The 72,089-nt window shown below is 38.0% G+C and overlaps 1 non-coding gene across 1 annotated transcript; it reads right to left on the minus strand.

The window, feature by feature from the left end:
- Positions 1-27,080: 27,080 nt before the first annotated feature.
- Positions 27,081-27,156, minus strand: TRNAS-GGA (transfer RNA serine (anticodon GGA)). Its single transcript has one exon. It is a non-coding gene; the product is annotated as a tRNA-Ser (tRNA).
- Between the last annotated feature and the right edge of the window lie 44,933 nt (positions 27,157-72,089).

Genomic DNA, 72,089 nt, shown 5'->3' on the forward strand with positions numbered 1-72,089 from the left:
ACCTGCATTGGGAAATTCTAGAGCAGTGGGAATCAACCTGGTCCCTACTGCCCACTAGTGGGCATTCCAGATTTCATGGTGGGCAGTAGTGGAGCAACCAAAGTATAAATAAAAAGATAGATTTTACTATAGTAAGACGTTTTATAAAAATTTATTCTGCCAAACTTAGCGAAAATCTGACATAAAGTACTTGGTAAGTAATTATTATTATATGCTTTAACTTGCTGTAACTCTGCTTTATAAATTTTATAAAGTAAAGTTACTTCTCTACTTTAAAAATCACCATTACTGTGGAACTGGTGGGCGGTTAGAAAATTTTACTAATAGAGATACATAAGTTGGCGGTAGGTATAAAAAGGTTGACTACCCTTGCTCTAGAGCAATGTCTTTCAAAATGTGCATTCATACCCATGTTATGCAGAGTCAGAGTTTTATTTATTCTTTATCTAAAGTTATTCAGCCTGCCACAGTTCATAAGAGTTGGCAAAATGGACAAGATTTCTGGGTTAGGGACAAAGTACTGTACTACTCATAGCACAATAAGCAACATGAACTTCATGCTTATATTAACTTCCCTTGTCACCAAGTCCTGGAATCTTACCTTAATAAGTGCTATGTCAGACATCTCTTTCTCATGACACCGCCCAACATGCCATGAAACCAGTATATGAATTTTATGAAAGTGCCATTTGAAAAATCTTCCCTGTGTGTTCTGAATTCTGCACCTTTGCTAACACTCCTTTTGTTCAGACTCTAATTCTCTCATGTGGAGTCTCAATATACTTTCCCACCTGGTCTCTGTGTTTAATTAGATTTTTTTCATTTTAATTTCTGACCATGTCACTAATGGGTTCAAATATTATTATTATTATTACTAAGAGAGGCAGAAAGGCAGAGAGACAGACTCCTGCATGTGCCCCGACTGAGATCCACTAACCAAGTCTCTTATGGGACGATGTTCTGCACATCTGGGTCTTTTTCTCCATTGCTTGGCAACTGAGCTATTTTAGTGCCTGAGGCAATGCCATGGTGCCATCCTCAGCGCCTAAGGCCAACTTGCTCAAATGAGCCATGGCTGCAGGGGAGGAGGGTGAGAGAGAAAAAGAGGAGGGGGAGAGGTAGAGAAGCAGATGGTCACTTCTCCTGTGTGCCCTGACCAGGATGTGAATCTGGGACTTCCACATGCTAGGCTGAAAATCACTGAAGCAACAAGCCAGGGCTTTGAGCTCAAATAATTTAATTGTTCTTTCTCACTTACAGTATCACCTCAAAACTTGTTTTTAGTATGGCACATCAGAACATCCATGATAAGGTATTTAACTACTGCTGCAATAATTTGTGGTGTAGTCATACTGAATGTGAATGAAAAGCCACAATATATTTTCTCATTCTTTCATACTTTTGCATGTCTCTTCCAACCATAATGCCCTTTCTGTCCCTTACACTCTTATATTTTATAAATAAACTTTTATTAACATTAATGGGGTGACATCAATAAATCAGGGTACATATATGCAAACAAATCATGTCCAGGTTATCTTGTCATTCAATTATGTTGCAAACCCATCACCCAAAGTCAAATTGTCCTCTGTCATGCTCTATCTAGTTTTCTTTGTGCCCCTCCTCCTTTCCCTCTCCCTCCTTCCCTCCTGCGCCCCCCCTCCCCACCACACCCAGTAACCATCACACTCTTGTCCATGTCTCTTAGTCTCGTTTTTATGTCCCACCAATGTATGGAATCATGTAGTTCTTGGTTTTCTCTGATTTACTTATTTCACTCCATATAATGTTATCAAGATTCCACCATTTTGTTGTAACTGATCTGATGTCATCATTTCTTATGGCTGAGTAGTATTCCATAGTATATATGAGCCACATTTTCTTTATCCAGTCTTCTATTGAAGGGTTTTTTGGTTGTTTCCATATCTTGGCCACTGTGCACAATGAACATGGGGTTACATGAGTCTTTATGTATCAATATTTCTGAGTTTTGGGGGTATATACCCAATAGAGAGATTGCTGGGACATAGGGTAGTTCTATTTTAAATTTTGGAGGAACAACCATGCTTTCTTCCATAATGGTTGTACTACTTTACATTGCCACCAACAGTGAATGAGGGTTCCTTTTTCTCCACAGCCTCTCCAGCATTTGCTATTACCTGTCTTGTTGATAATAGCTAATCTAACAGGTGTGAGGTGGTATCTCATTGCAGTTTTGAGTTGCATTTCTCTAATAACTAATGAAGATGAGCATCTTTTCATATACCTGTTGGCCATTTGTATTTCTTCCTGGGAGAAGTGTCTGTTCATGTCCTCTTCCTATGCTTTTATTGAATTGTTTGTTTGTTTATTGTTGAATTTTATGAGTTCTTTGTATATTTTGGATATTAGGCCCTTATCTGAGCCGTTTGAAAATATCATTTCCCATTTAGTTGGCTGTCTGTTTATTTTGTTGTCAGTTTCTCTTGCTGAGCAAAAACTTTTTAGTCTGATGTAGTCCCATTCATTTATCTTTGCCTTCACTTCTCTTGCCTTTGGAGTCAAATTCATAAAATGCTCTTTAAAACCCAGGTCCATGAGTATAGTACCTATGACTTCTTCTATGTACTTTATTGTTTCAGGTCTTGTATTTAGGTCTTTGATCCATTTTGAATTAATTTTAGTACAAGGGGACAACCTGTAGTCCAGTTTCATTCTTTTGCATGTGCCTTTCCAGTTTTCCCCGCACCATTTGTTGAAGAGGCTTTCTTTTCTTTATTGTGTGTTGTTGACCCCTTTATCGAAAATTATTTGACCATATGTATGCGGTTTTATTTCTGGACTTTCCATTCTGTTCCATTGGTCTGAGTGTCTATTTTTCTGCCAATACCATGCTGTTTTGATTGTCGTGGCTCTATAATATATTATGGTTTGAAGTCAGGTATTGTAATAGCCCCAGCTTTATTCTTTTTCCTTAGGATTGCTATGGCTATTCGGGGTTTTTTATAGTTTCATATAAATCTGATGATTTTTTGTTCAATTTTTTAAAAAATGTAATAGGAATGTTGATGGAAATTGCATTAAATTTACAAATTGCTTTGGGTAATATGGCCATTTTGATTATATTTATTCTTCCTATTCGAGAACAAGGAATTATTTTTCCATCTCATTGTATCTTTTTCGATTTTCTTTAATAATGCTTTGTAGTTTTCGTTATATAGGTCCTTTACATTATTTGTTGTGTTTATTCTTAGGTATTTTTTGTTGTTGTTGCTATTGTGAAGGGGATTATTTTTTTTAGTTCATTTTTTAATATTTTATTGTTGGCATATAGAAAGGCTATGGACTTTTGTATGTTAATTTTGTATCATGTAACCTTACTGTATTGGTTTGTTGTTTCTAGTAGTGTTTTTGTAGAGTCTTTGGGGTTTTCGATGTATAGGATCATATCATCTGCAAAAAGTGATACCTTTACTTCTTTTCTGATAAGGATGCCTTTTATTTCTTTCTCTTGTCTGATTGCTCTGGCCAGAACATCTAGCACCACATTAAATAAGAGTGGAGATAGTGGACAACCCTGTCTTGTTCCTGATTTAAGGTGGAAAGTCCTCAGTTTTATGCCATTTAATATGATGTTCACTGATGATTTATCATATATGGCCTTTATCATGTTACGATATTTTCCTTCTATATCCATTTTGTTGAGTGTCTTAAACATAAAGTTGTGTTGTATTTTATCGAATACCTTTTCTGCATGTATTGATAAGATCATGTGGTTTTTGTTCTTTGTTTTGTTGATATGGTGTATTACGTTAACCGTTTTACGTATGTTGAACCATCCTAGAGATTCTGGGATGAATCCCACTTGATCATGATGTATTATTTTTTAAATGTTGCTGTATTCAATTTGCTAGTATTTTGTTTAGTATTTTAGCATCTGTATTTATTAGAGATATTGGTCTGTAATTTTCTTTTTCTGTTCCATCCTTGCCAGGTTTCGGTATAAGGGTTATGTTGGCCTCCTAAAATGTGTTTGGAAGTATTGCTTCTTCTTCAATTTCTTGGAAGACTTTCAGTAGAATAGGAAACAAGTCTTCTTTGAATGTTTGATAGAATTCACTAGTATACCCATCTGGGCCTGGACTTTTATTTTTGGGAAGGTTTTTAATAGTTTTTTCTATTTCCTCCCTGCTAATTGGTGAGTTTAGGCTTCCTGCTTTTTCATGACTCAGTCTAGGAAGGTTGTATTGTTCTAGGAATTTATCCATTTCTTCTAGATGGTTGAATTTTGTTGCATATAGTTTTTTTGTAGTATTCTACAATAATTCTTTGTATATCTATACATGAATTATAGATATACATAAATTATATCTATGATGTCATGGTAATTTCTCCTCTTTCATTTTGGATTTTGTTTATATGAGTCCTTTCTCTTTTTTCCCTGTTGAGTCTTGCCAAGGGTTTGCCAATTTTGTTGATCTTTTCAAAGAACCAGCTTCTTGTTTTATTATTTTTTTCTATAGTTTTTCTGTTCTCTATTTCATATATTCCTGCTCTGATTTTTATTATTTCCTTTCTTCAGCTGGTTTTGGGTTATCTTTTTTTTTTTTTATCTAGTACCTTAAGGTGTGAAGTTAAGTGTTTCATTTGGGCTTTCTCTTGTTTGTTCATATAGGCCTGAAGTGATATGAACTTCCCTCTTATTACTGCTCTTGCTGCATCCCAGAGATTCTGATATGTCGTATTGTCATTTTCATTTTTCTGTATATATCTTTTGATCTCTGCGCTTATTTCTTCTTTGAGCCATTCACTTTTTAAAAGTATGTTGTGTACTTTCCACATTTTTGTAGTTTTTTTTCCCTCTTTTTTGTAGTTGAATTCTAGTTTCAAGGCTTTATGATCAGAAAGTATGCTTGGTACAATTTCAATTTTTCTAAATTTGCTAATGTTGTTTTTGTAGCCCAACATATGGTCAATTCTTGAGAATGTTCCGTGTACACTAGAGAAATATGTATACTCTGTCGCTTTGGGATGAAGTGTCCTATAGATGTCTATCATATCCAGGTGTTCTTTATTGAGTCTCTGTTTGGATGACTGATCTAGAGCCGTCAGCCATGTATTGAGGTCTCCAAGTATGATTGTATTTTTTCAGTTTTTGTTTTTAGATCAATAAGTAGCTGTCTTATATATTTTTTTTTGCTCCTTGGTTTGGTGCATATATAGTAGGGATTGTTATGTCTTCTTGATTCAGTGTCCCCTTAATCATTATGAAATAACCGTTTTTGTCTCCGAATATTTTGTTTTCTTGTAGTCAGCAGTATTAGATATGAATATTGTTACACCTTCCTTTTTTTGGATGTTATTTACTTGGAGTATTGTTTTCCAACCTTTCACTTTGAATTTGTTTTTATCCTTGTTGCTTAGATGTGTTTCTTTTAGGCAGCATACAGTTGGATTTTCTTTTTTAATCCATTCTGCTACTCTGTCTCTTTTTTATTGGTGAGTTTAATCCATTTACATTTAGTGTAATTATTGACACTTGTGGGTTCCCTATTGCCATTTTATAAATTTTTTCTGTTAGTTTTGTATCTTGTTTGATTCTTCTCTTTTCTTTTTCTATCATTTGTTTTTGTTTTGGTGTATTCCATACTTCTTTCCTCTGTTGCTACCTTTTTGAAGTCATGTGCTCCAGAGCTGGATTTCTTCAAGGGTGGTTACCATTAAGTAATGAAAGTGTACCTACCATATTCATTGTAGTACCTTATCTTATGAGTGTTACTGAACTTCACTGTTCTTTGCTACTGTTAATCTCCGTCCTCTCCCCTTTTTTTGCTTTTGTAGTCACAGATTAAATTTGGTTTTATTGTGTTCTTTGTGGAGCTTTTACTTGTGGTTTTGTTTTGTTTTGTTCTTTGAATCTGCTTGGAAAACTCCCTTTAGTATTTTCTGGAGTGAGGGTTTTCTGATGATAAATTCCCTCATCTTTTCTGTATCTGTGAATGTTTTTATTTCTCCTTCGTTTTTGAAGGATAGCTTTGATGGGTATAGTATTCTTGGCTTAAAGTTCCTGTCTTTCAGGGCTTTAAATATTGGGGTCCACTCTCTTCTAGCTTGTAGAGTTTCTGCTGAGAAATCTGATGATAATCTAGTAGGCCTTCCTTTATATGTTGTATTCTTCTTTTCCCTGGCTGCCTTGAGAATTTTTTCTTTGTCGCTGGTTTGTGCCATTTTCATTATGATGTGCCTTGGAGTAGGTTTGTTGTGGTTAAGAAAACTCGGTGTTCTGTTTGCTTCTTGAATTTGAGGCTTTAGTTCTTTCCACAAGCTTGGGAAGTTCTCATCTATTATTTGTTTGAGTATGTTCTCCATTCCATTTTCTCTCTCTTCTCCCTCTGATATACCTATTATTCTTATGTTATTCTTTTTGATGGAGTCAGACAATTCCTTTAGGGCTTTCTCATTTTTTTTAATTTTTGAGTCTCTCTCTTCTTCTCTCTGTTGGGCCTGAGGTTGCTTTTCTTCTATGTCACTAATCCTACCTTCTATCTGGACTGTTCTATTAGCTCAGCTTGTTACCTCGTTTTTCAGTTCATGAATTGAGTTTTTCATCTCTGTTTGATTTGTTTTTATAGTTTCAATTTCCTTGCTAATATATTCTTTGTGTTTGTTGAGTTATTTTCTGAGCTCCCTAAATTGCCTTTCTGTGTTTTTTTGTATATATCTGAGTATTTTTAGGATTTCTATTTTAATTTATCTGTCATTTAGCTCCAAGGTTTCCAATATATTGCATTTTTCTACATAGATTTTTCATCATCTATCTGTGTTACAACTCTGTCTTTTGTATCCATGATATTCAATTTTTTTTTCTTAATGGCATCTAAGGTTGCTCTTATTGATAAGCACAAATGAGAATTAATAAAGAATGAAAAGTAAAAAGAAAGTAAAAAAATGGAAAAAATTTTTGAAAAAAAACCCACAAAAAATAATTTATTATTTCCCCCCCCCTTTTCTTCCTTCTCTTCCCCTCCTCTTCCCTCCTCCTTAGGAAAATATCATGATGAATTGTGAATTTTATTATGCTTAATGGAACAAAAAATGCCTATAATAGAGGGCCTGAGTTGGGGAGAAGTGTTCAAGGGGCAAAAAGGAAGTGGAGACCCACAAAATGCCAAAAAGGAAAAAATGTCAGTCAAGAATAAAATGATTTGCTGTAAGTGATGGTTGACTAAGAGATATAATGAGAGGGATAAGAGGGAAACAGGAAAAAGGAAAAAAAATAAGTATTGTATTAAGTGGAGGTAAAACTAAATAGAATGGAGATCCTGGGTTGGGAGGAATGCTAGTGAGTTAAAAAGCAAAGTAAAAAGCACCTAAAATGCCACAAAAAAATCTTTAGTCCCAAATTAAATAATTTGTTCATGATTGAGGATTGAATGAGAGGAAAGTAAAAGGAGAAAAGAAGAAAATAATAGAGAGGGACACATAAGAAAAAGGGGAAAGGAAAAGAAGAAAAAAGAAAAAAAAACAAAAAGAGAGAGAGAGTTAAGAGTTTTGGAGTGTAACCCTCATGAAGAGTAAGGAAGAAGAAAAGAAATAAAATGTAACACTTATGGGTAGTATAGTTCAAGAAGAGGACAGAATAAGACAGGCAGAGAATGAAAGGACCAAGGTGGAGGAAATAGAAATAATCATGATAAAGGCAAGAAGATGGAAGAAACAAAATAATAGTGGAACAAGTTATAAAGTCTGTGCATTTTTCTTGATTTTGAGAGGTTAATTTCTTTTTCCTTTTTCATTCCTCTCCCTCTTCCTTGTCGGTGACTCTGTACCCCAGGCTGTGCCCCTGTGGCATGCTTATGTAGAGATTTGCAGTTGATGAGACTCTATGGCGATGCTATATATTAGGCTTCAGTCTCATTGGTAGTCAAGGCTTATTAGCATTTGCAGGCTCCGACAATGAGAGAGTCCGTTTTCCCGAAGGCTCTCTCCTAGTCTCTCCTTCCTACATTAGCAGCCTGATGATCCAGCTATGAGGCTGCCACTGCCTCTGCCTGGGGTGTAAGAGGCTAAAAGAGCTGGCAAATCCCCACTCTATCCCTACTCAATTCAGGGCTCTAGGTAAAGCTCTGGTAGTCAGGGCCGTCAGCATAATCAGGCGAGGCTGGGAGCCAATTGCTCTCAAGTTGACTTTCTATGAGCCTCCAGGCCTGTTTAGCATGCCTAGCACTCTGTGAGACCACTCTCCCAGGCTTTCTGCACTTTATAACCTGTTTTGGCTGGGAAGAAGATGCCCTAGTTGCTGCCTGCAGTACAGGAGGTCTTAACATCTGCCAAGTCCCTCATTTTAGCATATATCCTTGAGTATGAAAGCTCTGCCAACCAGAAGTTGCCCCCACCCCTTTAGCAAGAAGCACTAAAAAATATCATGCCTCTTGTCTTAGATCACTGAACTGAGAGAAATCTTGTCAATTAGAGCCGTGTAGGTCAGTTGGGAGGTGAGCAGACCATGGGTTAAGCTAATTTCAGCAATTGGATCCACCGATCTGCTCCAGAAAGGACAGCAGGCTGCCTGCACGCCTCTCCCTCAATGCTTGATTGTTAGCTTGAATGGCTGGGTGAGGTGTCCCACCCGCCTAGAGAAACTCGGTTGTAGGGAAGTTTGCTTTGGTGCACTCCCCGTGCACCACTGGCAGCTGCTTCTCGTGGCATGTGGGCATTTGCTCACGGTGCGTGGGCGTTTCCTAGTGTGGGCTGATTCACCACAGGCACACTCTTTCCATGCCCTGAATGAACGTCTGTGCTGCAGCCTAGCTTCCTCCAAACCCTTAGCTCTCCCGACTCTCAGTTCCATGTGAAAACAGCCTTTGTTCAGGTTGTTGAGGAAGGCAGAGTGTTCCTTTGTCTGACTTATTTCCTTCACGATTGATTATATATTTAGTCAAATTTTTCACTTGATCCTACCTTCACCTTCAGTGTGTGGAACTCCCAGATGCTCCAAGGATAGATTTTCCTGTCTCTGGTTGATGAACTTGTTGAAGTTTTGGGGAGATTTGTCAGTCACTCTCCTCACAGCACCATTTCTCTGATGTCACTTCCCCCTTAGCTCTTAATGAAATCTTATTCATTCCTCAAGATTTAACTCAGGTATAATTACCTAGTGTCACTGTCCTTATCTTGTCTTCATGACAGAATTAGATAGTTTTTGGTATCTCTTGCTGAATAGAAATATGGAAGACATGAACTACTACTTCCCAAAGTGGTTATCAAATAAGACATGCTCAATTAAAATTTGATATTCTTAGTATAGTGTGGAAATTCCTGCTATTTAGTACTCTTCTTATAAGTATTACATTTTTGTGAAGATTCATTTACACAGTTATCAAAGGCAAGTTTGGGGGGAGGAGGAAATTAATGCAACATAATACTTTATAGATGTTGTTTAATCTACTATTTTTTCATATGAAAGCTTTTAATTACTTTGTAATATGTTAAATTTAATTTTTTCCCCTTCTTTAAATGGAGGCATCAAAACTTAATACATGCAGATGGGAAATTCACATAGACACAATAATTTCATGAAAATTCCAGAGAGGCAATATTGTGTATATAAGACATTTTTGGACAAAGGAGAAAGGTGGAAGTACGCTATTAGATTTCAGAAGTGTGAATGAGTGATTCAGAGTTTGCATTCAACACTTTTCTGTATTTGTTTCAGAAACTCTCAGTTCTCTTTCAGTCAGATTGCTGAGCCCTCACCCCAACCAACTCCCTCTCAGGTTTCCACACTTCAGAGCCAGTTATCAGAGAATTAGGGACAGCCCTTATGCCCAGGAACTTAGGAAACTGTCCCTCTTATTAACTACTGGGAAGAATGGAAACCTAACTAACTGCATCCTCACTTGCCCTAATTAAGCTTCGTCTTGTTACTCTGTTCCTGGTGCACCTCCTTGTGTAGCAACTTTGTCTATTTTAGAACTATAAGAAACATATAGTTATGCCTTTTATCTATCCAAGATTAGTTTTTTCTAATTCACCATCAAAAGAATCTTTAAATTTTATTTAAAAAAATTAAAAAATCCACAATCTTAGTTCTTAAAACAACCTTGTTGAGGGACATTCAAATAGAATTGAGTAACATGTTCATATATTTAATAATAAAAAAGAAATAAAAGCCATTTCTTGAAATAAGTTGTAATAAAATAACCCAAATAAATATTTAAAGAGGAAAACCATATATTTTTCAAGAGCTCACTAGAAATTTTCAAAATCATTTAAACATTAACTGCACTCACAGTTTGTGAATTCGAAGATATACTTTATTCTTGCCTTTCATGCAATTTGCAGCAAGACTGAATAACTCAAATTTTCTTATTTGCAGAGCTATAAAATATTTAAGCCATTCAATAATCATAAATGGATCTGAACTTTGCCAATAAAGTTCATCAAAATATTTTTATGGAAAAAAATATCAGTTTAAGAAGAGGTATGCTGGTACCAAGTCAAAATGCATTAAATCCTCACCCAGTTTTTTAAACTAAAAATAACTTAATAAATAGTACAATAAAACCTATTCTCTATCAAGGTGTGTTCATTTTCAACCAGCATATAAATAATTTTTGATTGTTGTAAATGCAGACTACCTGGGCTCCTCTAAAGATTAGACTCAGAAAAGTGCATATTAAACCAGATTTCAAATTTATTTTCCTTGTATATTGTTCTTACCAATGCAACCTTTTCTGAATTCCCGAATTATTTTAATCCACAGATTCTCACAGTCCCTGCCTTTTTGCCAGCAATCCTAGAGATATCGGAATAACAGATTTTCCCAGACAAACCATCCCGCTGGCAGCCCAGCACAAAATTATCTACAAAGAATAGTACAATGAAGAAAAATAGTTGGTCCTGGCTGGTTAGCTCAGTTGATAGACTATTGGCCTGGTGTGCAGATATCCCAGGTTCGATCCCTGGTCAGGGTACACATGAAAGCAAAGACATTTTTTTAAACCCCTCCTTCTCTCATTTCTTTCTCTCTTCTCCTCTCACAGCCAGTGGTTGATTGGTTTGAGTGTACACCCCAGTGAAGTTAGTTCAGTTGGTCTAAGCATCAGTCCTAGATGAGGGTTGCTGGGTGGATCCCAGTTGGGGTACATTCATCTGTCTCTCTATCTCCTTTCCTCTCACTCAAAAAAAAAAAAAGAAAAATAATTAAGACAAATCTTATTACTGAATATATATTTTAACGGTATAGATTTGGTGTTTTTCATATAAAACCTAAGTTTTAGAACTATAGAAATTATTATAGGTAATATTCTCATTTAGTACTTGAAGAATCTAAGACTCATAGGAGGTAAGTAATTTGTTTAGGGTCACACAACTAGTTCCTGGTGGAGCTTGGGTTAGAACTTAGGCTTTTGCTTCAAACATCGGTGTTTTTGCCATATTGCCTTTGATCATAAAAAAATCAAATCAGTCATCAGGGGTTTAAAAAAAGTATAAAAGAAAAAATCCCCTAGCTGCTTAGCTCAAGTCAGATAAAGCAGCATTTTCGAACACAAAGGTTGCGGGATGGATGCCCAGTCAGGATACATATAAGAAGTGACCAGTAAATGCACAACTAACTGAAACAACATGTGAATGCTTCCCTATCTCTTTTTCTCTCTAAAATCAATCAATAAAAAGAGGAAAGAAAAGAAAAAAAATATCCTTGTTACCAAAATTCTCAGTTGTTTGCACAATAGCTAAAGTAGCATGTGATCCTTTGGGGCTCTCCTACTATCTGCACTCCACATTTTGCTGTTTTCAGTTGCAGCACTGTCCTGGTAAATTCCTGTGGTAAATTCTTCCACCTCTGGTACATCATCAGCTAGGTTACTGACCTCTTGAATTACACTAATATGAAACATACATACATCATACTTTAAGTTCCAGTTTTATGATACAGTAACCACTGATCCTATATGGCTGTATCAATGTACTCAATATACTTAATATTTTAATTTAAAGTTAATTAAAATTGAACAAAATACAAAACAAACAAACAAACAAAAAACCAATGCCTGGTCATACACCACTCGCTCCATTGGCTAGTGGCTACTGTTCTGGAGAGCACAGATATAGAGCTTCTCTATGTGAAAGTGCTGCCTAAATGCACAAGTAAAAGGAAATTTCATATTTGAGGGCTTAGTACTTTTAGTGTAGAAACAAAAATTTTCAATTTACAAAGTTATTTTGATAAATACTTAGAAAAATCTTAATTCACTGATGTTTTATGTTTTTCCTATTAATTAACCCTTTCCACCACTTAAAAAGAGTAGATTATAAAATGTTTTTAAAGGTACTGGTGGTAGTAATCTGTCTGTTACAATGATTAGACATTCTTGAATATACAAATTCTACAGAGAAAATTGGAATTTTGGCATTACACTCAAGTATTTTCATGAAATTAATTTTTACATTTACAACCAAATAAAGCCAAAGCATCTAAGACAGTTGGGGTGCAGTTCCACAAATCTTGTGACAGCATGTGCCCTGGACTATCAGTTTCAAGTATATTTGCATAGCAAACAACCTTGGAAGAGAGAACTCTTTCCAGGGCAAGGGATAGATTTGATTCCTGAGCATGTTAAACATAGTATCTAATTTTGGGGAAAAGTTGCTCAGTTTTGCTAGAATTCTCCTTTCAAAGATCAGGAGAATCCTAAACTTGTGGTCGCTCAGCTGTGACACAGACACACTGTGTGCAGGAACCACAAGGTCTGCTCCACATCTCCCCCGTGTGTCTTGCCTGGGGGCCAAGGGAGCTGGGTCAGTGAAGCTTATGTTGTCTGCTGGGCTGTGACTAATAAAGCTGTGTCTCTAACCCAGGAGTCTGTCTCAGTCAGCCAGCCTCCATGAAACTGACCCGCTCACTTGCAGGCTTGATAGCTAGCTGAGATCTCAGATCTCAAAAAGCTCTTGAGAAAGTAAGACAAATTAGAGCTAGTAGATGGTGGATGCAAAAAGGAGTTCTATGAAAAATAACCTCACAGGTTGATCTGATCATATATTCTTAAGTAGGCAGGTCATGGTGGGTTATCACACCCTAAGCATATAACTTTTGTAGAAAACGGTTTGTTTGTTTAAGCAAGCCCTGTTCATTTTCTTGTGCATCTTATTTAACACACCTTTGAAATATAAGTACCCACCCTCAGGAGAGCACATAATCTTGTTAAAGGTCATGTAACCTACTCCCCACCGTGTTATCTCTCACTTTTATATAATCATTTTTAGGTTCCCTCTGTAATTTAAAATGCATAAAAGAAGTTGCAGGTTGTCATAATGAGAAGTAGTTTTTTTTTGTTTGTTTTATTTTATTATTTTCAATCTGTTAAGATCTTGCTTCCACACATATCCTCTGTTTAAATAAAATAAATTGTTATAAAAATTCCCTACAGTTGAACATCCTTATTGAGATGTAGGTAGGTTCTAGAAGTGGGTTAGAGCCCAGAGTGTGGGAGAGAGGCAGAGTGGTCAAATGGTGTGGATAGAAGGTGCGGAAGGTGCAGAAGTCTGGGAATAAAGTACATTTTAATGTATAACAACTGCTAATCTACTTAATGTTTTCCAGTTAAATTTAGACCTCAAAGTACATGGGTTAATATTAATCTTGGTCAAAAACAAAACAAAGCCCTGGTTCGTTGGCCCTGTTGGTAGAACATCGGCCGAATGTGTGCAAAGTCCCGGGTTCAATTCCTAAATGCAGACACACAGAAGTACCCATTTGCTTCTCCACCCCTCCCCCTCTGGCCTCTCTCTCTCTCTCTCTCTCTCTCTCTCTCTCTCTCTCTCTCTCTCCTCCTTCCCTCAGCCATGGCTCATTCAAGCAAGTTGATCCTGTGTGCTGAGGATGGCTCCATGGACTCCGCCTCGGGTGCTAAAATGGTTCTTGTTGCAACTGAGCAGCGGGCCCAGATGGACAAGCATCTCCCCCTAGTGGGCTTGCCAGGTGGAATCCAGTTGGATGCCTGTGAGAGTGTCTCTGCCTCCCCTCCTTTCACTGAAAAACAACAGAAATAACAACAACAAAACACTTGGAGACACAGGTTCTTCAGAATAAAATCAATACCTAATCACCTTTGTAATCTTCATCTAGTTTTTTTCTCACCATTGTCAGTTCTAAAGGACTCCTCATTAAACATTATCCCACCGATTGTTGGGACTGTGCTCCTCATCCTAAGGACGCCACCCCTTATTTTTGCTTCCCCAGTCCTAAATCAGTAAAGACAGCTTTTAGTAACATGTAGGTTAAAAGTGGTCTGTCTCACACTCACCCCTCCCTCAACCATGCTCCCTCCCCAGGACTCCGCCCTCCCCTCCACACATACACTGGTGTGGAAGGTGTACACTGGGTGCCCAGAAAGATGAGGAAAACATCACTTCATTGATAGCAGCCAAAAGACAACCAGTTGAACTTCCAAATGTTTTATTTGAAGTGACGGTGTTATCATTTACTTCCTTATTACATGGTGTACTTTTCAGTAAGTTCTTGAGCTTTTGAGTGAAACTTTTTCCTATCCTCTAAGTAGAGGCCCCCAATTTCTAGATTACTTACATCTTCTAGGCTGGGCTGACCCAACAGAGATCTGACTGATTGCAATATTTGAGAAATTATAATTTTTGAGGACCATCCTGATCAAAAGAGATCCATAGAGACAGCCCCATATCTATCAACATTGGGGTGGTAAATTGGGGTAATGAACATGATCTTGGGTGGGCTGAAGGGGTAACTCTATGGAAAATTCATCTTGATGATGAAAACTCCTCTCTCATAGGGGCTGTCCTTGAGCCCCATGATATTCCCTTCCCACTCAAGCATGTTGTCTCCCACGGGCCCCACAGAGTAGTGCTCTGGGGGGTTCTGTGACATATCTAGGAGCTTCTTGGTGAGCTGCCTCATGGCCTTGGCCTCAGGGTGCACCATGGGGCTGATCCTAGTCCACAGGTTTCCCTGTGGGGAGAAAGAAGGGACACCATGTGCTAGGGGAGGAGCAACCTGTCAAGTGGGTGGATAAAAAGGGTGACAGGGGACAGGGATGGTGGCAGAGAGGAGGTGGAGGGAGGAGAGAGTGGGAACTGGCCTGGACTGATGGGCTACTGGACACCTGTGGCCCGCCTGGCCCCTGGCTCCACCACCGCTGCTTCTGCTGCGGCTGTTGCTCCTCCCAGCTCTCCTCACTTGGACACTCTGCTGCTCAGAGACTGAGCTGCCTGGATGCCGTGCTGTCCCTAGGTGCTGCCACCAACTGACACAGTCATACCTGCCGGTGCGTCTCACCCTGCAGCTTCCCTTTTCTGCATTTCACAAGTTAAGGGTAGGAGAAGTTTTCTGTGATGTCACAGAGCGCATATTAATGACTTAATCAAGTCAGTAGCCGGGGGCAGTTTAGAGAGTTTCTGTTTCTCCCTCTCTTCCTTTCCCCCTCTCTCTTTCTCACTTTGCTCCTTCTTCTCTCTCTCTCTCTCTCTCTCAAATATTTACCAAAAAATCTTTAAATTTTGTATAAAACAATGTAATCCACAGTCTCAATTCTTAAAACAATCTTGCTGAAGGACTCCAAAACAGAATTGAGTAACATGTTCACAGATTTAGTAAAAAATAAAAGGAAGAAAGAAAGAAAGAAAGAAAGAAAGAAAGAAAGAAAAGAAAATGATATTTCTTATAGTATGTGGTGATGGGTAAAGATAATTCAAATACATATTTTAAGTGAAAACTATATTCTTTTCCAAAGATCATTCAGAAAATTTATTAATTATCTAAACATTAATTGCACTCATCAGCTGATGAATCTTGAGACACACTTTATTCATGCCTTTCATGCAATTTGTAACAAGACTGAATAGCTCATATTCTCTTATTTGAGAAGCTAGAAAGGATCCAAGCCATGTTTATAATCATAAATAGTTTTGAGCATTATCAGGAAAGTTAATAAAATATTTTTATGTAAAAATAGATCAGTTCAGGAAAAATTATACTGGTACTTAAATCAAAATGCATTAAATCTTGGCACTCTTCATTACTACAGATTCTGTTCTTTTTTTAAAAAACTAATTATAACTTAATAAGCCATGCAATGCATTCAATGCTAGTGGGAATGCAAACTGGTGTAGTAGTTATGGAAGAAAGTATAGCAGTTCCTCAAAAAATTAAGACTAGAACTACCATATGACTCAGCAATCCTTCTGCTGGTTATCTACCCCCTAATTTTAAAACATTGGTACTTAAAGATACATGCACCTCCATGCTCATCAAAATATTATTCACACTGGCCAAGATATGGAAACAGCCAAAGTGTCCCTCAATAGAGGATAGGATAAAGAACGTGTGGTACATATATACTATTGAATACTACTCAGCCATAAGAAATGATGACATAGTGTCATTTATAACAACATGGATGGACCTTGAGAACATAATATTGAGTTAAATAAGTAAATCATAAAAAGCTAAGAACTATAAGATTTTTTTTCTTTTTCTGTGTGTATTTGAGATTAAAAGTTTAAAAGCTCTGGAAAGTGATGATATGCTATAAAATATACTTACTCTTACATGAAAGAGTCCACAAAATATGATTTGCATATGCAGGCAAGAACTGTATGACTACACACAGAGGTGGATTATAAAACTGAGTCTCATGGACATAGATAAAAGTGAAGTGTTTATGGGGAGAGGGAAGTGGGGAAAAAGGCATAAAGAGGTACAAATATACCGTGATGAAAAATGATTTTACTATGGTTGATGGGTACACAACATAATCAACAAGTCAAATGCTATAAAAATGTTCACCTGAAATCTATGTACTCTTATTGTTCAATGTCACCCCTTTCAATATAATTTTTTTAAAAAAATAAAAAAATTATCTCACTAATTGTGGACCTGGTCTCTGACTGTAAAGACACCATCACCTTTTTCTGGTTTTCCTACTCCTCAATCAGTTTTAAAAAATGCTTTTAGTAAAATGTAGACTAAAATTGGTTTGTGTTACACTCCCATGCCCCGAATCTTTCCCCACACCCATGCCTCCCCCATCTCCATGTCTCCCTCCAGCCCCACCCGCCCTGCTGCTAAGTAAAAATGCAGGTTAAATGTGGTCTGTCTCAAACTCACCCCTCCTGCAACCACGCCCGATGCCCATGCCTTCCCCATCCCCATGTCTCCCTCCACCACCCCCACATGCACACCTTATGTGGAAGGTGTACACTAGGTGTCCAGAAAGGTGAGGAAACGTTGCTTCATTGATAGCAGTCAAAAGACAACCAACTGAACTGTCAAATGTTTTATTAAGGAGACAGTATCATCATTTACTTTTAAATCAAATGGCGTACTTCTCAGTATATGCTCGAGCTAATAATTCGTATTTGGCCCTATCCTTTAAGTAGATTTTCGTGATTTCTGGAACCAACATATCTTCCATGACGGGTTCAGACAACATGGAACAGATTGCCTGTAGTAGTTTGGCAACTGTAACTATTGGTGACCAGTCCAAACTAAGGAGATTCATGCAGACAATCCCGTGTCTATTAATATTAGGGTGGTAAATTTTGGTGGTAAATTGAATCTGGGGTGGTTTAAAGGGATAGTCGCATGGAAAAATCATCTTTAAGGTAAAGATTCCTCCTTCATAAGGGCTGCCGCTCGGCCCTATTATAATTGCTTGCCACTCGAATATGTTGTCTGCAATTGGCCCTGCAGAGCAACCCACTGGGGGATTCTGAGAAATATGAAGAAACTCATTTTTCAGGCGTTTTAGGGCCATGCAGTGCTCCATAGGGCCGATCTGTGTCCAGAAGCTTCCCTGTAGAGAGAAGGAGGGGGAGATTGTGGGGAAGGGGGAGCAACAACCCGCCAAGAGGGTGAATGAGCGGGCTGAAGCTGGGCCATGTAGAGGGGATGATGGGGGGCAGGGATGGTGGCAGAGAGGAGGTTGAGGGAGGAGAGTGGGAACTGGCCTGGACTGACAGGCTACTGGACCCCTGTAGCCCACCTGGCCGCTGGCTCCACCACCCCTGTCAGCGGTTCCACCACTGCTGCCTCTGCTGCGGCTGCCGCCCCCTCCCAGCTCTCCTAACCTGGAGACCACCGCTCAGACACTGAGCCGCCCAGATGCAACGTTGTCCCTAGGTGCTGCCAACAGCTGACCGAGCCACGCCTGCGCAGGCTGCCCGTTCCTACTGCTCCACCCTTCTGTATACATTGGGTTGCCTGGCGACAGTAAGAGCCTTTCTGTGACATCAAAGTGTCCATGCTAATGATGTTACCAAGTCAGTAGAAGGGATGACAGCTTAGAGAGAGAAGAGGATGACAATAGGGACCATCTAGTGGAATAGAGGTGGTATTGGGGCGGGAGGGACCAGAGAGGTAAATGGAGGGTGGTAGAGAGCAGGCGGGACCATGGAGAAAAATGAAAGCGGTGGAATTCAGGAGGGCCCATGAGGGGAATGTAAGAGGTTTGAGCTCAAAAGAGACCATGGAGAAGAATGGAAATGGGTGGAGGGTGAGAGGGACCAAAGAGAGATGGAAAAGTGGAGGGTGCAAGAAACTATAGAATGGAAGAAGGGTGGAAGTCCAGAGGGACCATGGAGGGTAATGGAAAATAGTAGAGGGTTGGAGAAACTATGGAGACTAATGAAGGGAGTGGAATTTAGGAGGGACCATGGAGAGGAATGGAGCAGGGTGGAGGCTCAGAGGGACCGTAGAGAAGATGGGGGTGGCAGATAACATGGAGAAATATAGAGAGTGTGGAAGGTAGGTGGAATCATGCAGGGGAGTGGGGAAGTAGAACTCAGGAGGAAACATGTAGAGGATTGGAGGGTGGTAGAGGGAGGGAGGGACCATAAAGACAAATATTGGAGGTTGAAATTCAAGAGGGATCATGTAGGGGAATGAAGAGGAGGTGAGGTCAGAAGAGACCATGAAGAGGAATGGAATGGGATGGAGAGTGAGAGGGACCATAAAGGGGATTGGAGGGGGGGTGGAGGGCATGATACTGGGAAGGGGGTAAAGAAGGATGTTTGGTGAGGTGGGAGGGAGCCCAAGCTGTCTGGCTTACCTAGTGATTGTGCTGTGTCCTGGCAAGTTGGGTCACAGGCACTACCCACTGCTGAGACTTTTCTGAATATGTAAGAGCAGTTCATAGAATTCCCTCCACCCCTCACTCACCCACATTCACCTGCCATTAGCATTTTACCCCATTGGCTTTATACTGATTTCTCTACCTGTCATTCTGATTCTTATGCTTCCTCTTTCTTTCTGTGGATATCTATACACCTGAGAGTAAGCTACCTACATCATTCCTCCCAGATACTTCTAGGAGATTCTCTGACACAATCAGCTTTTGTAAATTTAACATAGGAAGAGAGTGGTGAGGAGGCAGGCAGGCAGAGGGACAGACTCCCTTATGTATGCGCCTCACGGGGATACACCTGGCAAGCCCACTAGGGGTGATGTTCTGCCCATCTGAGGCTGCCAGTTGCTTGTAACTGAGCCATTTCACAACCTGAAGGGAGGTCATGAAGCCATTTTCAGCACCCAGGGCCAAATTTCTTGAACCATTTGCTCAAATCATTCAAGCCTTGATTGTGGGAGTGGAGCTGAAAGAGAGAGAGAGAGAGAGAATAGGGAGGGGTGGAGAACCACATGGTTGCTTCTTCTCTGTGATCTGACTAGGAATCAAACCTGGAACTTCCACAGGTCAGGCCGACACTCTACCATAGAGCCAACCAGCCTGGGCCAGATAAGTTTACTTTGTATGAAGAATTAAAGCTTTCAAAGATCTAATCTTGATCTACAACCAATTTGGTTTTTTAATAACTGGCAGGAAAAGCAGGAGGAAAGAAGGAAGAAAAGTCAGTAATCTACCCAGCATATCTAAGCAGTGTTGTTGTTTTTTAAACAATCATTTGGGGAAAGCAGTGATCCCAATAATAATCATAACTGCAGAGCAATGTCTTTCATTCATGACGATTTCTAACGGTCTTCACTTGCTGTATGCATGAAATGTAGACAAATAAGTATGATCAGAAGAGGTTGGGCTGTAATCCACATTAAATTTTTGTCATAAAATAAGCAATAAACAAATAAGACCTTCTTAACTTTTGGCAGGAAATCACCTTAGACATGATAAGCTACAGTTTCATTCATGATGTAGTGGACATTCTTCAATGATTAAATTTTCTACTATCAAACTAGTTATTTAATACATCCTTTCAAACAGTTTAGGAAGACAAAATCATTATTTGACAGGACTTTAAAAGTAAACAACATAGATGGCTGAATTGGTCCAGTAATAGTGTAACATAAAATGTCTAACTCATAGAAGAAAGTTTTCCAAATCTTTTGTGTTATGTGGTTCCAAACATGAACTGATTGGCTGCTGTGCCTGGGAGCAGATGAACTATCCTTGTTACTGTGGTGAGTATCAGATTTTAACATCTTCAGTTAAAATAACAGAACATTTGTGAGTAAATTGGATTTGAAAACCTAGGCTATTTCTTTACATATAAGACATATATAACATTGCACAAAGTTGCAGGAAGCTTTTAAATTTCTCTTTTTCTAAGAGGATGAGAGTTAAAAATATTTTTTCAAGACCAATTGCCATTAACACCAACCTTTTTGATTGAGTTGGTATCAGGACAATGTAATCCTGTGTAAGTTCTCTACAGGATAAACAGTTTCCCAAGATTCCTCCATTATTTCATTGTCTAAATCCTGTGCAAAATACTTTTCACATCCATCAGACTACATTCCCAATGTGATGGCTCTAATTCAAGATATGATCATTTGTCACAAGACTGCAATAATATATTTTAACAAGTGTCTGTTCTGCCAATCTTGTGACCCTCAACTCCATCCTCAACACTGCCATAATGATCTCCCTAAAGCATAAATCAATTCCTATCATAGTTTTCAATAGCTTCTCCATCTGCAGGATGAATTCTCGATTTCGGGATTGCCCTATTTCATAGTCCCCAGGGAGAATTTAATTCACTTTTTTTTTTTTTTTGGCTACACATAATCTTTTTTTTTTAAGTGACAGGAGGGGAGATAGTGAGACAGACTTCCACATGTGCCCTAACTGGAGCTGATGCTTGAATCAACCAAGCTATCCTCAGTGCCCAGGGCGATGCTAGAACTAATCTAGCCACTGGTTGTGAAGGGAAAAGAGAATGAGTAGGGGGAGAGGGAAGGAAAGAGAAGCAGATGGTTGCTTCTCATGTGTGCCCTGACCAGGGATTAAACCCAGGACTTCTGCACCCCAGGCCAAAGTTCTATCTACTGAGCAAACCAGCCAGGGCCTTTACACATAATCTTTTGTGTACCTATATCCCAGCATATATTATACTTTATTTTAATGGTCTATTTAAATGTTCATTCTCTCAATAAGTCTGATAGGACTTTGATGAAAGAATTGTCCTTGATCACTTTTGTACTCTTATTGCCCAGTATATACTAGGTACTTAATAGCTCTTGGATGAGTGTGTGCATTCCTTAAAAGAAAAATGGCATAATTTATGTAGTATGATTAATTTGAAGAAGTTATACTATTCATTTTTTCACTTAAGCTAAAATTTAAGTTTGAAACATTATGTGATACAGGATATTACATACAATAAAAACAAAAAGAAATAAAGTGGGCATACATTGTGTCATTCCTCATTTGACAAACCCTCAATGACAGGTCAAAGTCTCTTTAACTATTATCTGATATAAGATATTTCTTATTATAACTCTTCATAACATTTTGATAAATTTACATTTTATGTAGAATTAAAACCTTCAAAGATTTAATCTGGAGCTAAAGCCAAATTAATTTTTGAATACCTGACAAGAAAAGAAGGAAAGTAGGAAGAAACCAGTAGTCTATCTGAAGTATATAAAGTAGTAAATTTAATATTGATACACTATTTTCACATTCATATTCCAGTTTTTTCAATTGACAAATAAGGCCCTTAAAACTTATTCTTAAATTCTTCCAGGACAGGATCAAATCTAGGATTAAATATACTGCCTTTAGTTCTTTTGTCTGTTTAGTCTTCTTGAGTCTGGAAAATTGCCACAGCTTTTCTGTATTTTTTATGACATAGACACGTGTTAAGAATGCAGAGAGAGCCCCTGGTCCCCTAATGCTCATATAGTCTTCAAAAATATAGGTTCAGTAATAAACTAGACAATATGGGAGAAAGGAAGAGAGAAAAAGAGGAAAAAAGAGTGCTTGGATTTGTATGTTGAATGTTGTGGTAAAGTTACAAATATTTTATTATGTGTTAATTTAGGACATGTTCTCCATTGCTTTTTGTAAAATGAATGGACTTATTTTACTCACAGAAAGTTTGTATTTTCCAGTCCTCTGTGAAGAAGTGAGAAGCCAATAAATCTTTTGTGACAGTGACTACATTTCCCTAGAAGCTAAGTAAAAAAATTGAAGGTCATGCCTGACTTGTGGTGGCACAATGGATAGAGCATTGACCTGGAATTTTGAGGTTGGTGGCTTGAAACCCCAGGTTGGCCTGGTCAGGACACATAAGAGAAGCAACTACTAGGAGTCGATACTTCCCATTCCCTTCACCTTTCTCTCTCTCTCTCTATAAAAATAATTAATTAATTAGTTAATTAATTAATTGAAGGTCATGTTGGAAGTATTTATTGTTCTTGATTTCAGATTAAGTTGTATCACTATTTTTATCCCTGTCATCTCTATCATTATTGCTTTCTCTATCTGTAGCTTTACCTATACTTACAGCTATACCCCTATCTATATTTATATATACATTTTAATCTAGAAGCAGAATTAATTTCTGTGTTAATTATCTCCAGTGAGATAAATGTTATGTGAATAAATCTGTTAATGTGAAGTAATTTACAGACTTACACCTTATTTTGTAGCATCTTATGGCTGCTATAACAAAGTGCCACAAACTGCATGGTTCCCAACAACAGGAATTTATTTTCTCACAATTCTGGAGGCAAGAAGTCAGAGGTTAGCTATCATCAGGGCCCTGCTCTCTTTTGAAGGCTTTAGGGAAGAATCTGTCCTTGTGAACTCCTAGCTTTGGTGGTTCCCAGCAATCTGTGTTGCCCTTTGGTCTGTGGTGCCATTATTACAATCTGTGCCCCTGTCTCCACGTGCACTTCTTCCCTGTGTGTGTTTCTGTGTCCAAATCTCCCTTTCCCGTCGAGGTCACTAGTCTTTGGATTTAGTGTCCACCAAAATCCAGGATAATATGATCTCAACTTAATTACATCTGCAAAAATTCTATTTCTAAGCAAAGTCATGTTCTGAGGCTCCAGGTAGACTTGGATTTTGGGAGAATATTGCTCAACCAGGTAGTCTACCCTCTGCATCTTAAAATTTATATCTCTCCCCTATGCAAAATACATTCACCTCATTTTAACATCCCCAACATTTTTAATCCATTTTGGCATTAACTCTAAATCCAACATCTCATCTAAATATCATTAATTCAAAAAGTTCCAAATCTTATTATTTAAATACCTAAATCAAGTATAAGTGACATTCTGGTTATATTTACCTGGAAACAAAAGTTCTCATAATCTTTGGACCTGAGAAACATAAACAAGTTACCTGTTTGGCTCAAAAAAAAAAAGACTCATACAAATAAAAAATTAATGAGGCAGTCATAAGATAAAAATTTCCATTATGAAAGGCAAAAACGGGGGGGAATAAAGGAGCCACTGGTCTCAAGCAAATTTAACACCCAAAGAGAAAAGTTCATTCGGTTTTATGTCCTGAAAATTATTTTATTTGCCTCAATCCAGACTCTAGATCCAAGTAGGCTAAGTCAGCCTCTGTCTTTTCTTGATTCTCTAGCTTCTCTGCCTTTATATTATTCATAGCTCTGTCCTTGTAGTAGTTCTTGAAGGACAGCTCATGTTTGTATCTGAGTAGATCTATCAGTCTGTTTCCTGCTATAGAATCCCTGAAGTCATATGGCCTTTCTATATTACCGTTTCTTTCCATCCTTTCAGTCTAAACCTTCAGGTTTTCTGATAAAACATTCTAGAAAACCTTGACAGTCTTGCATGTAGGTCAAGGGAATCCATGTCATTAGAGAACAGAATTGTGCACAGATCCTTCCTTGAGTACCCCACCTCCACTGCTTGTTTCTCCTTTAATGTCATGTTTCAACCAACGTTTTGTTAATAGTGGTATGAGTATTCTCAAAGATGATAGAAGCTTACTTTACCACACCTTGCATTTCCAGAATTGCTTTTTTAAAAAAATTAAATTTATTAAAGTCACATTATTAACTGAATTTGTTGAAATGACATTGGTATGCAAAACCATATAGATTTCAAGTGTACAACTCAATGAAACACCAAATGCACACTTGCATTGTGTACCCATTATACCAAACAAAGTTATATTCTTTCCCCATTTTCTCCCAATTTGTCCACCTCTACCTAGCCTGTACCTCCCTTTCCCCTCTGGCTATCACCATACTGTTGTCTGTGTCTATGTGTTATATTTATATACATCTATATATACTACATTTTTGCTTAATTCTTTCACCTTCTTTCATTCAGACCCTCGATCATTCTCCTGTTTGACAGCTGTCCATCTCTTCTGTGTCCATGCCTCTGTTTCTACTTTGTTCATCAGTTTATTTTGTTCATTAAATTTTACATATAAGTAAAGTATTATGGTATTTGTCTTTTTCTGACTGGCTTATTTCACCTTAATAATATCCTAGTTAATGAGATTCTTTAATATCAATATTTACATTAACAATCTTTCAACACAATCTGGTTTTCTTTATTATGAACCTCAAAATTCTTTCGGCTTTTACTCATTGCCCAATTACAAAGCCAATTCTATAGTTTTATATAATTATTATATTAGAACCACATATTCCAGTACCAATAGCTATATCAGTTAGGGTTCTTTACAAAACCAAAACAATAGGAAATATATACTTATAAAAGATTGATAAACACATAGACATAGGTATGAATATATATGGTATGTAAGGACCCTAATAGTGAAGACCGGAATGTGAGCTCGGGTTCTAATGAAAAACTGTCAGCAACACCAGCTCACCTGACTGTCTGGGCTATGTGCTCTAGTACCAACTCTCACTTATTTGGGCTAGCTGACTTAGCCTTAGTTACCAAGCATTTCTAGGTCAGCTGCCTGAAGACTATCTTTTGGAGTACAGGCTTGATGTGATATTGACTCCATGCTGCTATTGTTCCTAAGCCCTATATTTACCTGTGCCGGCACTGGCACTGTAGTGAGGGAGACAGGAGATATCAGAATTTAGGAGACTGGTAACTCCAGGACTTAGAATTAAGGAGACTTGAGACTTGAGACTTGAGACTGAGGAGACCAGGGGGAGCATCAGAAGCAGAACTAACAGCAGCAGCAATAGGAGCAGAAGCAGCAGAGATGAGGCAGCAATAAAGCATTGTAAAATCTACCAACTTTCTATGGCTTCTTGTTGATGTTAGTTTTGTGGCCCAACATATGGTCTATCCTAGAGAATGTTTTATGCACACTGGAAAAAATGCATTATCTGATATTTTGGGGTGAAATGTTCTGTAAATATTTACTATGTCTATTTGGTCTAGTCTAGTGTATCATTTAAGGCTGATATTTCTTTATTGATTTTCTGTTTGCATGATTTATCAAAAGCCATCAATGGTGTATTTAAATCCCCAAGTATGATTGTGTTTTTGTCTGTTTCTATTTTTGGATCAGTTAGTAGATGTCATATATTTTGGTGCTCTCTGATTCAGTGCATATATATTAAGAAGTGCTACATCTTCTCGATACATTGTCCCCTTTATCATTCTGAAATGTCAATCTTTGTCTCTAATTACCTTTGTTGTCTTGAAGTCAGCATTGTCATTATGGCTACATTTACTTTTCTTTGGGTATTATTTGCTTGGAGAATCATTTTCCAACCTTTCACTTTGAGTCCACTTTTGTCTTTGAAGCTTAGATGTGTCTCTTGAAGGCAGCAAATGGTTGGGTTTTGCCTTTTAATTCAATTTGCTACTCTGTGCCTCTTTATTGGTGAGTTCATTCTGTTAACATTTAGGGTAATTGTTGATGCTTGAGGATTTTCCACATTTTATGTTTTGTATTCTAGTAGCACTGTGTCCCCTTTGGTTCTTCCCTTTAATATATCTGTCAATTGTATTAGTTTCATGGTATTCTATACTTCTTTTCCTTGTTTCTTCTTTTCTTTAAGCCATGGGTTTCAGTATTGGTTTTTTTGTGGGTGGTTACCATTAGGTTATTAAGAAAAAAATTTTATATATAAAAGAGACCTTTCTCTTATGAGTGCTTCTGCACCACATCCTCCTTGGCTACTGAAGATCTTTTTAAAATTTTTAAAATTAATTTATTGTGTTTACATAGATTATAATGTCCCCCCGTGTTCCCCAATATATCCCCTTTTCCCCCCTCTCCGTAACGCCCTCCCCCCTTCCTTCTAGGATTTGCTTTTCTGCTATCGTCTCATTCTATTACCATATTATCTCCTTTTCCTCTGTCCACTTTCATTCTGGATCCTTTGATCCCGCCTCTGTCTCTATTCTGCTCCTCAGTCATATTGTTCGTTGGATTCCTCAGATGAGTCAGGTCATATGATATTTTTCTTTCTCTGCCTGGCTTATTTCACTTAACATAATATTTTCCAGGTCCATCCATGTTGTTTCAAAAAATAATGTTTCCTTCTTTTTCATGGCCCCATAGTATTCCATTATGTATATGTACAACAGCTTTTTTTTTTTTGTATTTTTCTGAAGCTGTAAACAGGGAGAGACAGTCAGACAGACTCCCGCATGCGCCCGACCGGGATCCACCCAGCACACCCACCAGGGGCGACGCTCTGCCCACCAGGGGGCGATGCTCTGCCCCTCCGGGGCGTTGCTCTGCCGCGAGCAACCAGAGCCACTCTAGCGCCTGGGGCAGAGGCCAAGGAGCCATCCCCGGCGCTCGGGCCATCTTTGCTCCAATGGAGCCTTGGCTGCGGGAGGGGAAGAGAGAGACAGAGAGGAAGGGGGCGTGGAGAAGCAAATGGGCGCTTCTCCTATGTGCCCTGGCCGGGAATCGAACCCAGGTCCCCCGCACTCCAGGCGGACGCTCTACCGCTGAGCCAACCGGCCAGGGCCACAACAGCTTTTTAATCCACTCGTCCACTGAGGAACACTTGTGCTGTTTCCAGATCATGGCTATTGTAAACAATGCTGCCATAAACATGGGGGTGCATTACTCCTTCTCAAACTATGCTATGGTGTTCTTGGGATATATTCATAAAGTGGGATGGCTGGGTCAAAAGGCAGTTCGATTTTCAATTTTTTGAGGAATCTCCATACTGTTTTCCACAGTGGCTGCACCAGTCTACATTCCCACCAGCAGTGCAGGAGGGTTTCCTTTTCTCCACATCCTCGCCAGCACTTATTCTGTGCTGTTTTGTTGAGGAATGCAATTCTTACTGGTGTGAGGTGATATTTCATTGTGGTTTTAATTTGCATTTCTCTAATGATTAGTGATGTTGAACATTTTTTCATAAGCCTATTGGCTATCTGTATGTCCTCTTTGAAAAATTGTCTATTCATTTCTTTTGACCATTTTTTGATTGGACTGTGTATCTTCCTGATGTTGAGATTTACAAGTTCTTTATAATTTTGGTTCTTAACCCCATGTCAGACATATTGTCGAATATGTTCTACTATTGTGTGGTATTCATTTTTATTTTGTTCATATTGTCTTTAGCTGTGCAAAAGCTTTTTAGTTTGATAAAGTCCCATTTGTTCATCTTGTCCTTTATTTCCCTCTCGTGTGGAGATAAATCACCGAATAGCTACGAGTGATGTTGGAGAGCTTATTGCCTATGTTTTCCTCTAGGATGCTTATGGTTTCATGACTTACATTTAAGTTTTTTATCCATTTTAAGTTTATTTTTTTGAATGGTGTGAGCTGGTGGTCTAGTTTCATTTTTTTGCAGATAGCTGACCAATTTTTCCAATATCGTTTGTTAAAGAGACTGTCTTTACTCCATTGTATGCTATCACCACCCTTGTCAAATATCAATTGTTCATAAAGGTGCGGATTTATTTCTGGGGTTTCTCTTCTGTTCCACTGATCAATATGCCTGTTCTTATGCCAGTACGAAGCTGTTTTGAGTTCAATGGACTTGTAGTATAACTTGATGTTCGAAAGTGTGATACCAGCCACTTTATTCTTCTTTTTCAAGATTGCTGAGGCTATTTGTGTTCTTTTTTGGTGTCATATGAATTTTTGAAATATTTGCTCTATATCTTTGAAGTATCTCCTTGGTATTTTAATAGGAATTGCATTAAATTTATAAATTGCTTTGGGTAATATGGACACTTTAATGATGTTTATTTTTCCTAGCCATGGACACAGTATATGCTTCCACTTGTTTGTATCTTCCTTGATTTCTTTTATCTATGTTTTATAATTTTCCAAGTACACGTTTTCAACCTCCTTGGTTAAATTTACTCCTAATTATTTTTGTTGTTGTTGTTGCAGTAGTGAAGGAGATTGTTTTCTTAATTTCTCTTTCAGACAGATCATTGTTGTATAAAAATGCCTCTGATTTCTGAGCATGAATTTTATATATATCCTGCCACCTTCCTGAATTCATTTATCAGGTCCAGTAGTTTTCTTACTGTAACTCTAGGGTTTTCTAGGTACAGTATCATATCATCTGCAAATAATGATAGTTTCACTTCTTCTCTTCCAATTTGGATGCTTTTTATTTCTTCTTCTTGTCTGATTGCTGTGGCTAGGTCTTCCAGAACTATATTGAATAAGAGTGGTGAAAGGGGGCACCTCTGCCTTGTTCCTGATCTTAAGGGATTGCTTTTAACCATTGCCCATTGAGTATGATGTTGGCTGTGGGCCTGTCATAGATGGCCTTTATCATGTTGAGGTATCTTCCATTTATTCCCACTTTGCTGAGAGTTTTGATCATAAATGGGTGCTGGATTTTATCAAATACTTTTTCTGTATCTATTGATATTATCATGTGGTTTTTGTCCTTCCTTTTGCTTATGTGATGAATCACACTGATTGACTTGCAAATATTGTACTAGCATTGCCTCCCCAAAATAAATCCCAATTGATCATCATGGTATATAATTTTTTCATGTATTGCTGGATCCGGTTTGCTAATATTTTGTTGAGAATATTAGCATCTAAATTCATCAGGGATATTGGTCTGTAATTTTCTTTCTTTGTGTTGTCTTTGCCTGGCTTTAGAATCAGAATTATGCTCACCTCATAAAAGGAGCTTGGAAGCTTTCCCTTCTCTTGAATTTTTTGAAATAGCTTGAGAAGGATAGAAGTTAGTTCTTCTTTGAATGTTTGGTAGAATTCCTCTGTGAAGCCATCTGGCCCAGGGTTTTTGTTTGTTGGGAATTTTTTGATAACTGTTTCAATCTCATTTGTTGTAATTGGTCTATTTATGTTTTCTGATTCTTCCAGATTGATTTTTGAAAGATTACATTGTTCAAGAAATTTTTCTATTTCAACTAGGTTGTCTAATTTTTTGGCATACCATTCTTCATAGTATTTTCTTATAATCCTTTGTATTTCTGCTGTGTTCGTTGTTACTTCTCCACCTTCATTTCTAATTTTATTTATTTGAGTATTTTCTCTTTTTTTCTTGGTGAGTCTGGTTAAGGGTTCATTGACGTTGTTTCCTTTTTCATAGAACCAGCTCTTGGTTTTATTGATCCTCTTTATTACTTTTTTAGTCTCTATTTCATTTTGTTCTGCTCTGATCTTTATTATTTTCTCCCTTCTACTTCTTCTAGGCTTTACTTGCTGTTCTTTTTCTAGTTCTTTTAGTAGCAAGATTAAGTTGTTTATTTGATTGAGCTTCTTCTTTCATCTTAAGGTATGCGTGTAATGCTATGATTTTCCCTCTCAAGACTGCTTTTGCTGTGTCCTGCAGATTTTGAGTTGTTGTATGCTCATTTTCATTTGTTTTAAGGACATGTTTTATTTCTTCCTTGATCTCATTGTTGATCCAGTCATTGTTTAATAACATGCTGTTTAGTTTCTAAGTGTTTTAGTCTTTTTCAGTTTTCCTACTGTTGTTGATTTCTTGTTTCATGCCATTGTGGTCAGAGAAGATGCTTGATGTGGTTTCAATCTTCTTAAAGTTTTTGAGACCTGTTTGATGCCCTAATTACAGGGGTTTCAAACTCGCGGCCTGCGGGCCACATGCGGCCCACCGAACAATTTTGTGTGGCCAGCAGACTAATCCACGGGCTTACTTAATTTTGTCCAAAATATTTTGAACTTCGTGGATTAGTCTGCGGCCACACAAAATTGTTCGGCGGGCCACATGCGGCCCGTGAGCCACGAGTTTGAGACCCCTGCCCTAATATGTGATCTATCTTAGAGAATGTACCATGAGCACTTGGAAAGAATGTATATTTTGCTGCTTTAGGGTTAAAGGTTCTGAAGATATCTATTAAATCATGTTGATCTACTGCCTTGATGGTGAACCTTTTTATAAAAAATGCCCACTTTTGCAGTGCTGGTCAACCTGGCTCCTCCCGCCCACTAGTGGGCATTCCAGTTTTTATAGTGGGCCAATCATGGTGCCGTTTGGTTGATCTGCTACCACCCACCATGAAAACTGGAACTCCCATTAGTGGCAGGAGGGACCAGGTTGACCAACACTGCAAAAGTGGGTGGTTTTTATAAAAAGGTTCACCATCACGGATCTAGTGTATCCCTTAATTCTCTTGTTTCTTTTTTAATTTTTTTCTTGAGGATCAATCCACTGATGTTAGTGGGGTATTGATATCTCTTACTATTATAGTATTTCTATTGATCTCTTCCATTATGTCCATAAAAGTCTTTATATATAATTAGGTGCTCTTAATATAAGAGCACCTAAATGGTGCTCTTATATTAGGTGCATATATATTTATAATGGTTATCTCTTGCTGTTGGATTGCTCCCTTTATCATTATGTAGTGACCTTCTTTATCCCTTACTATAGTCTTTGTTGTAAAATCTATTTTGTCAGATATAAGTATTGCTACCCCAGCTTTTTTTCATTTCTATTAGCATGAAATATTTTTTTCATCCTTTTACTTTCAATTATGTGCATCTTTTGTTTTGAGGTGCATCTCCTGTAGACAGTATATGTATGGGTCCTGTTTTATTATTCATTCAGCTACCCTATGTTTTTTGATTAGAGCATTTAATCCGTTTACACTTACAGTTAGTATTGATATATAGTTGTTTATTGTCATTTTATTCTTTAATGTTATATTCCTCTTTTACTATATTCTTTACCCCTTTGTTCTGTTTTCAACAGACCCCTTAACATTTCTTGCAACATTGGTTTTGTTATAATGAATTCCTTAAGTTCTTTTTTGTCTGGGAAGTTTTTTATTTCTCCTTCAATTTTAAATGATAGTCTTGCTGGATAAAGAAGTCTTGGTTGTAGGCTCTTGTTCTGCATTACTTTGAATATTTCTTGCCATTCCCTTCTGGCCTCAAGTGTTTCTGTTGAGAAGTCAAATGTCATCTTAATGGGGGCTTCTTTGTAGGTGATAGCCTTTTTTTCTGTAGCAGCTTTTAATATTTTCTCTTTATCTCTTGCCTCTGGTATTTTAATTATGATATGTCCTGGTGTAGATTTTTTTTTTTTTTGGTTCCTCTTTAATTGAATTATCTGTGCTTCTTCAACTTTGTGACTTTTTCCTGTATCTATTTAGGGAAGATTTCAGCTATGATTTGATTTAACAAAGTCTCTATCCTTTGTTCTTTCTCTTCTTCTTCAGGAACCGCTATGATGCGGATGTTGTTTCTCTTTAGGTTGTCACAGAGCTCTCTTAGCATTTCCTCAGATTTTTTCAGTCTCTTTTCTTTTTGGTGCTCCGTTTTTGTGCTTTCACTTATCTTGTCCTCCAATTCGCTGATTCAATCCTCTGCTTTATCCAGCCTGCTTTTAATTCCTTCCAGTGTAAGCTTCATTTCTGATATTGTGTTTTTCATTTCTGTCTGGTTCTTCTTTATAATTTCCGTGTCCTTTTTAATGCTTTCAGTTTTTTTTATTGGAGTGTTCACTAAGTCCATCCATTGCAGCTTTGAGATCTTTCAGCATCCTAAAAACCATTATTTTATACTCTGCATCTGGTAATTTGATTACTTCCGATTCATTCAAGACTTTATCAGAGGATTTATCTTGTTGAAGCATATGACTTATGCTTCTCTGCCTACCCATTATTCTTTATACCTTGTAGGCTTCTTCCAGCTATGATCTTCTTACCTAGTAGAGCCTTTTTGAGGTCTTGATTTGTTTGTTTTCTTCTCTGTTTTCTTAGCTCAGTGGTAATCTTGTTTACTGATCTCAACAGGGGTCTTATTTGAAACTGTATTCAGGAATGTGGTGGGTGTATCTGAGACTCTGAGGGTCTGATCTGCCAGGTTCTCTCTGGGAATGGGTGCTTTATCTGTTTCGGTAGGGGGAGGTGTATCCCAGATCTCCATGGAGACCTGATTTACTGCCCCTCCTTTCCACTTCCTGTTTTCAGCCGTGTCTTGTTGCTCTGATAGGAGCTTGAGAGCTTTCTGGAGGTGGGTCACCTGAAACCACTTTATGCTTGTGTTGTGTTGAGGGATCAACCCCTCCCCCAGCTGTGGCCACCTCTGCACTGGATGAATCAATTTCTCAGGTCATCCCATGCATTCCTCTGCCCATGACCATCTGTCTATCTCTCTCTTCACTTTTCTTTTGGAAGACAAGCCAGCCTTCTCAGCACACTTTGTTCCCAGGTCCCCTAGAAAGTGGCTGTGAGTGACATTTTCTGCTTTTCTCCTTGTAATGAGAGCCTTTCTGGGCTATCAGTCTTACCCCACCTTCACTCCTGGAAGCATGGGAGTCCCTCTCCCCAGCAGTGCTCGGAGCTCCCTACTAGGCTCAGTGTGGCTTCTTCTTTGGTTTTTGAGACCTGTTCTTTTAATCCAAAGTTGTTTTTTCATGCTGATTGTTCCTAAATTAATTTGTAATCCAGTTTAGTGGTGTGAACTTGGAGTCTGTGTGTCTGCCTACTCCACTGCCATCTTGGTTCTCATCATTACTGAAGAACTTTATTCCTTTCCCTTTTATGTTATTGTTGTCATAGATAATTAATCTTATTTTTATTGTAACCTTGTTGGAGCTTTTACTTGTGTAGCATTGTTTTGTATCCAGTAGAGTAATACCCGTGTTTTTTCTGCAGTTGTGGTTTTCTGGTGATGAATTTTCTCAAGCTTTGTATATCTGGAAAAGTTTTTATTTCTTATTCATATCTGAAGGTTGATTTGAATGGTTATAGTATTTTTGGCTGGTAATTCTTTTCTTTCAGTACTTTGAATGATTGGTTCCACTGTCTTCTGGCTTGTAGAGTCTCTGCTGAAAAGTCTGATGATAGCCTAATGGGATTTTGTTCATATGTTATGTTCATATTTTTCTTAGTTGCCTTGAGAATTTTTTTTTGTCTTTAATTTTTTTATCATTTTATTAAAATTTGCCTTGGAGAAGGTCTGTTTTAATTGAGGTAACTTGGAATTCTGTTTGCTTCTTGGATTCGAGATTCTAACTTTCTATAGGCTTGGGAAGTTTTCATCAATTATTTGAATAGGCTCTCCATTCTCTTCTCCCTTTCTTTATCTCTAATATACCCATTAATATTTTATTGCTCTTTCAGATGGAGTCAGGCAATTCTTATAGAACACTATGACCTTTTTAATTTTGTGACTCACTCTTCTTCTCTCTGTAGCATCTTTAGTTGTCTTCCTTTGATGTCACTGATTTTCTCCTCTATCTTGCCTGTTCTAATAGCTGAACTTGGTAGCTCATTTTTCAATTCATGTATCAAGTTCTTCATCTCTGTTTGTTTCTATTTTAAAGTTTCAATCTTTTTGGTAAAGTATTTGTTTTGTTCATTAATTTGTTTTTTCAGCTCATTAAAATTGCCTATCAATGTTTTTATGTATCTCATTGAATATTTTCAGAACTTCAATTTTAAATTCTCTATTGTTTAACTCTAAAGTTTCCATGAAGTTAACTTTGCTTTCTGGAGATTTTTCATCTTCTTTTGAAACTAGGTTTCTTTCTTCTTTACTCTTTCCTTAATGGCATTTCAGAGTGGTATTGTTAAAAAATTTAACAAAAAACAACTAAAATACAATTAAAAATACAAATACAGTAAAAAATAGAGAATTTAAAATAATAAAAAACAACAAAAATCCCAAATAAAGAAAAAGCAAAGCCCTGGCCGGTTGGCTCAGAGGTAGTGTGTCGGCCTAGCGTGCGAAGGACCCGGGTTCGATTCCCGGCCAGGGCACACAGGAGAAGCGCCCATTTGCTTCTCCACCCCTCCGCCGCACTTTCCTCTCTGTCTCTCTCTTCCCCTCCCGCAGCCAAGGCTCCATTGGAGCAAAGATGGCCCGGGCGCTGGGGATGGCTCTGTGGCCTCTGCCTCAGGCGCTAGAGTGGCTCTGGTCACAACATGGCGACACCCAGGATGGGCAGAGCATCGCCCCCTGGTGGGCAGAGCGTCGCCCCTGGTGGGCGTGCCAGGTGGATCCCGGTCGGGCGCATGCGGGAGTCTGTCTGACTGTCTCTCCCTGTTTCCAGCTTCAGAAAAAAGAAAAAAAAAAAGAAAAAGCAAAAACCAAAAATAAACAGAACGCCCACAAAAATAAGAATAAAAGTATAAAAGTTAAAAAATTAAAGGAAATGCAATTTAAAATAAAATGATCAATTTGAGTGTTGAGAGATTTTTCTGTTTTCTTCCTATGGGTGGTGCTCTATTACAAGTTTTAGCTCTGTAGAATTCCAGGGCTAACTTCTGCTGAGATGTTGTTGTCTAGATGATGGAGGTGGGGCTACAGTCACCATGGTGGCTGGAGCATGTTGTGAGGGCTTTACAACTTTAGCAATGGTGATCTCTGGCCTCTGAGAACTCCTCTGTTCTTGTCAACAGACTAGGAGACCAGACACAGAGCATCTCTATTCTTCAGGGAAGAGAATGGCTCTGGAGAGCTAGCTATGGTATCTGTTTTTGCCACTGTCAATACCGCACGAGGTGATGGAAACAGGATCTGAAAGCTCGTGGCCAAACTTTGATTTTCTGTCTGCCCCAGTGTGGACTGCTGGCAGACCACAAGAACACTGGCAGTGATCCTTCATTCTGCCTCTGCTTTTATTCAGTATCTTCCCCTCTGCCCCTCATTCTCTATCCCTTGCTTCTCCTGGCAGAAAAAAACCCACTCACTCTGGGTTGCTCTCTTCTCAGGAGGCAACTGTGAGAACATCTTATCTTCCTCTCCCCTTTTCAGCTCTTCCCATGGTTAGTAGATTCCAGGCACAAATCTTTTTAGAAAAGCCTGCTAGCCCAGCTGGGTTTCCTTAGCTAGGGAAATTCTTTTCAATTTGTTGACATTTCAAGGAGAGAGGTCAAGGGTACCTCTCACACTACCAGTACTCTGATGTCATCCTCTCCACAGCTAATTTTTGAGTAGACCAAATACTCATACTAAAAGAATTTTTTTTTATTAAAAGGATAAAATTTAGAATTCTTGAGTAGTCAATTACATTGAACAGTATTTGATCATATTGAAATTTTATAGGCTTCATTATATCTTATTAAAGGGCTGATTATAGAATTGCAAAATATCTGAAGATGTACTAAAGTAAATATTTTATTGTTGTTTTGTTAATGTGAGAGTTGACTCTTAGATGTCCCAGGTTTCAGTAATAACTTAATCTGGCCAAAAAATAATTTGCTATAATTTTATGTCTGGATATTTCAGCTTCACCTTGTAGAATCACTAAATTTGTATAGTCAAGTGTCTACAATTTTACTCTTTTTATAATGGTACTTATGAAATCATTTTTTATTTTAAATATTTTTTTTATTTTCAATTACAGTTGACATACAATATTATATTAGTTTCAATTGTTCAACTCAGTGATTAGACATTCTATAACTTTATTATACTGATTTATCCAGTATCCACCTGGCACCATACATAGTTATCAGAATATTATTAACTATACTTCCAGTGCTGTGTTACATCCCTGTAATTATCCTGTAACTACCAATTTGTTCTTTTTATCCCTTTAGCTCTTTCACTTATTTCCCCAATCCCTTTCCCTCTGACAATCACAGGTTCAGTTAGTGCATCTATGAAGTCTGTTTCAATGTTTTGTTTATTTCATTCCTTAAATTGCACCGATAAGATAAATTATATAGTCTGTTCTTCTCTAACTTATTTCACTGAGCATAATATCATCTAGGCCCATTCATGCTACCACAATGGTAAGATTTCATTCATTTTTACTGCCAAGTAGTATTCAATTGTATAATGTATCATGGCTGTTTTATCCACTCATCTATTGATGGACCCTTAGGTTGCTTCCACATCTTTGCTACTGTAGACAATGCTGCAATTAACATAAGGCTGTATGTATTCTTTCAAATTAGTGCTCTGGGTTACTTCAGATAGCTTCCCAGAAGCGGAATCACTGGGTCATTAGGCAGTTCCATTTTAATTTTTGAGGTAACTCTACATCGTTTTCCACAGTGACTACATGAATCCGTATTCCCACCTAAAGTGCATGAGTGTTCTCTTTTCTCCACATCCTTGCCAAGTATTAGGTAATATCTCATGTGGATTTAACTTGCAGTCTTCTGATAATTAGTAACATTGAGCATCTTTTCATATGTTTATTTGCCTTGTGTTTGTTCTTTTTGGAGAAGTGTCTATTCAGGTCCTTTGCCCACTTTTTAAATTAAATTGTTGGTTTTCTTGGTGTTGAGTTACTTGTCAGAATGGTTACTATCCATACTTTATATTGTTTTCCACAGTATCTAAACAAATTTGTATTTCTAACAACAGTGTACAACTGCTTTCTTTTATCCACTTTCTCACCAACACATTTTCTCCTGTATTCTTTTTATAAGAGAATTTTTTATGAGTTTATTTTAGCCAAACTCAGGACATACTGAAAATCAAGATCTCAAATGCTCCTTATCCCTTGTATGCTTGATGATAGCCATTTGAACAATTAAGTGGTGGTATCTCTTTGTTTTGATCTGCATTTTCCTGATGATTAATGATGTTGTCCATCTTTTCATGTACTTGTTGACCAGTTGGATGCTTTCTTAGGAAAAATGTTAACTTAATTCTTCTATTTTTTATTTAGCTTAATTTTTGTTATCGAATTTTATGAGTTTATATATTTTGGATATTAACTGCTTTTCAGGTATGTAAACCATATTGGAAATATTTTCTTCTATTGTATAGGGTGCCTTTTTATTTTTTTATTTTTTATTTTGTTTTACAAAGGTTTATAGTTTGATGAAGTCCTATTTTCTTGTTTCATTTATTGCTTATGCTTTTGGTGTCAAGTTTTAAAAAATATATTACCAAGAGGAATGTCAAGCAGCATCTTTCCTATGTTTTCTTCCAGAAGCTTTATGGTATTAAGTGTTATACTTTAATCTTCCTTTTCTTTCTTTTTTTTTTTAATGAGAAGAGGTGAAATAGTGAGTCAGACTACTGCATGCAATACATTTGTGACCCACCCGGCAACCCCCATCTGGGACTCATACTCAAATTATCCTCAGCACCTGAAACTGCCACTCAGACCAACCAAGTTATCTTCAGTGCCTGGGGGCCATGCTTGAGGCAATCAAGCTACTTGGCTACAGGAAGAAAAAGAGAGAAGAGGAAAAGAGAAGGGGAAAGAAGCAGATGGCCACTTTTCTTGTGTGCCCTGACTGGGAGTCAAACCTGGGATATCCATACACTGGACCAACAGTCACAAGCCAGGGCCTTAGGTTTAAGTCTTTAAACCATTTTAAATTAATTTACTTGAATGGTTTAAGATAGGGGTCCTATTTCATTTTTTTTTTCATGTGGTTATTTTGCTTTCTTTATACAAGTTGTTGAATAAGCTATTTTTCCTATTGAGTGTGCTTGGCTTCTTTTTAAAATACTTTTTAAAAATACATGCATGTGTTTATTTCTGGGCTCTTTATTCTATTGCACATATCTATATTTCTGTTTCCATACAATGGGCATATTGTTTTATTTATTTTTTATTTTTTAAGGATTTTATTTATGCATTTGTAGAGAAGCGAGAGAGAGAGAGAGAGAGAGAGAGAGAGAGAGAGAGAGAAGGGGGAGCATCAGGAAACATCAACTCCCATATGTACCCTGAACAGGCAAGCCTAGGGTTTTCAACCGTTGATCTCACCATACTTTATCCACTGCACAACCACAGGTCAGGCCAATGACCATATTGTCTTAATAATTATAGCTTGGTAATATAGTTTTTAAATCAGGAACTTTAATGCATGCAGCTTTGTCCTACGTTGTCATGACTGCTTTTGTTATTCAGTGTCTTTTATGGTTTATACAAATTTTAGGATTTTTAAATTTTTTTGAAAATTTTCATTAAAATTTTGATAAAGATTGGCTTCTGGTAATATGATATTTTAATAATATTAATTTTTCTCATCTATAAACAAGGATATTGTTCCATTTGTTTGTATCTTTTTCAAGTTCTTTTATAAAAGTCTTATAGTTTTCAGTGTACAGAAATTTCACTTCAGGGGTTAAATTTATTACTAAATATTTTATTGTTTTTGATGCTATTTTAAATGAGGTATTTTTCTTATTCATGTATTCTGCTGTAACTTTATAGAAAAGCAACTGATTCTTCATGTTGACTTTTTATTCTGCAACTTTACTGAATATGATACTAGTTATAACAGAATTTTAGTGGGATCCTTAGGATTTTCTATTATAATGTCACCTGTAAATAATAAAAATTTTATTTCTTCTTTTATGTGGATGCATTTTATTTCTTTGTCTTGACTAATAGTTCCAGCTAGTACTCCCAATGTTAGGTTAAATAAATCATGAGAGTAGGTACCCTGATCCTGTTCCTGACCTTAAAGGAAAATCTTTGAACTTTTCACCACTGACTATAATGTTAACTGTATATTTGTCATATGTGGTTTTTATTATGTTGAAGTATGCTCTTTATATACCAAAATTGTTGAATGTTTTTATGTTTAAAGGATATTGTATTTTATCCAAAGCTTTTTTTCCCATCTATTAAGATAGCTTTTATGATTTTTTTTATATTAATGAGGTGCATCAAAATTTTTATTTGCCTATGTTGACCTATTCTTGCATCTTAGGGATAAATCCTACTTTGTCATAGTGTACAATCTTCTTATTGTATTGTTGAAATTGGATTGTTAATATTTTATTGATAATTTTTGCATATATATTTATAAGGAATTTTAGACTATAGTTTTGTGATTTTTTTTCTTTAGTGTCCACATCTGACTTTAGTATCAGGGTAATGCTGATTTGTAAAATGAGTTTGAAAGTATTTGCTCTTCATCAATTGTTTGAAAGATTTTAAAAAGAATTGGCAATGATTTCTCTGTAAATGTTTGATGGAATTTTCCAGTAAAACCATACATCCTTGGGTTTTCTGTATTTGGAGATTTTCCATTAAGAATACAATCTCCAAGTAAAATCGTATAGTATTTGTCTTTTTATTATTGGCTTATTTCACTAAACATAATGTCCTCAAGTTTCATCCAAATTTTATGATGTGTCAAAATTTCTTTTCCTTTTAAGAATAAATAATAGTCCATTGTATGTATATATCAAATTTTTTTCTGTCAATAGACACTGGTTTATAAGGTTAGGCTACTGTGAATAATGTTGCTGAACATAGGCATACAAACATTTCACTGAGATCCTGATTTCAATTTTGGGAAATTGTATCTAGTTGTGGAATTGCTAGATCACATGGTAACTATATTTTAAATATTTTGGGAATCCCCATACTGTTTTCCATAGTTGTTGCACCTTTTTATATTCTCACTAACACTGCACAAGGGTTCTAATTTCTCCATGTTCTCACCCACAGCTGTTATTTTATGAGTAATTTTTTTTAAATAGTAGTCATTCTGATAGGTTTAAGGTATGCTCTTTTGTGTTTTTGATATGCATTTTTCTAATGATTAATGATTTTGAGTATCTTTCTATATATTTATTAGCTATCTGTATATCTTTGAAGAAATGTCTACTAAGTCTAAAGAAAAACTGTTCCTCTACTCTAACACTCCTGACACGAAACGTGTGGGATTTTTTTTCTCCATATCAACCAGTTTTGTAACTCTCTGGACACCAAATGTTTGTTCTATAATTTAATTCAATTCTGCCACTACCCAGAATTAGTGTCAGACTCCACAGGTTGAGGCCTCAGTCTCACAACACTGTCTTCACTTCAGATGCCAGTGGCAAGTAATGGGTCTTCAGGGTTCCCACTCTTCTGTCTGATTTGGCTACAAAATTAAATATTCTCACAACTCACTCACTCTGACACTTAAGTTTCACAATTTGTAGTAACAGCTTACAAAACTCAGGAAAACATTCAATTGTATTTACTGGTTTATTATAAAAGATGTTATAAAAAACACAGATGAACAACCAGATGAAGAGACACATAAAACAAGGTCTGGAAGGGTTCTGAGTGCAGGAATTTCTGTCCACATAGTTTATGGTATACCTGTAAGGTATTTTTCCCTGCCGAGAAGGAAGGAACGGGGCTCTAGCTGCAAAGTGTGGAATAAGTAAACGGCTTTATTGAGTACAGAGCACACATCCCACCCGGCAAGGTTCCCTGGCCCCGAGGAGAGAAAGATGGAGATGGAGGTGCAAGATGGAGGCTAGGGAAGTTGCACGGGTTAAACCACTGGGAGATATTTAAAGGGTCCCTCTAGGGAAGTGAAGTTACTATGACGTGGTGAAATTTCACTGGCTGGCAGACGATCGCTTCTTTCCAAATGGTTCCTGGGAAGCTTCCTTTGGTGGGCTTGATTGTGGGCGGTCCTAGCCAAAGTGGGCGGGTCTGAATTCCTACGTGACTATCCCTCTATCCACCCACCTTACATTCTGACCTTTTGTGTTAAATAGAAAAAGGGGTGCCGTTTATTCGTCTGGCTACTTCCTGCTGAATAGGGGCATTGTGGGGAGGGGGAGATCAGAAGGTGGTGGCTTTGAAGGGTGTTAAGAGGAACATCTGTGTGGCTGTGACTGGAGAAACTTCACAGATGCGGTCCTGTAAGAATTTAAAAAAAAAGAGAGGAATAATAGGGGATTTTGCAGGGTCTAGCCTTTTGGTGAGCTGGAGATAGATGGAGTCCAGTGGTTCCGACTGCCAGAGGTCCTATAAGGAGGCAAGCTTGAGGCAAAACTGCATGTCAGGAGTGGCGTAAAAAGGGGAAAGGAAGAGGGTCCCATCCATTCCCATAACCGAAACCTGTGAGGGAACTAGAGGCCCAGAGTATAAAGGCAAAAAACAGAGAAGGCAGCCCCCATGTCCACAAGAAATGAGATGGACTTACCCACTTGTTGCAGAACCCTGGGTTCTCCTAATCCAGGCCATGTCCTAGGAGTTTGAGCGATGCACCCACCTGGCTGGATTGGCCTTCCATTTGGGCAGCTTGTCCTCCACGTAGAGGTGCTGAGGAAAAACCCTGTTGCCCAAAGGGGCAATCACTCTGCCAGTGACTGGGCTGCTTGCAGTCAGGGCAGGGCTCAGTGGGCAGCCGTGAGCAGGGGCCTTGCTGGGACCAGTGGTCCTGCTTGCCACACTTAAAGCAAGCTGCTGGTGGCTCTGCTGGTCTCAGGGTTGCCACAAGAGTTGGGGCTTAGAGCGTTACCTTCTCCTGCAGGGGGGCCTGGCGAACAGGCCTGTTTTTACTAGTTGGGACTGTTAAAAACTTTAAATGCCATGTTCACAGGTTCTGGATAGGGGTTTGGGGGTTTGAGAATAAGAGGAGGGGGAACTCGTGCGGAGCCCGGCACCCAGATCCCACAGGAAAAATGCTGGAACCAAAGGCAGGACAGGGCAGGAACTTCCTGCAAGAAAATTGGGGTTGGACTTCCTGATAACCAGTGTAAGAGCCAATGCCAGGCTGAGAAAGGCCTGACGGAGGAGGGACTAGAGAACACAGTGAAGGGAGGGGCCCCTGGCCAGCAGGGGAGGAGAAAGAGAAGGTAGTAGATGGCGAATAAGAAACAGGTTTTTGCGAAGGGAGGGGAGAGAGAGTTTGGAGTCTGCGGAGAAGGAAAAATTAGGAATAGAGGTTTTAGGTGAGGTTTCTCTGGCCAGAAAAAGGCCTGCACGATGGAACAGGCAGCACAGAGATTAAGGACGGTTGCGGAAATAATTAGAGGCCGTGAATATAAGAGATCTCCAATCAGTTCCCAGCTTTTTTGGCGATAGTTATATTGGTGAGGGTGTTAAAACTGAAAGTCCCTTCAGGAGGCTAATTGAATGGGTTCTGTGGCCTGGCCACAGCGGCGAAGAAGAACAGTTTCCTCTTCCTTAGGGAGGGAAATTCCTGTGCCCTCACAGCCGCACTCAGTTCCTGGAGTGGTCAGACCTGAGCATTAGCATCCTAAAAACTCAAGGTTCAGCCATGGACAAAAAGTGGGTGTGCTTGGGGAGGTCTCCACAAGCACATGCTCACTCGGACGGAAAAGAATTCCCTGACGTAGCTACGGTTTTGGACAGGGAGTCTTGGAGGAAAGAACTGAGAAGAAAGCTGGAGGCAGGGGACTTACCGCACCATGCGCCGAAGTGGGTGGAAGTCGGAGATCCTGGTTCTTTCTCGGAGGGGAGGAGAAAGGAGAGGTCCTTGCGGACTTCTAACTCCTTCCTGGGTTTCGGCATCAAAAATGTAAGGTATTTTTCCCTGCCGAGAAGGAAGGAACGAGGCTCGAGCCACAAAGTGTGGAATAAGTAAACGGCTTTATTGAGTACAGAGTGCACATCCTGCCCGGCAAGGTTCCCTGGCCCTGAGAAGAGAAAGATGGAGATGGAGGTGCAAGATGGAGGTCAGGGAAGTTGAAAAGATTAAACCGTGTGGGAGATATTTAAAGGGTCCCTCTAGGGAAGTGAAGTTACTATGACGTGGTGAAATTTCACTGGCTGGCAGATGATCGCTTCTTTCCAAATGGTTCCTGGGAAGCTTCCTTTGGTGGGCTTGATTGTGGGCGGTCCTAGCTAAAGTGGGCAGGTCTGAGTTCCTACGTGACTATCCCTCTATCCACCGACCTTACAATACCACCTTCCAACCTTCCCTGTACATAAATGTGTTTAAATCAGGAGCTCTCTGAACCCTGTTGTTTAGGGTTTTATGGAGGTTCCATTATTCAGGCAAGATTGATTAAATTATTGGCCATTGATCTGAATCTCCAGATCTTCTTATCATCTTGCTGATTGAAGGTAGGGTTGAAAATTTCAACCCTTTAATCACATAATTTGATTCCTCTGGCTAACCGTCCCCATCTTAAAGCTATCAGGCAACCTTCAGGCACCTCATTAGCATATAAAGACATTCTTATAATTCTGTAGAGTAAAAGGGTCCTAGAAACTCTGTTAAGAACCAGGGATGAAGACCAAGTATATATATATATAGTATATCATAGTATAGTAAAGTCTTTTGCCTGTTTTTATTTATTATATTTTTTAGTTTTATTTTTTAAAATATTTTATTTATTGATTTTTAGAGAGAGAGGGGAGAGAGAGAGAGAGAGAGAGAGAGAGAGAGAGAAGGGGGAGGAGCAGGAAGCATCAACTCCCATATGTGCCTTGACTAGGCAAACCCAAGGTTTCGAACCAGCAACCTCAGTGTTTCAGGTCGACGCTTTATCCTACTGCGCCACCACAGGTCAGGCTCTTTTGCCCATTTTTAATCAAGTTGTTTTGTTGTTGTAAAAAATATGAATTCAATCTCTACAATTATTATTGGTTTGTTCAAATTTTCTAATTTCTTTCTGTTTGTCTTGATAAGTTTTATGTTTCCAGAAATTTGTCCATTTCTTCTAGATTATTCAACTTTTTGACATATGTCTACTTAGAAAAAATTCTTATGATTTTTTTGCATTTTGTAGTATTGTGAGTTGTTATGTCAATTCTTTTGTTTCTGATTTTATTTATATATGTATTCTCTTACTTCTCTTTAGTTAAAGGTTTGGAATTTTGTTTATCTTTTTACAAAATCTTTTTAAACGACTTTATTGAGGTATGATTGGCATACAAAAATATAGATATATTTAATGAACACAACTTGATGAGCTTGGAGATAAGTATAAAACTATGAAACCATCATTACAAACTATGCTATAAACATATCATTACTCCCTAAAGTTTTTTAAATCTTTACCACAGTCCTACAAGGAAGGCAGTAACATGACTATTTTAAAAACAAAGAATAAGGCTTAGACACATTAAGTAGTTACCCAAGATCGTATAACTAGAAAGTAAGGTTCTTACTCTACAACCCAAAATATTTCCTAGTACTTTATTCTCCTTTCTCACATATCCAACAAGAACTTCTTGAATTCTATCTAAGAACAAGGTTTCTTTCATTAAGAGTTTACAAAGAAAAATAAACAATTCCTTAAGTGTAATGAATAAATTTTATATAGAAGGAAGAGCCAAATATTCTGGATTACAAAAGAGGCATATTTATTGCATCTGAAAGGTTCTAGAAAGCCCATTAACAGAAAAGGTACAAAAAGAATCATGATGAACAATTTGGAGTTAGCTGTTTTGAAAGAGTAAAACAGTCCAGATAAAGCTGATATAGGTACAATCTCCTGAAATTGTAAAACAACAGATGGAGGTAATTCAAAATAGATGAATTTTTAAGGGACAATAGAGAAGAAGAAAAAAATGAGATGGGTGGTAGGCAGGGCTAGAAAAAAAAAGAGATGTGCCTGACTGTGGTATTGCAAGAAGCGACACTTGATGGAGGATAATAGATGCTCAGACAACTTATTTAACAGAGGAAGGAGACTTTATTAACAGCCAGCAGAGCATGTGGGGCTAGTAGCACCAAAGCACACACTCCCTGATGTTAGATTTCTTACATCTTACATATCTTTTACATGGTTCATCTAAGGGACAAATGCATGATTCTTTTGTCTGAGGTTTTACATGCACCTCATGACTCAAGGTGGGGAGGGAAATTTTGGTGGGGTAACAAGGTGAAAAATGTTTCCAAACCACTGGTCCTAGCTATTTACGGTTCATGTTTTTGTTGTGAGTGTTGTAAGAGTTTCCAGGAGACCAGTTAGAGATCTATAGGATGTGGTTAATCTTTAACTGGCTGAGTCAGTCATTCCTGCAGACCTTCTCCTGCATTCTTCTGGTTTCTCCCCTCTCAGTGGTGCTGAGTTTTTCCTTTGGGTCAGGGGATTTCTTAAATGTTTCATGTATATATTACTCCTCACATGGACCTTCTATAATCTCTCTCCAATGGTTTAATAGAATATAAAGGAGTCCATTTCCTTGTATACCCTGTAGCTATAAAGTTGAAATTCTACCCTTTAGCAAGTGGAAATGCTTTCATAGGATAACAAAGACAAGTAAGACAAGTCCTTACAACTCCTTAAAATAATATATATATTTAATGGTACAGATTAAGTGTTTTTTTATTTAGAAATTAAATTTAGTGAGGTGATATTGATCAATATGAATACATATTTTTCCAGTAAACAATTCTATACTATTGAAACTATTAATTGTTTTGTGTGCCCATCACTTAAAGTCAAATCATTTTCTGTCACCATGTATTTTTCATTCTTTACTTTGCTCTTCCTCACACAATTCTCCCCCACATCCCTCCATCTGGTACTGCTTCACTTCTATTTATGTTCATGCATCTCAGTTTTTTATCACATCTCTGTGTGAAATTGTATAGTTCTTAGTTTTTTCTGATTTTCTTATTTCACTTAGTATGATGTTCTCGTGGTCCATCCATGTTGTCCAAAATGGTAGTATATCATCATTTCTTATGACTGAGTAGTATTCTATTGAATATATGTACCAAATCTTTATCCAATCCTTTATGAAGGAACAATTTGGTTGTTTCCATGTCTTGGCTGAATAATGTGCCTTTGCATACATTGAGAATTTCCTACAGTGGAGTTTTCTTGTGATAAATTCCCTCAGCTTCTGTATGTCTGGAAAAGTTTTTATTTCTTCACATTTGAAAGATAACTTTGATGAATATAATATTTGGACTGGTAGTTCCTCTCTTGTAGTACTTTAAATGTTTGGGTCCACTCTCTTCTGGCTTGTAGAGTTTCTCATGATAAGTCTGATGATAGTATTATGGGTCTTTCTTTATGTGTTATGTTCTTCCTTTCCCTACCTGCTTTGTGGATATTTTCTTTTTCATTGATTTTTGATATTTTTGCTACAATGTACCTTGGAGAAGGTCTATTTGGGTTGAGGTAACTTGGAGTTCTATTTGTTTCTTAGATTAGATGATCTAACTTTTTCCATAGGTTAGGGGAGTTCTCATTAATTATTTGTTTGAGAAAGCTCTCAATTTTATTATCTCTCTTTTCTTCTTCTGATATGTCCATTATTGTTATCCTGATCTTTCTGATGGACTCAGATCATTCTTATAGAGCTGTATCATTTTTTATAATTTGTATTGAGAGACATAAAAAGAGTCAGAGAGAAGGATAGATAGGGACAGACAGACAGGAAAGAAGAGAGATGAGAAGCATCAATTATTAGTTTTTCATTGCAACACCTTAGTTGTTCATTTATTGCTTTCTCATATGTGCCTTGAGTGAGAGGCTCCAGCAGAGTAAGTGACCCTTTCCTCAAGCCAGTAACCTTCGGTTTTAAGCCAGTGACTTTTGGGCTCAAGCCAGTGCCAGTGACCATGGGGTCATGTTTATGATCCCATGCTCAACCCAGCAACCCTGCAGGCAAGTTGGTGAGCTCGCACTCAATCAGGATGAGCCTTCACTCAAGTCACTGGCCTTCGGTTTTGAACCTGAGTATTCTGCATCTAAGGCCAATGCTTTATCCACTGTACCATCTCCTGGTTAAGCTTATAAATCTTGAGTATCTTTCTTCTTTCTTCTGTATCATCTCTAGTTGCCTGTCTTCAGTGTCACTGATTCTCTACACTATTTGGCCTTTTCTATTACTTAAACTTGCAGCTCATTTTTCAATTTATATGTTGAGTCCTTTACCTCTTTTTTTTAGACTCAGTCTTTTGGTGAAGTACTCATTTTGTTCATTAACTTGTTTTCTGAGCTCATTAAATTGTCTTTCAATATTTTTTCTCATCACATTGAGTATATTCATAACTTTAAGTTTGAATTCTCTAACATTTAACTCCAAGGTTTACATGTGATTGAGATTGCTTGCTGGAGATTTCATTTTTTCTGAATGGTGTCTCTTCATTGGAAGCCATGGTATTAGTTTTTTTCTGCATTTATGGTACATGAAAATGATAGTGTTAAGAAATTAAGCAACAAAGAACTACAGTAGAATAAAATAAAAGTAAAAATAAAAGAGAAAAACCACAAGACAAAAAATAAAAACCAAGAATAATCAAAGCAAACAAAACATTCACAAAAAATGGAATAAATAAGAAATAAAATTTAAAAAAAAGAAAAATAGGCCCTGGCCAGTTGGCTCAGTGGTAGAACGTCGGCCTGGAGTGCAGAAGTCCTCAGTTCGATTCCCGGCCAGAGTACACAGGAGAAGCGCCCATCTGCTTCTCCACCCCTCCCCCTCTCCTTCCTCTCTGTCTCTCTCTTCCCCTCCCGCAGCCAAGGCTCCATTGGAGCAAAGATGGCCTGGGCACTGGGGATGGCTCCTTGGCCTCTGCCCCAGGTGCTGGAGTGGCTCTGGTCGCAACAGAGCGACGCCCCAGAGGGGTAGAGCATCGCCCCCTGGTGGGCGTGCCGGGTGGATCCTGGTCGGGTGCATGCGGGAGTCTGTCTGACTGTTTCTCCCCATTTCCAGCTTCAGAAAAATACAAAAAAAAAAAAAAAAAAAGAAAAATAATAGAATTGGCATTGCACTTCCAAAGGTTTATTTTTGTGTTTTTCCTGTAAGTGACCATGAATTACAAATTTTGGCTTTGTGAAATTCCCAGGCTGACCTCTGCTGAGATGTTGCTATCTTCATGATGGAGGTAGAGCTGCAGTCCCCTCAATGGGTGGGGCATATTGTTAAGGCTTTATCGTTTTAGCAATGGCAAGCTCAGGCCTTGGGGCACTTCTCCTTAAAATTCAACAGAGTAGGGGATCCTGCAAAGGGTACCTCTGTTTCAGGGAAAAGAATGGCTCTGTATAACTGTCTGTGGGTTATGTCTGATGTCATCCACCAGATTAGGTGTTTTTCATATATCAACTTATTTTTAAAACTCTAGGAAGTGTTATGGATAATATTTTTCTTTAGTGCTTGAAGAAACTAAGTCTCATGAGGGATAGGTAATTTGTTTAGGATTACACCACTAGTTACTAGAGAAGCCTGAGTTAGAACCTGGGTTTTTGCTTTATACCGCCATGCTTTTGCCACATTGCCTTTGATAATAAAAATATCAAATCAGTCATTAGTGGGAATATAGGAAGATAAAAGTAGAAATAGTTCCATGTTGCCAAATCCTCAGTTGCTTTCACAATACCTAAAGTATCACTTAATCTTTTGGGAGTCTCTTATTGTCTTCACTACACATTCTGCTGTTTTCAGTCTTTATTTAGTCCTAGTAATTCGTGTGGTAAATTCTCCCACCTCTGGTATATCATTAGTCATGATACTGACCTCTGAATTACACTAATATGAAACATACATATGTCCTATTTTTAAGTTCTAATTTTATGATACAGTAACCACTGAAGCTACTTGGCTATTTTAATGTAATCAAGTTAAATGATATTTTAATTAAAATTGGACAAAATAAAAACCCTACTTACCTGGTCCATTGGCTAGTGGCTACCACCCTGGAGAGCACAGACATAGAGCATCTCTATGTGGAAGTGCTGCCCGAATGCACAGGTAAAAGGAAATTTCATATTTGGGGGCTTAGTACCTTTGGTGCAGGAACAAAAATTTTCTCCATATTTACAGAGTTATTTTGATAAATACTTAAAAATCTTAAGCCACTGATATGTTTGCATTTTTATAATCTCTTTCCTAAGCTAAAAATAGTAGATTTTAAAGTGGTTTTATAGGTATCAATGGTAGTAATCTCCTTATTACACTGATTAGACATTACTAAATGTACAAGTTCTAAAGGAAAAATTGTTTTTTGTTCATTACACACAAGTATTATCATGGAATTAATTTTTATTTTATAACAAAATAGAGCCACACTGTTAAGACTGTTGAGGTGAAGTTCCATACGACTTGTGACAGAATGTGCCCTGGACTATCAGTTTCAAAGATACCTGTAAAGCAAACAGCCTTGGAAGATAAAGCTCAACCCAGAGCAGGGGACAGTTTTTGTTCCAGAGCATGGCAAAATTTGGTGAGGTTTGCTAGAATTCTCCTTTCTAAGATTGGAAGGATCCTAAGCTTGTGGTCACTCAGCTGTGACACAGACACACTGTGTGTGCATCACCCACAGGGTCTGCTCCACATCTCCCACTTGGGCCTGGTCTTGGGGGCCAGGAGAGTTGGAATCAGTGAAGCTCATGTTGCCTCCTGGGCTGTGACTAATAAAGCTGCGTCTCTAATCCAGGAGTCTGTGTCGGTCAGCCTCCATGAAACTGACTGGCTTACATGTACGCTTGAAAGCTGACTGGATCTCAGATCCCACAGAGCCCTTGAGAAAATAAGACAAATTAGAGCTAGTAGGTATGAGTTGAGAAATGATATCTATGGGGAATAATTTCATCCAGAGATCTGATTTTAAATTCCTAAGTGGGTAGGTCTTGGTGGTTTATCATGTCCCAGGCATATAACTTTTTAGTAAAAGGTTTATGTTTGCCTTCAGCAAGCCATACCCCTTGTTCTTGTGAATCTAGGTTAACATACAATTGAAATATGGGTACCCACCCTCAAGGGAGCACATAATCTTGAGAACAATTCTGTAAGCCACTCTTCACCTCATTTTCACCCATCTTCATGTAATCTCCTTAATTAAAATGTATAAATAACCTGCCAACTGTCATTGTGTGAGCCATGTTTTCTTAGTCTTTTGAAATATTGCTTGCAGGCATATCTTCTTTTTGGCACAAATAAATTGTTATAAAAATTCTCTACCGGTTGAATGTTCTTAGGATCTGAGGAGTGGAGTACAGCCCAGAGTGTAGGAGAGAGGCAGAGTGGTCAAAGAGTGAGGATAGAAGGTACAGAAGGTGGAAAAGTGTGGGAAAAACATAGCTTTATTTTTCTAACAATTCCTAATCCATTCAATTTATGTCCAAATAAATTTAAACCTCAAGGTAGATGATGTAGGGTAATATTAATCTTGGTCAAAAACAAAACACCTGAAGCCACAGGTCTTTCAAAATAGAATAGATTTAATTAATCTTGTAGTTTACATTCTGTTTTTCACCATTGTCAGTTTTAAAAGACTCTTAATTAAAAGTTATCGTAGTGATTGGGGGAAGTACTCTCCTCATCTTAAGGACACCAACTCCTTATTTTTGCTAATCAGTAAAAACAGCTTTTAGTAAAATGTAGATTAAAATTGGTCCATCTCACACTTACCCATTCCCCCACCCTTGCTCCATCCCCATGCCTCCTCCATCCCCATGTCTCCTTTCACCTCCTCCCCCACACCATATCGCAGTTGTACATTGTGTGCTTGAATGATTGGGAAACGTCACTTCATTGATAGCACTCAAAAGACAACAAATCCAACCGTCAATTGTTTTATTAAGGTGACGGTATTATTTATTTTATAATCACTTGACATACTTCTCATTAAATGCTAGAGCAATTAAGTTATACTTTGCCTTATCATCTAGGTAGCAAGTCACAATTTTGGAAACCAACATATCCTGTAGGATGGGCTCACTTAATATACAGCAGAGTGATTGTAATACTTTGGAGATTTTCAGTACTGGTGACCACGCTGAACTAAGGATGCTCAGACAGACAGTCTCCTGCCTATGAATATTTGGGTGCTGAATTTGATCTTTAGTGGTTTGAAGGAGTAATTCCATGGAAAATGCATCTTTACGATGAAGACTCCTCCCTTGTAGGGGCTGTCTTTTGCTCTCATTATAATTCCTTGCCACTCAAACATGTCATGTGCCACTGGCCCTGGGCAGAGCATAGTGCTGGGGGGGTTTCAAGAGAGTTCAAGGAGCTCCCTGCAGAAGCGCTCTATGGCCAAATAGTGCTCCATGAGGCTGACCCTTGTCGAGAACCTTTCCTATAGGGAGAAGGAGAGGGAGACCATGGGGTAGAGGGAGCTGCAACCCACCAGGTAGGCTGATGAGTGGGTTAAAGCAGGCCTCAGGTTTGAGGGGGCGATGGGGGACAGGGATGGTGGCCAAGAGGAGGTTGAGGGAGAAGAGAGTGGGAACTGGGCTGGATTGACGGGTTATTGGACCCTTGTGGCCTAAATGGCAGCTGGCTCTACCACTGCTGCCTCCACAGAGGTTGCCACTCCATCTCAGCTGTCTGACCTGGAGAGTCTGCTGCTCAGAGACTGAGTTGGCCAGATGGCACCTTGTTCCTAGATGCTGCCACCAAGTAACAGGGCCACTGTTGTCCAGACCACCTGCCCTTGCTGCTTGCTCCTGTTGTCCAAGTTGGAATGCCTGGTGAATTAGTAAACCCTTTCTGTGACAGCACAAGAGCCACACACTGATAATGTCACCAAGTCTGTGTGGATAGGTGACCTGAAAGGAGAAGAGGTGTATGGAAAGGACCATGGAGGGGAATGGAAGGGAGGCAGTGTGGAAAACACCATTATGGGGAAATAAAGAGGGGAGCAAGAGGTCTGTGAGGTTGAAGGAAGGACAGGCTACCTGGCTTACCCAGTGCTTGTGCTGTGTCCTGGCAAATTAGGTCACAGGCACTACCTGCCACTGAAACTTATCCTAATATATAAGAATAGTTCATCAATTCCATTCACCCCTCACTCACCCAGATTCACCTGCTATTAACATTTTACCCCATTGGATTTATCCTGATTTCTCTACTTGACATTCTGGCTCTTGTGCTTCCTGTCTCTTTCTGTGGATACCAATATCCTGAAAGTAAGCTACCTACATCATGGTCTTTCGTCCCAGATATATCCATGTGTGCTTCCTAAGAGAGTCATTCTATGACATAATCAACTTTAGTACCATACTTTTATAACTTTAAAGTAACTTTATTTTTCAGAGACAGAGAGAGAGAGAGAGATAGACAGGGACAGACAGACAGAAATGGAGAGATGAAGAGCATCAATCATCAGTTTTTCGTTGCGAGACCTTAGTTGTTTATTGATTGCTTTCTCATATATGTCTTGACCACAGGCCTTCAGCAGACCGAGTAACCCCTTGCTTGAGACAGCGACCTTGGGTCCAAGCTGGTGAGCTCTTGCTCAAACCAGATGAGCCCACGCTCAAGCTGGCGACCTCGGGGTCTCGAACCTGGGTCTTTCACATCCTAACATTTTGATGTTTACTTTTAATGAGAAAATAAAGTTTTCAAAGATACAATCTGGACAGTAGAACCAATTTACATTTTCAATAACTGGAAAGAAAAGCAGGAGAAAGAAAGGAAGAAAAAAGAGCAATCCACCCAGCACATCTAAGTAGCATTGTGTATACACTCTCTCTCTCTCTCTCTCTCTCTCTCTCTCTCTCTCTCTCACACACACACACACACACACACACACACAATCATTTGGGAGAAGTAGTGGTTTTGATAATAATCATAACTGCAGAGCAAACTTTTTCATTTATGAAGATTTCTAATAAAGCTGTTTATATACATTAAATCCTCTTCACTTGCTTATAGGCATGGAATGTAGAGCCAAAATAGTACCATCAAAATACATTTGGCTGTAGTCAATATCAATCCTTTTTTATGAAATAAACAATGATTTAATAATGCTTTTCAAAATTTTGGTGCTTATAATGAAATGAAGACAATCTAATTAATAAATGGTGTTGAAAATTTTAGAGGGATATGCAAAGAAAAAATGAAATTAGACTACCAACTTACACCATGTACTAGACTCAAAATGAAATATTTAATATGTCATGAAACCAAAGATTTTTTTCATTTAGAAATTAAACTAATAGGTTGACATTGATCACAAAGAGTACATAGGTTTTAGCATTTAAACTATTGATTGTGTTGTGTGCCCATCATCCAAAATGAAATTAGTTTCCATTGTCATAATATTTGTCCTTTTTTACTCCATTCCCCCTCAGCCACCTCCTTCACATTTACCTATGTCCATGAATCTGTTTTATATCCACCTATGTGTGAAATCATATCATTCTTAGCTATATAAAACCATGAAAAATTTAGAGGAAAACAAGCAGTAAAATCTCAAACATCTCTCATAGCAATATTTTTGCTAATGTATTTCTTTTGTCAAGGGAAACAAAGAAAAAATAAACAAATACACAAAAAAGAAACCTTTTGCACTGTAAAAGAAACCATCGACAAAATGAAAAGACAACACACTGAAAGGGAAAATATATTCACTGATACACACAATAAAGTCTTAATATCCAAAATATATAAAGACTCATACAACTCAACACCAAACAAACAATCCAGTTAAAAATTAGACAAAGGGCCCTGACTAGATGGTTAGAACTTCATCGCGAATCACAGCTTACCAGTTTGGTCCCCAGTCTGGGCACATACAGGAGCAATTCAATGCCCCTGTCTCTCTATCTCTTACTCTCCTTTCTTCTATCTTTAGAATTAGTAAAATAAATATTAAATGATAAGCAAAGGACTTGAATAGTCACTTCTCCAAGAAGGACATACAGATGCCCAACAAGCAAATGAAAAAATGCTCATAGTTACTAATCATCAGAAAATTGCAAGGGGGATGCAGATCAAATGCATTCAGAAGAAAAGACTACTGTATATTTAAAACTTTTATTTTCATAAACCTAATGGTAACCACAGAAGAAAACCCCAAAACTTATACATATTACTTTAAAAAAAGGAACCAAAGAAAAGAACTATGAAATACCACCATAACTAAAAACAACAGACAGAAACACAAAGGATAAGAAACAATGGAGCACAGATCTCCCAGAAAACAATAGATAAGGTGAATATAGAAACTCCTCATGCATCAATAATCACCTTAAATGTTAATGAACTGAACTCATCAATTAAACTGGACAGAGTAGCAGATTGGACAAAATAAAAAACCAACAGTATTTTGCCTTCAGAAGACAAAAATGATCTACAGAAACAAAGGTAAACTCAATGTGAAAGGCTGAGAAATGATTCTTCAAACAAGTGGCACCCAAGGAAAAGCAGGTATAGCTGTACTTTTATCTCACAAAGTAAATTTCAAGATAAAAAAGTAAGGAGAGACTAAATCAGACATTTTATAATGATAAAGGGGACACTACATCATAAAGACATAACTTTTTTAAAAAATTTGGTGTTCCAATCAGGGAACACCAAAATATATAAAGCACCTGCTAACAAAACTAAAAGAAAAGCACTGACAAAGAAAAAATCATAGTAGGGAAACTAAATACCCCATTGACAGTTATAGATAAGTCATTCAAATATAAGTTCAAAAAAGAAATATCAGCCTTAAATGTCATATTAGACCAAAGGGACATAATTGACATTTATAGAGCCTCTCATCCCAGAACATCAGATTATATGTACATTCTTCTTCAGAGCACTGAGAGCATTATTAAGGACAGGCCATGTGTTGAGACACAAACCTGGTCTAAAAATAATTACGAAGATTAAAATTATATCAAACATATTTTCTGAACATAATGTTTTGAAATTAACTGCAAAAAAGTGGGGACACCTCTGAGTTGTGCTGACTTTCAATTTGTTCAACTTGTATTAAGTAGGACTTTAAATAGCAACAAAAATATACAAATAAAAAAACACAAATTCCAGATTCTAAGATGGTGACAGAGTAAGCAGATATTCCAACTGCCACCTCCCAGGACCAAATTGGATTACTACTTAATTTAAGAACAATCATCTTGAAAAAACAACTTTAGATTAAACAAAGAGGGCTCTTAAACCAAGGATCACAGAAGAGGCCACACTAAGAATGGTAGGAAGGGTGGAAACATGGAAAGGGCTGCCCTGTTCTCAGGAGCTAGCAGCAGCTGAGCATCTGGAGGGACTCTCACTATGGGAAAGGTCACTTTGAGAGGTGTGAATGCTCAACCCCAGGCCTGGAGCCCCAGCCTAGAGCCCCAGATCCTAGAAGAGGTGCCCACAGAGCATTTGGAGGTGAAAAGAGCCGGGTATCTGTCTGTGAGAAATAGACAAAGCTGTCAGAGACACAAGCTTCGTTTCAAAGGGCCCACAAAGAAAATCTTATTTACAGCCACTTGCCTGAGGCTCCATCAAGGGAGAGCTGCGAGGACTAGAGTTGCGTGAGGAGGGTTTAAAGTTAGAGGCTCAGGGAGAGACACCGTGGGAGATGGCTACAGGAATTCCTGTGCTGAGTCATTCTCCAATATGCAGTCACTATCTTTCTTCAGTGGGGCAGTCCCCTCTGAGTGGCATCAGCCTGGGGAAAAGCAACTGCACTACCCTTGGGAATTTTGCCTGCCCCAGTCGTGGAGACTGGGTCACTCTGAGAGGCCAGGAAGCAGGGGTCATGTCAATGACTCAGTTTTCTTGTGTTGAGGCCAGAACTTTCTGCCACAGGCTCCTGAGTCTAAGACTGGTGCTTCTGTCCCATAGAACACTTAGTAGAAACTGTCCAGAGTGTGGGCAGACCACACCTCTAGGTCTCAAAGGACACAACCATAAGACTCATGAGGCCACATCTTACTGAGGTCTATGAAAAAAAGTCTAGACAGACTGACACCTGGGGCCAAGGAGCAGAGCCACACCCACCACCATTTCTAATTCCTGAATTGCCTCAGGTTCTAGACTCTACCAGAAGTTTTTTCAGTGGCTGCAGGAGGTGGGGCTCAGGGAACCTTGGCCTTTTGTGGACCTTCTGCCAGACCGAGTGTAGATAAAAGGCAGCCTAGGTATGTGTATTGGTATTTGCATGTACGCCTGTGCCCAGCAGAGGCAACCACAATTCTGGATCACTTGTAGCTCCAAGAAGGTTGCTGAAGGCCAGTCACAAACTGTTTCCCACTGGTCTGTGAAGGGTTCCTGCTAGGGAGGCCCAAGGCTGGCAAATGCAGTGGCCTGCTACGAAGAGCATTGGTTCAGGACCTAACAACCCTTGCTAGAGTGGTATCCAAAGGTAGGGCTCCTCACACCTGGCCCAGCTGAGGTGAATTTCACTGTCTGTGATCAGCACTGGCAAAGCAGCTCATGTTTGTTGGATAGAGTAGAGCTTCACAGTCAGCCTGCAAATGTGCTGGATATCCTGCCCTCCTGGGCTCTATTCTACTGGGGGAAGGGAGAGAATCTTGGAGCATGGACTTATAAAGTGTGGGTCTCTGTGAGCTTAGTGTTGGATCTGGTCGAGGGGCTTAAGCACTTTTTGTAGGAGCTCAGTCAGCCTCAGGAGAGGACTCTGTCAGTCTTCCTCCCTGAGACCAGGGTCTCACCAGCTGTAAGAACTTCTGCAGAGGGGACTGTTGGCCCCATGTGATCTGAACCTGCAGCTCAACTTGTTGGGGGAAAATAAAATTTAAGTATCCAGCACTGGCTGAGGAATTAGGCTCTTGATTAAAGGCCACATTCCCCATTATGAGCTACTGAACAAGACACCCTTGATGTAGAGGGTCCCACCAACATTGCATTCCCAACTTCAGCTGCCCTAACCCAAGAAGCTTGCAACCTGTAGAGGAATTAGTTGGCTGAGGTCAGTCTAAGCCCACACTACAGTCTTTCTACAGAAGATTCTGTGGGAAGACCAGGCCTCTGCAAGAGGAGGGGAGCAGCTGAAAAGTGGAGGAAAATTTTATGGAGCTTGGGGCTTTTACGGAGCTGCTGTCATCTCTAAGCAGGACAAAGCTTATCCTTATATACAGGTAGGCCCTTCCCACACTATCCAGGCACATAAAATGCAGAAACAAACAGCAAAAAGAGCAGTAGCTGCAGACAGATAGCCAACAACAGGTTACAAAGAACAGCTGATGACAACTCAAGAAGATTTAGCACCAACATACTTGGTAGTGGCTGGCAGACAGCACCAACCCTAGACTCAGCTAGCTACACAAGCAGCACACCCAAAAGAGAAGTGTAGCAGCCACCAGACACTGTGGAGAATAAATATACCCAACAGGACAGAGATTGCACAGTGTGTAATACACATGATCAAGATTGACCCATAGAGCCAACCAGACTGAAGGGAAAATCGTACCAACAAAAGGACCAACTGCATTCAATACTCACATACAACAGGAGGGGAAATAGTACTCTTAAGAAGTATTCCTAGTACAAGAAAAACAGGTAGCCTGGAAGTCAGTACCACCAAGCCCATCTTCCTAATAAAGACACCACAAAAAATTTCAAAGTCAGACAGTACTACCTAATACATAGACAGAATTAGTAGTCAAAGAAATGTGACACAAATTAATCAACAAGAAAAATCCCAAGAAAAATAACTAAATGAAATAGAAGTAACCAAACTACCAGATGCAGAGTTTAAAGTGATGATTTTTAGGATGCTCAAGGATATTAGAACAACAATGGATGGTCATAATGAGCACCTAAATAAAGAGGTAGCAAGTATCAAAAAGAACATTGAAATCATAAAAAAAAACAGTCAGAAATGACAAATACAATATCAGAAATGAAGACTGCACTAGAAGGAATCAGTAGCAGGCAGGATAAAGCAAAGGATCAAATCAGTGATTTAGAAAACAAGATAAACAGCACAGAAGTAAAGCAGCAAAATGAAAAGAGGTGCAAAAAGGCGAGCAAACTCTTAGAGAGCTCTGTGTCAACATGAAGAGAAACAGCATTCACATCCTAGGGGTTCCTGAAGGAGAAAAGAATGAACAAGAGATAGAGAGTCTGGGCCTGACCTGTGGTGGCACAGTGGATAAAGCATCGACCTGGAAATGCTGAGGTTGCCGGTTCAAAACCCTGGGCTTGCCTGGTCAAGGCACATATGAGAGTTGATACTTCCAGCTCCTCCCCACCTTCTTTCTCTCTGTCTCTCCTCTCTCTCTCTCTGTCTCTCCCTCTCCTCTCTAAAACGAATAAATAAATAAAAAGAAAAAAAGAAAAAAAAAGAGATAGAGAGTCTGTTTGAAGAAATCATAGTTGAAATTTTCCCTAAATTAATGAAGGAAAAAATCACACAACTTCAAGAAGCACAGAAAGTCACATTAAAAAGGAGCCCAAGGAGCCCTACACCAACACATCATAATTAAAATACCAAAATTAAGAGACAATGAAAGAATACTAAAAACTGCAAGAGAAAAGCAGCTAATTACCTACAGAGGAGCCCCCATAAGGATGACATCCAACTTCTCAAGTGAAACACTTGAGGCCAGAAGGAATTGGCAAGAAATAGTCAAAGTAATGCAAAACAAGAACCTACAACCAAGACTACTTTATTCAGCAAGGCTGTCATTTAAAATGGAAGGAGAAATAAAAAGTTTCCCAGACAAAAACAAAAAAACAAACTCAAGGAATTCATTATAAACAAACCAGTACTTCAAGAAATGTTAAGGGACCTTGTGTAGGAAGAGCAAAGGAAAAAAAATCAAGACAGGGAGGATTGTAGATTTAAAGAATAAAAAAGCAATAAATAAGTATACTTTAATAATAACCTTAAATGTAAATGGATTAAATGTTCCAATCAAAAGACATAGTGTAACTGCATGGATAAGAAAACAGGACCCGTACATATGATGTCTACAGTAGGCCCACCTCAGAACAAAAGATATACATAGACTGAAAGTGAAGGGATGGAAAAAGTATTTCATGCAAGTGGAAATGAAAAAAAAGTTGGGGTAGCAATACTTATATGTAACAAAATAGCCTTTAAAACAAAGGCTATCATAAGGGATAAGGAAGGTCACTACATAATGATAAAGCAAGCAATCCAATAGGAGGATATAACCATTGTAAATATTTATGTGCCTAATATAGGAACACCTAAATATATAAAGCAGATTTGGATGGACATAAAGGGCAAGATCAACAGCAATATTATAATAGTAGGGGATTTTAATGCCCCAACAATATCAACAGAAAGATCCCTCAGACAGAAAATTAACAAAGAAACAGCCACCTTAAATGACACACTAGATCACCTGGATTTAATTGGTATATTCAGAACTTTTCACTCCAAAGCAGGAAAATATGCATTCTTTTCAGGTGCTCATGGTACATTCTCTCAGATAGATCACATGTTAGGTCAGAAAACAGTACTCAGTAAATTTAAGAAGATTGAAATCATATAAAGTATCTTCTCTGATCACAATGGCATGAAAGTAGAAATCAACTACAATAGAAAAACTGAAAAAGATTCAAACACTTGAAGTCTAAATAGCATGTTATTAATTAACAAGTGGGTTAACAGCCTGATCAAGGAAGAAATGAAAATTTTCCTTGAAACAAATGAAAATGAACATACAACAGCTCAAAATTTATGAGAAACAGCAAAAGCAGTCCTGGAAAAGAAGTTAATAGCATTACAGGCACACCTTAAGAAGCAAGAAAAAGCTCTAAAAAACAACTTAACCCTGCACCTAAAAGAACTAGAAAAAGAACAACAAACAAAGCCTAGAGGAAGTAGAGGAAAGGGAATCATTAAGATCAGAGTGGAAATAAATGACATAGAGGCTAAAAAAAAAAACACAAAATGTCCATGAGATCAACAGCTGTTTCTTTGAAAATAATTGACAAATCTTTAAACAGACTCATCAAAAAAAAAGAGAGAACTCAAAATAAATAAAATTAGAAATGAAAAGGAGGAGTAACAACTGACACTGCCGAAATGCAAAGGATTGTAAGAAAATACTGTGAAGATCTATATTTCAAAAAATTGGACAACCTAGGTAAAATGGATAAATTCCTAGAAACATACAATCTTCCAGGACTCAATCTGGAGGAATCTGGAAACCTAAACAGACCAATTACAATAAATAAAATTGAAACAGTTATCAAAAAACTACCAACAAACAAATGTCCTGGACCAGATGGCTTCACAAGAGAATTTTATCATACATTCAAAGAAGAACTAACACCTATTATTCTCAAGCTATTTCAAAAAATTAAGAGGCAGGAAGACTGCCAAGCTTCTTTTATGAGGCAAGCATTATCCTCATTTAAAACCAGGTGAAGATACTACAAAGAAAGAGAACTATAGACCAATATACCTGATGAACATAGATGCTAAAATTCTCAATAAAATATTAGCAAACTGGATCCAATAATACATTAAAAAATATATACATCATGATCATGTGGAATTTATTCCGGGGAAGCAAGGCTGGTGAAATATTCTCAAATCAATCAATATGATTCACCATATAAACAAAATGAAGAAAAAAATCACATGATTATATCAATAGATGCAGAAACAGCATTTAATAAAATCCAGCACCCATTTATGATTAAAAAAAAAAACAACTCTCAGCAAAATGGGAATACAGGGAACATACCTCAACATAATAAAGACCATCTATGATCAACCAACAGCCAGCATCCTATTCAATGGACAAAAATTAAATGCAATCCCCTTAGATTAGGAACAAGGCAGGGGTGCCCCCCTTCCATCACTCTAATTAAACACCGTTCTGGAAGTTCTAGCCATAGCAATCGGACAAGAAGAAGAAATATAAGGCATCCAAATTGGAAAAGAAGAAGTAAAACTATCATTTGATGGCATGATACTGTACAAAGAAAACCCTAAAGTCTCAGTATAAAAAAAAAAAAAAAAAAAAAAAAAACCCTACTAGACATGATAAATGAATTCAGCAGTGGCAGGATATAAAATTAATCTTCAGAAATCAGTGGCATTTTTATACACCAACAATAAACTGTCTGAAAGAGAAATTAAGGAAACAATCTCCTTCACTATTGCAACAAAAAAATAAATAAAGTACCTAGGAGTAAATATAACCAAGTTAAAAGATTTGTACTCAGAAAATTATAATACATTGAAAAAAGAAATCAAAAAAGATACAAACAAGTGGAAGCATATACTGTGTTCATGGATAGGAAGAATAAACATTGATAAAATGTCTATATTACCCAAAGCAATTTATAGATTCAATGCAATTCCTATTAAAATACCAATGACATACTTCAAAGATATAGAACAAATATTCCAAAAATTTATATGCAACCAAAAAGGAACACGAATAACCTCTGCAATCTTGAAAATGAAGAATAAAGTGGGAGGTATCACATTTCTTAATATCAAGTTATACTACAAGGCCATAGTAATCAAAACAGTCTTGTACTGGCATAAGAACAGGCATACAAATTAATGGAACAGAGCAAAGAATCCAGAAATAAATCCACAAATTTATGGTGAATCGATATTTGACAAAGGAATTAAGAGCATACAGTGGAGTAAAGACACTTTCTTTAATAAATGGTGTTGGGAAAATTGGACAGGTACATGCAATAAAAGTTAAATTAGACCGCCAACTTGCACCATTCACAAAAATCAACTCAAAATGGATAAAAGATTCAAATGTTAAGTCATGAAACCATAAGCATCTTGGAAGAAAGGATAGGCAGTAAACTCTCTGGTATCTCTCAGAGCAATATTTTTGCCAATATATCTCCATAGGCAAGTAAAATAAAGGACAAAATAGACAAATGACACCATATCAAATTAAAAAGCTTTTTCACAGCAAAGGACACCGTAAATAAAATAAAAACACAACCTACCCAATGGGAGAATATATTCGCCAATACGTCTGATAAGGGGTTAATAACCAAAATTTATAAAGAACTTCTAAAACTCAACATCAGGAAGTAAACAATCCAATTTAAAAATAGGCAAAAGAACTGAATAGACATTTCTCCAAAGAAGACATACAGATGTCCAGTAGACACATGGAAAAATGTTCAATGTCATTAATCATCAGAGAAATGCAAATTACAACCACAATGAAAGAGCACCTCACACCTTTAAGAATGGTGCTCAGTGGATGACGTCAGAGTAATGGCGGGGTAGGAAGCGATACCGATAAATCTCCCCCAAAACTCAACAAGATCTTCAACCAGAAACAGAAAAACCTATACTTGGAGCTACCAGATGCTTCGCAATACACCCAAAGGTATGATTGAGTGAAAAATTGGCTAAATATATAACCAAACCCCGAAGGAAATAGGGAGTAAGAAATGCTCCTCCTTCCTCACTAACCTAAACAGGGCGGCTTTCTCTGGTAACTGTGAATATAGAAACTGAGGCGGGCAAAGGGGGTGAATAGATCCAGGCCGCTGCAGCACAAACGGCCGAACCAGGCTGTGGCACACAGATCCAAGCCGAGGAAAATCTGATCCTGTGGCAACCCGGGCAATACAAGCTAACACTTGCGCCAAACCCAAACAAAGAAAGAAAAGCAGAGCGGCCATTTTACCCGGTCTCCTGGTCGGTGCGCAGTTAGTGGGCGAGAATTTCTTCCTGGGAAGGCCACGCACGGGAGGGAGTGAGAACTAATTCCAACGGTGGAGATTTTCTGTGCTGGAGGGTGTTTCACTCAGAGGGAACCGCGGCCGGCCTCATATCCTGGTTTGCGCACGCAGATAAGGAGTGAGCAATTCCTCCGAGTGCCTCGGCAGTGCGCGCCCGTGTTATCGCACAGAGGGGCAGAGTCAGGGGCCTTTGTGTGGGCCAAAGCGGAATCTCGAGCCGCCCCAGCGCCTTGCAAAAGCCGCGCACGGGGACGGAGCGAGACTCAATTCCAACGGTGGAGATTTTCCGTGCTGGAGGGTGTTTCACTCAGAGGGAACCGTGGCCAGCCTCATATCCTGGTTTGCGCGCGCAGATAAGGAGTGAGTGATTCCTCCGAGTGCCTCGGCAGTGTGCGCCCGTGTTATCGCACAGAGGGGCAGAGTCAGGGGCCTTTGTGTGGGCCAAAGCGAAATCTCGAGCTGCCCCAGCACCTTGCAAAAGCCGCACACGGGGACGGAGTGAGACTCAATTCCAACGCTACAACTTTTCCCTGCGGTTGGGGGTTTCACTCAGAGCGTGAGACTGCTGGCCAGATATCCTGGTCGCAGACAGTGAGTGAGAGTTTCCTCCAAGCGCCCCGGAAGTGGGCGCCCGCCTGTGTTACCGGACAGAGTGGCAGAGCCAGAGGTCTTTGAGTGGGCAGAAAGCCCGCCTGATTATGCTAGCAGCTCTGACTGACTGAGCCTTACCCAGAGCCCTGTGCTGAGTGGAAATAGAGTGGGGAGTTGCCAGCTCTTTGAGCCTCTTACTATCCAGGCAGAGGCAGCAGCAACCCCATAGCTGGATTATCAGGCTACTAATTAAGGAAGGAAAGACTAGGAGAAAGGCTCCAGGAACACGGACTCTCTCACTGTCGGAGCCTATAAATGCTATTGAGCTTCGACTGCCAACGAGACTAAAGCACAATACATGACATTGCCATAGAGACTTATCAACTGCAAACTTCTACCTGAGCGTGCCAAAGGGGCAGAACCCCGGGTACAGAGTCACCGACCAGGAAGAGGGAGAGAAAAGAAAAAGCAAGAAGATAACCTCTCAAAATCAAGAATAATCTGCAGACGTTATAACCTATCCCATTTTATTATATTTGTTCGTTTGTTTCTCTTATCTTCATTCTTGATACTTTCTTTTCCTCCTCCAATTTGGCCGATTAACTCTCTCCCGGTCTTACTCTCTCCTCTCCTTGAACTACACTACCCATAAGTGTTACATCTCCCATTATCTTTTCTCTTCTCTTCCTTTCTCTCTATGAGGGTTGCACTCCAAAACCCTTAACTCTCTCTCTCTCTCTCCTTTCTTTTTTCTTCTTTTAGTGGTTACCTCTTTTTTCTCTCTCTTTCTTCTCTCCCTCTATATTAGTTTCTTCCTTTCTCCTTTACATCTCCTCTCATTCAAACCTCAATAACAAACAAATTATCTTATCTGGGACTCAAACCTATGTTTGGGGCATTTTGGGGGGTTTTTACTTCACCTTTTTAACTCACTAGCAGTGCTCTCATCCCTGGCTCTCCATATTATCTAGTTCTTGTTCCACTAAATACAATAGTAATTTTTTAATTTGTCCCCCCATTTTTCCATTTTCCTCTTATTCCTCTCATCATAACTCTTAGACAACCAACACCTAAAAGCAAATCATTTCATTCTTGACCCAAATTTTTTCCTTATTTGCTTTTTGTGGGTCCATACGCTTTTTTTTTCTTTTTTCTTTCCTTTTTTTTTTTTTTTTGCCCCTTTATTACTTTTCCCCAATTCAGGCCCTCCATCACAGGCATTGTTTGTTATAATTCACAGTCCACCACAAGATTTTCTCAAAAAAGAGGGGAGAGGAGAGGAGAGGAAAAAAGGAGGGGGGGAATAATTTCCTTTTTTTTAATTTTTATTTTATTTTTCTTTATTTCATTATTAATTCTTTCTTTAAAAAAACAACTCTTTTTGATTTTTTATTTTTTTTATTGTTATTTTTTTAACTTTTTATTCTTTATTAAATCTCATTAATACTATCAACAAAACCACCCTCAGATGCCATTAAGGAAGAGAAAATCGAATATCATGGATACAAAAGAAAGAGAGGTAACACAGCTAGATGAGGAAAAATCTATGGAGAAAAAATTTAATATATTGGAAACCTTGGAGCTAAATGATAGAGAATTCAAGATAGAAATACTAAAAATCCTCCGAGATATACAAGAAAACACAGAAAGGCAATTTAGGGAGCTCAGAAAACAACTCAATGAACACAAAGAATATATGTCCAAGGAAATTGAAACTATAAAAACAAATCAAACAGAGATGAAAAACTCAATTCACGAGCTGAAAAACGAAATAACAAGCTTAGCTAATAGAACAGGTCAGATAGAAGAGAGGATTAGTGAAATAGAAGACAAGCAACTTGAGGCACAACAGAGAGAAGAAGAAAGAGACTCAAAAATTTAAAAAAATGAGATAGCCTACAAGAATTATCTGACTCCATCAAAAAGAATAACATAAGAATAATAGGTATATCAGAGGGAGAAGAGAGAGAAAATGGAATGGAGAACATACTCAAACAAATAATAGATGAGAACTTCCCAAGCCTGTGGAAAGAACTAAAGCCTCAAGTTCAAGAAGCAAACAGAACACCGAGTTTTCTTAACCCCAACAAACCTACTCCAAGGCATATCATAATGAAATTGACACAAACCAACAGCAAAGAAAAAATTCTCAAGGCAGCCAGGGAAAAGAAGAATACAACATATAAAGGAAGGCCCATTAGATTATCATCAGATTTCTCAGCAGAAACTCTACAAGCTAGAAGAGAGTGGACCCCAATATCTAAAGTCCTGAAAGAGAGGAACTTTCAGCCACGAATACTATACCCATCAAAGCTATCCTTCAAATACGAAGGAGAAATAAAAACATTCACAGATACAGAAAAGATGAGGGAATTTATCATCAGAAAACCCCCACTCCAGGAATTACTAAAGGGGGTTCTCCAATCAGATACAAAGAACAAAAAAAAACAGAGCCACAAGTAAAAGCTCCAAGAAGAACACAATAAAACCAAATTTAAACTGTGACAACAACAAAAAGAAAGAGGGGGAGAAGACGGAGATTAACAGTAGCAAAGGACGATGGAGTGCAAAAGTACTCACAAAATAGTTCGCTACAATGAACAGGGTAGGGACCCTTTTCATTACTCAAAGGTAACCACCATTGAAAAAACCACCACAGAAGCACATGAGATAAAAAAGATAGCAACAGAGGAAAGATGTATGGAATACAACCAAATAAAAACAAAAGATAGAAAAACGAAAGAGAAGGATCAAACAAGACACAAAACTAACAGAAAGCAAGATATAAAATGGCAATAGGGAACTCACAAGTATCAATAATTACACTAAATGTAAACGGATTAAACTCACCAATAAAAAGGCACAGAGTAGCAGAATGGATTAAAAAAGAAAATCCAACTGTATGCTGCCTACAGGAAACTCATCTAAGTAACAAGGATAAAAACAAATTCAAAGTGAAAGGCTGGAAAACAATACTCCAAGCAAATAACATCCAAAAAAAAGCAGGTGTAGCAATACTCATATCGGATAATGCTGACTACAAGACAGGAAAAGTACTTAGAGACAAAAATGGCCATTTCATAATGGCTAAGGGGACACTGAATCAAGAAGACATAACAATTCTTAATATATATGCACCAAACCAAGGAGCACCAAAATATATAAGACAGCTACTTATTGATCTTAAAACAAAAACTGACAAAAATACAATCATACTTGGAGACCTCAATACACCGCTGACGGCTCTAGATCGGTCATCCAAACAGAGAATCAACAAAGACATAGTGGCCTTAAACAAAACACTAGAGCACCTGGATATGATAGACATCTACAGGACATTTCATCCCAAAGTGACTGAGTATACATTTTTCTCCAGTGTACATGGATCATTCTCAAGAATTGACCATATGTTGGGCCACAAAAACAACATCAGCAAATTCAGAAAAATTGAAGTTGTACCAAGCATATTTTCTGATCATAAAGCCTTGAAACTAGAAATCAACTGCAAAAAAGAGGAAAAAAATCCCACAAAAATGTGGAAACTAAACAACATACTTTTAAAAAATGAATGGGTCAAAGAAGAAATAAGTGCAGAGATCAAAAGATATATACAGACTAATGAAAATGACAATACGACATATCAGAATCTATGGGATGCAGCAAAAGCAGTGATAAGAGGGAAGTTCATATCACTTCAGGCATATATGAACAAACAAGAGAGAGCCCAAGTGAACCACTTAACTTCTCACCTTAAGGAACTAGAAAAAGAAGAACAAAGACAACCCAAAACCAGCCGAAGAAAGGAGATAATAAAAGTCAGAGCAGAAATAAATGAATTAGAGAACAGAAAAACTATAGAAAAAATTAATAGAACAAGGAGCTGGTTCTTTGAAAAGATCAACAAAATTGACAAACCCTTGGCAAGACTTACCAAGGAAAAAAGAGAAAGAACTCATCTAAACAAAATCCAAAATGAAAGAGGAGAAATCACCACGGACACCGTAGATATACAAAGAATTATTGTAGAATACTATGAAAAACTTTATGCCACTAAATTCAACAACCTAGAAGAAATGGATAAATTCCTAGAACAATACAACCTTCCTAGACTGAGTCAGGAAGAAGCAGAAAGCCTAAACAGACCTATCAGTAGAGAAGAAATAGAAAAAACCATTAAAAACCTCCCCAAGGGTTCTCCAATCAGATACAAAGAACAAAAAAAAACAGAGCCACAAGTAAAAGCTCCAAGAAGAACACAATAAAACCAAATTTAAACTGTGACAACAACAAAAAGAAAGAGGGGGAGAAGACGGAGATTAACAGTAGCAAAGGACGATGGAGTGCAAAAGTACTCACAAAATAGTTCGCTACAATGAACAGGGTAGGGACCCTTTTCATTACTCAAAGGTAACCACCATTGAAAAAACCACCACAGAAGCACATGAGATAAAAAAGATAGCAACAGAGGAAAGATGTATGGAATACAACCAAATAAAAACAAAAGATAGAAAAACGAAAGAGAAGGATCAAACAAGACACAAAACTAACAGAAAGCAAGATATAAAATGGCAATAGGGAACTCACAAGTATCAATAATTACACTAAATGTAAACGGATTAAACTCACCAATAAAAAGGCACAGAGTAGCAGAATGGATTAAAAAAGAAAATCCAACTGTATGCTGCCTACAGGAAACTCATCTAAGTAACAAGGATAAAAACAAATTCAAAGTGAAAGGCTGGAAAACAATACTCCAAGCAAATAACATCCAAAAAAAAGCAGGTGTAGCAATACTCATATCGGATAATGCTGACTACAAGACAGGAAAAGTACTTAGAGACAAAAATGGCCATTTCATAATGGCTAAGGGGACACTGAATCAAGAAGACATAACAATTCTTAATATATATGCACCAAACCAAGGAGCACCAAAATATATAAGACAGCTACTTATTGATCTTAAAACAAAAACTGACAAAAATACAATCATACTTGGAGACCTCAATACACCGCTGACGGCTCTAGATCGGTCATCCAAACAGAGAATCAACAAAGACATAGTGGCCTTAAACAAAACACTAGAGCACCTGGATATGATAGACATCTACAGGACATTTCATCCCAAAGTGACTGAGTATACATTTTTCTCCAGTGTACATGGATCATTCTCAAGAATTGACCATATGTTGGGCCACAAAAACAACATCAGCAAATTCAGAAAAATTGAAGTTGTACCAAGCATATTTTCTGATCATAAAGCCTTGAAACTAGAAATCAACTGCAAAAAAGAGGAAAAAAATCCCACAAAAATGTGGAAACTAAACAACATACTTTTAAAAAATGAATGGGTCAAAGAAGAAATAAGTGCAGAGATCAAAAGATATATACAGACTAATGAAAATGACAATACGACATATCAGAATCTATGGGATGCAGCAAAAGCAGTGATAAGAGGGAAGTTCATATCACTTCAGGCATATATGAACAAACAAGAGAGAGCCCAAGTGAACCACTTAACTTCCCACCTTAAGGAACTAGAAAAAGAAGAACAAAGACAACCCAAAACCAGCCGAAGAAAGGAGATAATAAAAGTCAGAGCAGAAATAAATGAATTAGAGAACAGAAAAACTATAGAAAAAATTAATAGAACAAGGAGCTGGTTCTTTGAAAAGATCAACAAAATTGACAAACCCTTGGCAAGACTTACCAAGGAAAAAAGAGAAAGAACTCATCTAAACAAAATCCAAAATGAAAGAGGAGAAATCACCACGGACACCGTAGATATACAAAGAATTATTGTAGAATACTATGAAAAACTTTATGCCACTAAATTCAACAACCTAGAAGAAATGGATAAATTCCTAGAACAATACAACCTTCCTAGACTGAGTCAGGAAGAAGCAGAAAGCCTAAACAGACCTATCAGTAGAGAAGAAATAGAAAAAACCATTAAAAACCTCCCCAAAAATAAAAGTCCAGGCCCTGACGGCTATACCAGCGAATTTTATCAAACATTCAAAGAAGACTTGGTTCCTATTCTACTCAAAGTCTTCCAAAAAATTGAAGAAGAAGCAATACTTCCAAACACATTTTATGAGGCCAACATAACCCTCATACCAAAACCAGGCAAGGATGGCACAAAAAAAGAAAACTACAGACCAATATCTCTAATGAATACAGATGCTAAAATACTAAACAAAATACTAGCAAATCGAATACAACAACATATTAAAAAAATAATACATCATGATCAAGTGGGATTCATCCCAGAATCTCAAGGATGGTTCAACATACGTAAAACGGTTAATGTAATACACCATATCAACAAAACAAAGAACAAAAACCACATGATCTTATCAATAGATGCAGAAAAGGCTTTCGATAAAATACAACACAATTTTATGTTTAAGACTCTCAACAAAATGGGTATAGAAGGAAAATATCTCAACATGATAAAGGCCATATATGATAAACCATCAGCTAACATCATATTAAATGGAACTAAACTGAAGGCTTTCCCCCTTAAATCAGGAACAAGACAGGGTTGTCCACTCTCTCCACTCTTATTTAATGTGGTACTAGAGGTTCTAGCCAGAGCAATCAGACAAGACAAAGAAATAAAAAGCATCCATATCAGAAAAGAAGAAGTAAAGGTATCACTTTTTGCAGATGATATGATCCTATACATCGAAAACCCCAAAGAATCCACAAAAAGACTACTAGAAACAATAAGCCAATACAGTAAGGTCGCAGGATACAAAATTAACCTACAGAAGTCAATAGCCTTTCTATATGCCAACAATGAAACAACTGAGAAGGAACTCAAAAGAATAATCCCCTTCACGATTGCAACAAAAAAAATAAAATACTTAGGAATAAACATAACAAAGAATGTAAAGGACTTATATAATGAAAACTATAAACCATTGTTAAGGGAAATTGAAAAAGATATAATGAGATGGAAGAATATACCTTGTTCTTGGCTAGGAAGAATAAATATAATCAAGATGGCTATATTACCCAAAGCAATATACAAATTTAATGCAATTCCCATCAAACTTCCAATGACATTTTTTAAAGAAATAGAGCAAAAAATCATCAGATTTATATGGAACTATAAAAAACCCCGAATAGCCAAAGCAATCCTAAAGAAAAAGAATGAAGCTGGGGGCATAACAATACCTGACTTCAAACTCTATTATAGGGCCACGACAATCAAAACAGCATAGTATTGGCAGAAAAATAGACACTCAGACCAATGGAATAGAATAGAAAGTCCAGAAATAAAACCACATATATATAGTCAAATAATTTTTGATAAAGGGGCCAACAACACACAATGGAGAAAAGAAAGCCTCTCCAATAAATGGTGCTGGGAAAACTGGAAAGCCACATGCAAAAGAATGAAACTGGACTACAGTCTCTCCCCCTGTACAAAAATTAACTCAAAATGGATCAAAGATCTAAACATAAGACCTGAAACAATTAAGTACATAGAAGAAGACATAGGTACTCAACTCATGGACCTGGGTTTTAAAGAGCATTTTATGAATTTGACTCCAATGGCAAGAGAAGTGAAGGCAAAAATTAATGAATGGGACTACATCAGACTAAGAAGTTTTTGCTCAGCAAGAGAAACTGATAACAAAATAAACAGAAAGCCAACTAAATGGGAAATGATATTTTCAAACAACAGCTCAGATAAGGGCTTAATATCCAAAATATACAAAGAACTCATAAAACTCAACAACAAACAAACAAACAATCCAATAAAAAAATGGGAAGAGGATATGAATAGACACTTCTCCCAGGAAGAAATACAAATGGCCAACAGATATATGAAAAGATGCTCATCTTCTTTAGCTATTAGAGAAATGCAAATCAAAATGGCAATGAGATACCACCTCACACCTGTTCAATTAGCTGTTATTATCAAGTCAGGTAATAGCAAATGTTGGAGAGGCTGTGGAGAAAAAGGAACCCTCATCCACTGTTGGTGGGAATGTAAAGTAGTACAACCATTATGGAAGAAAGTATGGTGGTTCCTCAAAAAACTGAAAATAGAACTACCTTATGACCCAGCAATTCCCCTACTGGGTATATATCCCCAAAACTCAGAAACATTGATACGTAAAGACACATGCAGCCCCATGTTTATTGCAGCATTGTTCACAGTGGCCAGGACATGGAAACAACCAAAAAGCCCATCAATAGATGACTGGATAAAGAAGATGTGGCACATATACACTATGGAATACTACTCAGCCATAAGAAATGATGACATCGGAACATTTACAGCAAAATGGTGGGATCTTGATAACATGATACGAAGCGAAATAAGTAAATCAGAAAAAAACAGGAACTGTATTATTCCATACGTAGGTGGGACATAAAAGTGAAACTAAGAGACATTGATAAGAGTGTGGTGGTTACGGGGGGGAGGGGGGAATGGGGGAGGGAAAGGGGGAGGGGGAGGGGCACAGAGAGAACAAGAAAGAGGGTGACGGAGGACAATCTGACTTTGGGTGGTGGGTATGCAACATAATTGAACGACAAGATAACCTGGACTTGTTATCTTTGAATATATGTATCCTGATTTATTGATGTCACCCCATTAAAAAAATAAAATTATAAAAAAAAAAAAAAAAAAGAATGGTGCTCATTAACAAAACAACACATAATAAGTGCTGGAGAGGATGTGGAGAAAAGGGAACCCTTCTTCACTGCTGTTGGGAATGCAGACTGGTGCAGCCACTGTGGAAAACAGTATGGAGTTTCCTCAAAAAATTAAAAATATAACTGCCTTGACCCAGCTATCCCACTTTTAGGAATCTATCCTAAGAATACCAAATCACTGATTCAAAAAAAGATATGTTTACTGTAGCATTGTT

This window comes from Saccopteryx bilineata, chromosome X (assembly GCF_036850765.1).
Source record: "Saccopteryx bilineata isolate mSacBil1 chromosome X, mSacBil1_pri_phased_curated, whole genome shotgun sequence".
NCBI lineage: Eukaryota > Metazoa > Chordata > Mammalia > Chiroptera > Emballonuridae > Saccopteryx > Saccopteryx bilineata.